At 31.3% G+C, this 72089-nt stretch overlaps 2 protein-coding genes and 3 long non-coding RNA genes across 5 annotated transcripts; 2 read left to right on the top strand and 3 right to left on the bottom strand.

Moving 5' to 3' along the window:
* Positions 1-24075: 24075 nt before the first annotated feature.
* On the bottom strand, positions 24076-25331 carry LOC127123795 (uncharacterized). The gene is made up of 4 exons (XR_007803604.1): positions 25272-25331; positions 24871-25061; positions 24702-24769; positions 24076-24537 (listed from the first exon to the last, which is right to left on the bottom strand). It is a non-coding gene; the product is annotated as an uncharacterized LOC127123795 (long non-coding RNA).
* Positions 25332-32793: 7462 nt separating this feature from the next.
* LOC127096822 (uncharacterized) lies at positions 32794-35206 on the top strand. The gene is made up of 8 exons (XM_051035363.1): positions 32794-33061; positions 33154-33555; positions 33631-33881; positions 33956-34123; positions 34225-34329; positions 34426-34492; positions 34892-34987; positions 35078-35206. Exons 1-8 carry the CDS (start codon positions 32900-32902, stop codon positions 35204-35206), a joined length of 1380 nt encoding a protein of 459 aa, XP_050891320.1. The 5' UTR covers positions 32794-32899.
* Positions 35207-39180: 3974 nt separating this feature from the next.
* LOC127123799 (uncharacterized) lies at positions 39181-40436 on the bottom strand. The gene is made up of 4 exons (XR_007803605.1): positions 40377-40436; positions 39976-40166; positions 39807-39874; positions 39181-39642 (listed from the first exon to the last, which is right to left on the bottom strand). It is a non-coding gene; the product is annotated as an uncharacterized LOC127123799 (long non-coding RNA).
* A 7463-nt stretch (positions 40437-47899) lies between these two features.
* On the top strand, positions 47900-50430 carry LOC127123762 (uncharacterized). The gene is made up of 8 exons (XM_051053961.1): positions 47900-48166; positions 48259-48660; positions 48736-48986; positions 49061-49228; positions 49329-49433; positions 49530-49596; positions 49996-50091; positions 50182-50430. The coding sequence occupies exons 1-8, from the start codon at positions 48005-48007 to the stop codon at positions 50335-50337; spliced, it is 1407 nt and encodes a 468-aa protein (XP_050909918.1). The 5' UTR covers positions 47900-48004; the 3' UTR covers positions 50338-50430.
* Positions 50431-71112: 20682 nt separating this feature from the next.
* LOC127123755 (uncharacterized) lies at positions 71113-71893 on the bottom strand. Its single transcript, XR_007803593.1, has 3 exons — positions 71717-71893; positions 71379-71629; positions 71113-71288 (listed from the first exon to the last, which is right to left on the bottom strand). It is a non-coding gene; the product is annotated as an uncharacterized LOC127123755 (long non-coding RNA).
* Between the last annotated feature and the right edge of the window lie 196 nt (positions 71894-72089).

Genomic DNA, 72089 nt, shown 5'->3' with positions numbered 1-72089 from the left:
CAGCGCCTTGTTGCTGCAAAGGACAGATTCAACCACAAGCGCATAAATCCCTTAGCCATAAGTCTGTCACATTACACCTTGTCCCCCACATGCTAATCACAGAATATTCTGCAGTGGTACAAAATAGAAGAATTATAAGGAATTATGTTGATTCTTTTGGCTACAGTTCATGAAATCTCACAAAGCCCATGATCCAAGACAATACAAAACCCTAGTGGGATATAACTATAAAAGGACATCTTGGAAGAAAGGAAAGTAGTTCAAAATTCTAGAGAGATAATACATAGAGACCGGTGAAGAGAGTGAGTTGAACAAGCTGAAGACATTCTCATTCTCATCATTCCAAGTGCATGCTACTAGTATCTGGCATGACAAAAGTTGTCTCTTGTTGATTAATAATTGCAAGAAAATGAAAATATACTCTTAGGTATTCACTTTTTCATTATGTTATTCTAAATGTTTAAGTTTGGAACCAGGGTAGATGTATGTACTAAACTCATTGTGAGCTAAAACCTTTTATGGTGACCTATATGAAGTTTACATCAATTAGTCATTTAAATTGAATAATGTGTTTCCAATGACTCATTTTATCATGTGTGAAACTGTTGTAAATTATTTCTCGGAATGATCAATTTATAAAGAGTTGCAAGCTTGTTTCTGTGAGATATCTAACAATAAGTGGATTTCATATTAAAATTTATCGAAAATAGTTTTATAGAGTTATTCACTAGATTAACTTGTTTAGACATATTGAGCTACAATCTTAGAGGATATTCAGAATAAAACCATACATGCATTAAAGTAACATTCAAGGATTATAGATGTATCCCCTTTATTTATTTTATATGTTTATGATGATGTAGAGACACACCATAAGATAACTTTTTGACCTTTCTTGGAACGACATAACACATAATGTGCGCATGTCTAACACATTATATTAATAGATCTTTGTCCAACATGCTCTCCATCATAGAACATATTTACTCTTGTTATCTTGTTCTTGAATGTTCTTGCCATCAAACTGAACCTGTGATAACCATACATTATTTTAGTCTTCTTCATTCTCATTTACAAAAGATAGTTTTAGCAAATAAACTTAAGTTACTTTCAACTTCCTATGGGTTCGATATCCTTACTATTCTATCACTTGCTACTATAAATATAAATGTATAATTGCATGAGACATCACACGTTTTCAAGAAACATTCTTCTTTAATAGTTCTTGTCATTAAAAGCATGTTAATATTCAATGGAACTTCTTGATAAATAACCTGCAAAAAAAAATTCTACAGTTTTATCCTTTTAAGGGGTACTATTATATTTATTTATCATTATATTAAAAGTAGAAATTATGAAGGACTTTACAATATTATCTTTCATTAATGATATGGAGAATATAAATTAAAACAATTTCTATAAGAAATCATAAATATTTTATTATATAATACGATAAATAATATTAATGATTCATTGGTATTGTAAAGTCCATTTAATTCAGTACAAACACATGTTCATCACTTCAAAATTACAAGCGTCGGGTCACTGGGCTAGGCATTTTTCTATGACCAAACATCCTGGGAAATATACTTATTACATAACCTCATCATTTTCATCTTCTCATATCATCATCTTTATCTTCATCTTCTCCCATATCTTCATCTTCATCTTAGCATATTCCTTTAGATTATGATTCATTTTCGACATCTCATGTTTACTTTTAATTGCATAGCTTTATAGCCACACCAAATGTTTTTTATTATATAGATCTTTAAAAATGAATTTAAGATTATATTTTCACCATCGCCATCAAATTGCTCAATAGTTACATTATCCGTTTTAATTTTAAGTAATTCAACTCTCTTTTCTAACTCGTTTTCATAGTTCCTTTTCTTCTCCTTTCATCTTTTAGCAGCAATAATCCTACATGAAACAATCATTAACATTGCATAATTTGGTTAATTTATTGTAAAGTTAAATTGCAATTGAAACAAAAAAGGAGAAAACAATCAAATTTCATACAGGCAAAATTACAAACTTGATCCAAAATCTTTGTAAAACATGTTAACATAAACATGTATATTACCTTCATATTTATTTAATGATAGTTTCATTTCTGAATCTAACAAGAAAAAACCTACATATTCAAATAAAAATATTTAAAAAATTATTTTATGCGACATATAAAATAAAAATAAAATAAACTATTATTAAAAATAAAAATAAAAATAAAAATTCTCATTAATACCATCTTTATCGTAGATTCTTTTGCTCATTTTAATCAAAGAAATTATGGTCGATTTTGATTAGGTTGCACATCACAACTATAATGCAAAACATAATATAAATTGTAGAAATATAAAGCCAAATTATTGGCGTCCATATGCTCAGATCTGAAATGATAGTCGATGGACCAACTTTGTTTCTTCACTCATTAATCTGATTGAGACAAAACAACATACACGAGATTAAGTATGATAAAAGACTTTAGGTAAATATTCACAAAATCATTTATAACACAACAAATTAATTGGAATTTTCTTATTTATATAGTAGTGATTAGAGTCTAATGAAAACACAATTGATGAGTTGAAACAACACCATAATCAATTCAATATCCAAGTATATATGTGTGATCATATCAAGTATATACGTGTAATCATATCATATATACGAAAGCATGACAAATATATAATAAAAGGGTTCATACCGGTGAGATATAATCAAAGAATGAAACAAATCGCCTCATTTTGGTGATGCGGCGCCGATCCTTGCTACTAGGGCAAATGGGAAGCCAATCACAAATTTATATGAAATTATTTGGATAAAGTGTGTGTTGGGTAGGCCAAATGTGTTTTGAAGCCTAAAGTGGATGGTTACGTTTCATCTTTTTAAAATTAACAAATACTAAATATGTAATTTAATAATATATTAATTTTATATTTAAGTGAAATATTTAGGTTGTTGATATAAACTTTTTTCCCTATATGTGAGCACTATTATAAAAATTATCCATTACATGAAGGGACACAATTGTGAAGTAATGGTCCTCTTAAGACATCTCAGTTGGTAGCTACTGTATAGGGACATCAGGTGTAAGGGTACAAGTTCGAACCCGCGAGATCCCACTTATTCAACTTAAATAAAGTGGACTCGAGCCATTAGGCTACGTAACCAAAAAATGGTAAGTAATGTATATATTACAAAATATATGAAAAAAAAAATATTTTCCTTCAAATATTTATAAGGAATTATATGCAATTTCTCTAGTTATACCTAACACCATCATCTTACAATCCAACTCAGTGATACAATTTAAAAGACAAATCACGCCATGCAAAACAAAAATAAAAAATTCTACCATCATTAAATGAAGGAGAAAAAGTTTTTTTTCCCAAAGCCACAACTCTCTACCTTTCAAATGTGCGGTAACTAAAATCTACCATCATAAACATTAATATTTTAAGAAGTTAATCTTATTAGAAGGTCATGAGGAAGTAACAAACTCTTGAGGAAAAAACTCTCCACCATATTACATCACCTACAGCGCCTTGCTACTGCAAAGGACAGATTCAACCACGAGCGCATAAATCCCTTAGCCACAAGTCTGTCACATTACACCTTGTCCCCCACATGCTAATCGTAGAAGATTCTGCAGTGCTACGAAATAGAAGAATTATAGGGAATTATGTTGATTCTTCTGGCTACAAATCATGAAATCTCACAAAGCCCATGATCCAAGACAATGCAAAACCCTAGTGGGATAAAACTATAAAAGGACATATTTGAAGAAAGGAAAGTAGTTCAAAATTCTAGAGAGATAATACATAGAGACCGGTGAAGAGAGTGATTTGAACAAGCTTATGACCTTCTCATTCTCATCATTCCAAGTGCATGCTACAAGTATCTGGCGTGACAGAAGTTGTCTCTTGCTGATTAACAATTATAAGAAAATGAAAATATACTCTTAGGTATTCACTTTTTCATTATGTGGTTCAGAATGTTTAAGTTTGGAACCAGTGTTGATGTATGTACTAAACTCATTGTAAGCTAAAACCTTTTATGGTGACCTATATGAAGTTTACATCAATTAGTCATTTCAGTTGAATTATTTGTTTCCAATGACTCATTTTATCATGTGTGAAACTGTTGTAAATCATTTCTTTGAATGATCAATTTAGAATGAGTTGCAAGCTTTTTGCTGTGAGATATCCAACAATAAGTGGATTTCATATTAAAGTTTATTGAAAATAGTACGATAGAGTTATTCACTAAATTGACTTGTTTAGAGATATTGAGCTACAATCTTAGAGGATTTTCAGAATAAAACCATACAAGTATTAAAGTTACATTCAAGGATTATCGATTTGTCCCCTTAATTTATTTTATATGTTTGCGGTTATGTAGAGACACACCATAAGATAACTTTTTGACCTTTCTTGGCACGACATAACACATAATGTGCGCATTTCTAACACATCATATTAATAGATCATTGTCCAACATGCTCTCCATCATAGAACATATTTACTCTTGTTATCTTGTTCTTGAATTTTCTTGCCATTAAACTGAACCTGTGATAACCATACATTATTTTAGTCTTCTTCATTCTCATTTACAAAAGATAGTTTTAGCAAATAAACTTAAGTTACTTTCAACTTCCTATGGGTTCGATATCCTTACTATTCTATCACTTGCTACTATAAATATAAATGTACCATTGCATGTGACATCACACGTTTTAAAGAAACATTATTCTTTAATAGTTCTTGTCATTAAAAGCAAGTTAATATTCAATGGAACTTCTTGATGAATAAGCTGCAAAAAAAAGATCCACGGTTTTATCCTTTTAAGGGGTACCGATGTAATACCCTGTATTTCCTTAAATGTCTAAACTCCTATTAATTGAGATTAATTGAGTTCCTATGTGCTCTAAAAGTTGCCAATTGGGATAAATAGAGCAAATAGTGTGTTCAGGTTGACTTAATTAATATTATTTGGATCTGACCTTTTATTAATTGGGACATTTTGGTAACACTAATAATGGGTCAATAGCTCCGGTAGAACAAATACTACAAGTGTGGTGTCATTTGAGATATTTGTTATTACCTGTAATCTTTTCTAACCACATGTTACGTGTGGTAATTGGTGACCACATGTTATTATCTCTTACCTACTACCTACCTTAAGCCACTTCATTTTCTATGCATCAGAAAGAATGGAGAGAAAGAGGAAAGCTCAAGAGAGGAAAGGAAAACAAGATTAGTTGAGTAGAAGAAGAAACTTGGAAAGAGCAAGAGCTTGGAACCAACACCATCATATTCATCCTCATCTCATCTTCAACAACTTCTCCTCTTCAATTTCTTGAGGTGGGTTCTAGTTAGAAACTTTAGGTTTCTAGAAAAGTTAGGGTTGTAGAATGTTAGACAAATCATGAATATCCATGCTATAAGATGAATATGTTCTTGCTCTTGTTGAATTCCATGAACATGTGTCTTGATGTGTTTTGTGATTGGTATGATAATATGATTTGTTATGGTTATGTTATGATGTTGAAATCCTTGTAGTTATGAACTTGGGATTCCTGTTGTACATGTGTATATGAGCATGTAGTGAGATGGATGTGTTGGAAGAAGGAGTGTGGGTTTGATTGGAAATGGAGTTACAGAGGAAAATGGTGTTTTGAGAAGTGGAAAAAGGAAAATGTGAGTGAACCAATTGATTGGCCTCTGCTATCAATCGATTGACAGCCTTTGGTTTAGTAGAAAAATGAAATTTTTACAGGACCAATCGATTGACATTGCATGTCAATCGATTGCACAAACTTGATGTATATGAACAATGGAAATTTTTAGCAGGATCAATCGATTGACACTCAGGATCAATCGATTGACACTCAGCAAATTTTGAAAAATAGAAATGTGAGTGGAACCAATCGATTGGGCTTCCCCAACCAATCGATTGACTCAAGTTAAAAACCTCAAAATCCATTTCCTAAGTGTTTCTAAATGCATTCTTCCATCCATTAATCAATTGTGATGCTATGTTTATGTTGAATACATGTTAATGGTGAAAATTACATGATGAGTCTAGTGAGGTAACCTAGGATTGAAATTAGGTCATGAGTGAGGTTTATAATCTAGATAATGTGAGAATACGGTATTCATTCGTACGACGCTTATGTGGAGGTCGTGTACGAATTGTTGCCATGATTGAGAATGAGACGCATTGTATGGAACATGCTATGTTATTTTTGTGTATTATGGTGAATGAAGTCACCTATGATTGATGAATTATGTTATGGTTCGTGGAACCGATGATTGTAGAACCGATCATGTATTCAGAACGTGTGTTTTCTGTGATGGTACACATCTCTATTGGTATGCTTAGACGTGTAAGAATTGGGATGTGGGACCAATGATTCGAGCCTCAATTGGGTTTGAGCCCCAACCATGGCGGACATGGGAGAAAGGTGGACACCTAGGTGGGTTGGAGTCCCATACGGTGAAAGATACCCTAGGTGGGTTAGAATCCCATACGGGTGACGGTCGCTTGAATTGGGGACTAAGCCTCATAGAGGACCCGATATCCACCGCGAAAGTCGAATCATGCGAGCATGCATGAATCGGGCCTGGCTTAGACGTAAGTCCGTTGGGGAATTGATGCGTCGTGATCTGAATAATGATCGTGGTTGAGTTATGAGAACTCAGATGCATGTTGCCATACAATTGTGAGTTAGTTCCCCATCGCTCAAGTCTTCGTTCCCTTGTTGACTTGAGTTGGATATGAGTTTAATATTGATTAGAAAACCTTGTAGAGCCGAGTGAACCCATAAGACAGGGAACCCACTGAGATTATTATCTCACCCCATGTTGTTGATTATTTTTCAGGTGGTTCTGAGCAGGATAAGGGTAAAGGCAAGATAGAGTGATGTCTTGCTTACCTGAGGACTAGTGGCTTTTCTTCTGCCGTGTAGATATTTTTGAGATCATTGTCTAATAATCTAGATCAGTAATTTTATTTTGGGCACTCTTATGTACATTTATGCCACATTATGTTATTTTGGGCATGTATTTATATATGTACACTGTGCTTCTAGACACTTATGTATTTCAGTACCAGTATTACACTATGTATAATATGTATTCTAGGAATATATAATATGTGGGTGTTACAACTATTATATTTATTTATTATTATATTAAAAGTAGAAATTATGAAGGACTTTACTATATTATCTTTCATTAATGGTATGAAGAATATAAATTAAAACAATTTCTATAAGAAATAATAAATATTTTATGATATAATACGATAAATAATATTAATGATTCATTGGTATTGTAAAATCCATTTAATTCAGTACAAACACATGTTCATCACTTCAATGTTACAAGTGTCGGGTCACTGGGCTACGCATTTTTCTATGACCAAACATCCTGGGAAATATACTTATTACATAACCTCATCATTTTCATCTTCTCATATCATCATTTTTATCTTCATCTTCTCCCATATCTTCATCTTCATCTTAGCATATTCCTTTTGATTATGATTCATTTTCGACATCTCATGTGTACATTTAATTGCATAGCTTTATAGCCATAACATAATTTTTTTATTATATAGATCTGTAAAAAGGAATTTAAGATTATATTTTTACCATCGCCATCAAATGCTCAATAGTTACATTATCCGTTTTAATTTTAAGTAATTCAACTCTCTTTTCTAACTCTTTTTCATAGTTCCTTTTCTTCTCCTTTCATCTTTTAGCAGCAATAATCCTACATGAATCAATCATTAACATTGCATAATTTGGATAATTTATTGTAAAGTTAAATCACAATTGAAACAAAAAAGGAGAAAACAATCAAATTCCATGCAGGCAAAATTATAAACTTATCCAAAATCTTTGTAAAACATGTTAACATAAACATGTATATTACCTTCATATTTATTTGATGATAGTTTCATTTCTGAATCTAACAAAAAATGGGACATATCAGGATAAAACCTACATATTCAAATAAAATATTAAAAATAATAATTCCATTAGACATATAAAATTAATATAAAATAGACTATTGTAAAAAATAAAAATAAAAATACTCATTAATACCATCTTTATCGTAGATTCTTTTGCTCATTTTAATCAAAGAAATTACGGTCGATTTTGATGTAGGTTTCACATCACAACTATAACGCAAAACATAATATAAATTGTAGAAATATAAAGCCAAATTATTGGCATCCATATGCTCAGATATGAAATGATAGTCGAGGGACCAACTTTGTTTCTTCACTCATTAATCTTATTTAGACAAAACAACATACTCAAGATTAAGTATGATAAAAGACTTTAGGTAAATATTCACAAAATCATTTATAACACAAAACAAACTAATTGGAATTTTTTTCATATAGTAGTGATTAGAGTCTAATGAAAACACAATTGATGTGTTGAAACAACACCGTAATCAATTCAGTATGCAATTATATATGTGTGATCATATCAAGTATATATGTGTAATCATATCATATATACGAAAGCATGACAAATATATAATAAAAAGTTTCATACCGGTGAGAGATAAATCAAAGAGAGAAACAAATCGCCTCATTTTGGTGATGCAGCGCCGATCCTTGCTACTTGGGCAAATGGGAATGCAATCACAAATGTATATGAAATTATTTGGGTAAAGTGTGTGTTGGGTAGGCCCAATGTGTTTTGAAGCCTAAAGTTGATGGTTACGTTTGATATTTTTAAAATTAACAATAATAATATTAAATATGTAATTTAATAATATATTAATTTTATATTTAATTGTAATATTTAGGTTGTTGATATAAACTTTTTTTTTCTGTATGTGAGCACTATCATAAAAATTATCCATTACATGAAGGGACACAATTGATAAGTAATGGTTCTCTTAAGACATCTCAGTTGGTAGCTACTGTATAGGGACATCAGGTGTAGGGGCACAAGTACGAACCCACGAGATCCCACTTGTTCAACTTAACTAAAGTGGACTCGAGCCATTAGGCTACGTAACCAAAAAAATGGTAAGTAATGTATATATTAAAAAATATATGGAGAAAAAAATATTTTCCTTCAAATTATTATAAGGAATTACATGCAATTTCTCTAGTTATACCTAACACCATCATCTTACAATCCAACTCGGTGATACAATTTAAAAGACAAATCTCACCATGTAAAACAAAAGCAACAAATTCTACCATCATTAAGTGAAGGAGAAAAAGTTGTTTTTCCCAAAGCCACAACTCTCTACCTTTCAAATGTGCGGTAACTAAAATCTACCGTCATAAACATTAATCTTTTAAGAAGTTAATCTTATTAGAAGGTCAAGAGGAAGTAACAAACTCTTGAGGACAAAACTCTCCACCATATTACATCCACTACAGCGACTTGCTGCTGCAAAGGACATATTCAACCACGAGCGCATAAATTCCTTAGCCTCCAGTCTGTCACATTACACCTTGTCCCCCACATGCTAATCATACAAGATTCTGCAGGGGTACGAAATAGAAGAATTATAGGGAATTATTTTGATTCTTTTAGCTATAATTCATGAATTCTCACAAAGCCCATGATCCAAGACAATGTAAAACCCTAGTGGGATATAACTATAAAAGGACATCTTTGAAGAAAGGAAAGTAGTTCAAAATTCTAGAGAGATAATACATAGAGACCGGTGAAGAGAGTGAGTTGAACAAGCTGAAGAACCTCACATTCTCATCATTCCGAGTGCATCTACAAGTATCTGGCGTGACAGAAGCTGTCTCTTGTTGATTAACAATTGCAAGAAAATGAAAATATACTCTTAGGTATTCAGTTTTTCATTATGTGGTTCGGAATGTTCAAGTTTGGAACCAGTGTTGATGTATGTACTAAACTCATTGTGAGCTAAAACCTTTTATGGTGACCTATATGAAGTTTACATCAATTAGTCATTTCAGTTGAATTATGTGTTTCCAATGACTCATTTTATTATGTGTGAAACTGTTGTAAATTATTTCTCTGAATGATCAATTTAGAAAGAGTTGCAAGCTTGTTGCTGTGAGATATCCAACAATAAGTGGATTTCATATTAAAATTTATTGAAAATAGTACAATAGAGTTATTCACTAGATTAACTTGTTTAGAGATATTTAGCTACAATCTTAGAGGATATTCAAAATAAAACCATACATGCATTAAAGTTACATTCAAGGATTATAGATTTGTCCCCTTAATTTATTTTATATCTTTATGACGATGTAGAGACACACCATTAGATAACTTTCTGACCTTTCTTGGCATGAAATAACACATAATGTGCACATGTCTAACACATCATATTAATAGATCATTGTCCAACATGCTCTCCATCATAGAACATATTTACTCTTGTTATCTTGTTCTTGAATTTGCTTGCCATCAAACTGAACCTGTGATAACCATACATTATTTTAGTCTTCTTCATTATCATTTACAAAAGATAGTTTTAGCAAATAAACTTAAGTTACTTTCAACTTCCTATGGGTTCGATATCCTTACTATTCTATCACTTGCTACTATAAATATAAATGTATAATTGCATGTGACATCACACGTTTTCAAGTAACATTCTTCTTGAATAATTATTGTCATTAAAAGCATGTTAATATTCAATGGAACTTCTTGATAAATCACCTGCAAAAAAAAGTTACACGGGTTTATCCTTTTAAGGGGTACTATTATATTTATTTATCATAATATTAAAAGTAGAAATTATGAAGGACTTTACAATATTATCTTTCGTTAATGGTATGGAGAATATAAATTAAAACAATTTCTATAAGAAATAATAAATATTTTATGATATAATACGATAAATAATATTTATGATTCATTAGTATTGTAAAATCCATTTAATTCAGTACAAACACATGTTCATCACTTCAATGTTACAAGCGCCGGGGCACTCGGCTAGGCATTTGTCTTTGACCAAACATCCTGGGAAATATACTTATTAAATAACCTTATAACTTTCATCTTCTCATATCATCATCTTTATCTTCATCTTCTCCCATATCTTCATCTTCATCTTAGCATATTCCTTTTGATTATGATTCATTTTCGACATCTCATGTGTACATTTAATTGCATAGCTTTATAGCCATAAAAGAATTTTTTTATTATATAGATTTTTAAAAATGAATTTAAGATTATATCTTTACCATCGCCATCAAATGCTCAATAGTTATATTATCAATTTTAATTTTAAGTAATTCAACTCTCTTTTCTAACTCTTTTTCATAGTTCCTTTTCTACTCCTTTCATCTTTTAGCAGCAATAATCCTACATGAATTAGTCATTTACATTGCATAATTTGGATAATTTATTGTAAAGTTAAATCGCAATTGAAACAAAAAAGGAGAAAACAATCAAATTTCATGCAGACAAAATTACAAACTTGATCCAAAATCTTTGTAAAACATGTTAACATAAACATGTATATTACCTTCATTTTTATTTGATGATAGTTTCATTTCTGAATCTAACAAAAAATGGGACATATCAGGACAAAACCTACATATTCAAATAAAATATTAAAAAAATTATTTTATGAGACATATAAAATAAATTTAAAATAGACTATTATAAAAAATAAAAATGAAAATACTCATTAATACCATCTTTATCGTAGATTCTTTTGCTCATTTTAATCAAAGAAATTACGGTCGATTTTGATGTAGGTTGCACATCACAACTATAACGCAAAACATAATATAAATTGTAGAAATATAAAGCCAAATTATTGGCGTCCATATGCTCAGATCTGAAATGATAGTCAATGGACCAACTTTGTTTCTTCAATCATTAATCTGATTGAGACAAAACAACATACACGAGATTAAGTATGATAAAAGACTTTAGGTAAATATTGAAAAAATCATTTATAACACAAAACAAATTAATTGGAATCTTTTATTCATATAGTAGTGATTAGAGTCTAATGAAAACACAATTGATGAGTTCAAACAACACTGTAATCAATTCAATATGCCAGTATATATGTGTGATCATATCAAGTATATATGTGTAATCATATCATACATACGAAAGCATGACAAATATATAATAAAAGATTTCATACCGGTGAGAGATAAATCAAATAGAGAAACAAATCGCCTTATTTTGGTGATGCGACACCGATCCTTGCTACTAGGGCAAATGGGAATGCAATCACAAATCCATATGAAATTATTTGGATAAGGTGTGTGTTCGATAGGCCCAATGTGTTTTCTTTGACCAAACATCCTGGGAAATAATCTTATTACATAGCCTCATTATTTTCATCCTTTCATATCGTCATCTTTATTTTTCTCTTCTCCCATATCTTCATCTTCATCTTAGCATATTCCTTTTGATTATGATTCATTTTCGACATCTCATTTGTACATTTAATTGCATAGCTTTATAGCCATAACAGAATTTTTTTGTTATATAGATCTTTAAAAATGAATTTAAGATTATATCTTTACCATCTCCATCAAATGCTCAATAGTTACATTATCAATTTTAATATTAAGTAATCCAACTCTCTTTTCTAACTCTTTTTCATAGTTCCTTTTCTTCTCCTTTCATCTTTTAGCAGCAATAATCCTACATGAATTTATCATTTACATTGCATAATTTGGATAATTTATTGTAAAGTTAAATCGCAATTGAAACAAAAAAGGAGAAAACAATCAAATTTCATGCAGGCAAAATTACAAACTTGATCCAAAATCTTTGTAAAACATGTTAACATAAACATGTATATTACCTTCATATTTATTTAATGATAGTTTCATTTCTGAATCTAACAAAAAATGGGACATATCAAGATAAAACCTACATATTCAAATAAAATATTTAAAAAATTATTTTATGAGACATATAAAATAAATTCAAAATAAACTATTATAAAAAATAAAAATAAAAATAAAAATAAAAATTCTCATTATAACCATTTTTATCGTAGATTCTTTTGCTCATTTTAATCAAAGAAATTACAGTCGATTTTGATGTAGGTTTCACATCACAACTATAACGCAAAACATAATATAAATTGTAGAAATATAAAGCCAAATTATTGGCATCCATATGCTCAGATCTGAAGTGATAGTCGATGGACCAACGTTGTTTCTTCACTCATTAATCTGATTGAGACAAAACAACATACATGAGATTAAGTATGATAAAAGACTTTAGGTAAATATTCACAAAATCATTTATAACACAAAACAAATTAATTGAATTTTTTTATTCATATAGTAGTGATTAGAGTCTAATGAAAACACAATTGATGAGTTGAAACAACACCATAATCAATTCAATATCCAAGTATATATGTGTGATCATATCAAGTATATATGTGTAATCATATCATATATACGAAAGCATGACAAATATGTAATAAAAGGTTTCATACCGGTGAGAGATAATCAAAGAGATACACAAATCGCCTCATTTTAGGGATGCGACGCCGATCCTTGCTACTAGTGCAAATGGGAAGGCAATCACAAATTTATATGAAATTATTTGGATAAAGTGTGTGTTGGGTAGGCCCAATGTGTTTTGAAGCCTAAAGTGAATGGTTACGTTTCATCTTTTTAAAATTAACCATAATAATATTAGATATGTAATTTAATAATATATTTATTTTATATTTAAGTGTAATATTTAGGTTGTTAATGAAGGAGAAGGGCGATCCAAAATGCAGTGGAATTTAAAATTTCTCCTTTAGTGATCCTTACGAATGAGCATGATCATTGATAGAATCGTTACCTCTTGTGACGATTGAAACCTTTGATGCAGATCTACGGAGCAATCACGAACGTTGAACGATGACAACGCCTCTACTCGGTCCACACGAACGGATTCCTTCAATCTCAGTGCTAGCTGCTACGAATGAAGGCTTTGAGTGTGTGTGTGTGTGTGTGTGTGTGTGTGTGTGTGTGTGAGTGTGTGTGTGTGTGTGTGTGTGAGAGAGAGAGAGAGAGAGAGAGAGAGAGAGAGAGAGAGAAACGAAAAATGAAACTGCACAAAATGCTTCTGCATAAGGGTTCAATTTATAGAACCACTTGTGTGGGTTATAAGCTAAAAAGCCCACTTAAGTGTATGTGGCCCATATCTTATAATATGCCCAAAATCACTTAAGCGCGTGGTACCTTACCATATTTCGTATTCTACTTAAGTACACCGTACCTTACAATGTTCTGCAGTTCACTTAAGTGCACCGTACCTTACGGTGTTCCTTAGTTACTCTATCTCTCATCAATTCGTCCTTTGTGTGTGACCCTGTAGGTTTTCGCGGCATTGACAATTATATTAAATCACGTATTTAACATAATAAGTAGTGAGCGGTATCTAGCAACACGTCACTGCTACCCAAGACACGAAAATGTCATGTGATCTGACAAATCCTTCTGTGATAATACTTATGTGTATAATTACCCTTTTGCCCTTATGTCTATATTGAACACAAGGCATAGACCGTGTCATCCTTGTCCAGTTCAATATTGGGCCCATAGGCATTTATCCTGTTATGTAGGATGGGCAAATTCCATCTAGGTCACTCATGTCCCTTAGCATGCTTCGTGGAGTACCCATCAACTGTCTTTATGGTCATCCAATTACGAACAATGTTTGATCAGCAACAAGGCACTCGACTCTACATCTAGGGTCCATAGTGGTTTCAGGTCGAAGGGTGGTATACACCATTATCACCATGAGAATAACTTATGACACTTTGCATAACATTCTATATAGTATTCTCATAGTGGGTCTATCCAGTATAAATATTACTCTTAATATTCATACCTATATTTAAGACTTGATAACTCCTTATCCATGATCCATGAGATGTGATCATCAGTCTATATACATAATAGTCTTTATGCTTTAATGTTATCCCACTTCACAATAAAGTTTGACTACGGATACTTTAAGAATAGTGTCCTTATGTTTAATGTGATCTCATGATTAAGTCATACTTGATACATTAAACAGACTAGCTATTCTAGGGACTATATTAAACAAACATAATAAAGAAAAAGCCTTTTATAATTAACAAATAATTCAATACGAGTACCAAAAGTATTGGCCTCTAGGGCTTACACCAACAGTTGATATAAACTTTTTTTCCTGTATGTGAGCACTATCATAAAAATTATCCATTACATGAAGGGACACAATTGTGAAGTGATGGTCCTCTTAAGACATCTCAGTTGGTAGCTACTGTATAGGGACATCAGGTGTAGGGGCACAAGTTCGAACCCGCGAGATCCCACTTGTTCAACTTAAATAAAGTGGACTCGAGCCTTTAGGTTACGTAACCAAAAAATGGTAAGTAATGTATATATTACAAAATATATGAAAAAAAATATATTTTCCTTCAAATAGTTATAAGAAATTATATGCAATTTCTATAGTTATACCTAACACAATCATCTAACAATCCAACTTGGTGGTTACAATTTAAAAGACAAATCTCACCATGCAAAACAAAAACAACAAATTCTACCATCATTAAATGAAGGAGAAAAAGTTGTTTTTCTCAAAGCCACAACTCTCTACCTTTTAAATGTGCGGTAACTAAAATCTACCATCATAAACATTAATCTTTTAAGAAGTTAATCTTATTAGAAGGTCATGAGGAAGTAACAAACTCTTGAGGAAAAAACTCTACACCATATTACATCCACTACAGCGCCTTGTTGCTGCAAAGGACAGATTCAACCACAAGCGCATAAATCCCTTAGCCATAAGTCTGTCACATTACACCTTGTCCCCCACATGCTAATCACAGAATATTCTATAGTGGTACAAAATAGAAGAATTATAAGGAATTATGTTGATTCTTTTGGCTACAGTTCATGAAATCTCACAAAGCCCATGATCCAAGACAATGCAAAACCCTAGTGGGATATAACTATAAAAGGACATCTTGGAAGAAAGGAAAGTAGTTCAAAATTCTAGAGAGATAATACATAGAGACCGGTGAAGAGAGTGAGTTGAACAAGCTGAAGACATTCTCATTCTCATCATTCCAAGTGCATGCTACTAGTATCTGGCATGACAAAAGTTCTCTCTTGTTGATTAATAATTGCAAGAAAATGAAAATATACTCTTAGGTATTCACTTTTTCATTATGTGATTCTAAATGTTTAAGTTTGGAACCAGGGTAGATGTATGTACTAAACTCATTGTGAGCTAAAACCTTTTATGGTGACCTATATGAAGTTTACATCAATTAGTCATTTAAATTGAATAATGTGTTTCCAATGACTCATTTTATCATGTGTGAAACTGTTGTAAATTATTTCTCTGAATGATCAATTTATAAAGAGTTGCAAGCTTGTTGCTGGAGATATCTAACAATAAGTGGATTTCATATTAAAATTTATCGAAAATAGTTTTATAGAGTTATTCACTAGATTAACTTGTTTAGACATATTGAGCTACAATCTTAGAGGATATTCAGAATAAAACCATACATGCATTAAAGTAACATTCAAGGATTATAGATGTATCCCCTTAATTTATTTTATATGTTTATGATGATGTAGAGACACACCATAAGATAACTTTTTGACCTTTCTTGGAACGACATAACACATAATGTGCGCATGTCTAACACATTATATTAATAGATCATTGTCCAACATGCTCTCCATCATAGAACATATTTACTCTTGTTATCTTGTTCTTGAATGTTCTTGCCATCAAACTGAACTTGTGATAACCATACATTATTTTAGTCTTCTTCATTCTCATTTACAAAAGATAGTTTTAGCAAATAAACTTAAGTTACTTTCAACTTCCTATGGGTTCGATATCCTTACTATTCTATCACTTGCTACTATAAATATAAATGTATAATTGCATGAGACATCACACGTTTTCAAGAAACATTCTTCTTTAATAGTTCTTGTCATTAAAAGCATGTTAATATTCAATGGAACTTCTTGATAAATAACCTACAAAAAAAAGTTCTACAGTTTTATCCTTTTAAGGGGTACTATTATATTTATTTATCATTATATTAAAAGTAGAAATTATGAAGGACTTTACAATATTATCTTTCATTAATGATATGGAGAATATAAATTAAAACAATTTCTATAAGAAATCATAAATATTTTATTATATAATACGATAAATAATATTAATGATTCATTGGTATTGTAAAATCCATTTAATTCAGTACAAACACATGTTCATCACTTCAAAATTACAAGCGTCGGGTCACTGGGCTAGGCATTTTTCTATGACCAAACATCCTGGGAAATATACTTATTACATAACCTCATCATTTTCATCTTCTCATATCATCATCTTTATCTTCATCTTCTCCCATATCTTCATCTTCATCTTAGCATATTCCTTTAGATTATGATTCATTTTCGACATCTCATGTTTACATTTAATTGCATAGCTTTATAACCACACCAAATGTTTTTTATTATATAGATCTTTAAAAATGAATCTAAGATTATATTTTCACCATCGCCATCAAATTGCTCAATAGTTACATTATCCGTTTTAATTTTAAGTAATTCAACTCTCTTTTCTAACTCGTTTTCATAGTTCCTTTTCTTCTCCTTTCATCTTTTAGCAGCAATAATCCTACATGAAACAATCATTAACATTGCATAATTTGGTTAATTTATTGTAAAGTTAAATCGCAATTGAAACAAAAAAGGAGAAAACAATCAAATTTCATACAGGCAAAATTACAAACTTGATCCAAAATCTTTGTAAAACATGTTAACATAAACATGTATATTACCTTCGTATTTATTTAATGATAGTTTCATTTCTGAATCTAACAAGAAAAAACCTACATATTCAAATAAAAATATTTAAAAAATTATTTTATGCGACATATAAAATAAAAATAAAATAAACTATTATTAAAAATAAAAATAAAAATAAAAATTCTCCTTAATTACATCTTTATCGTAGATTCTTTTGCTCATTTTAATCAAAGAAATTATGGTCGATTTTGATTAGGTTGCACATCACAACTATAACGCAAAACATAATATAAATTGTAGAAATATAAAGCCAAATTATTGGCGTCCATATGCTCAGATATGAAATGATAGTTGATGGACCAACTTTGTTTCTTCACTCATTAATCTGATTGAGACAAAACAACATACATGAGATTAAGTATGATAAAAGACTTTAGGTAAATATTCACAAAATCATTTATAACACAACAAATTAATTGAATTTTCTTATTTATATAGTAGTGATTAGAGTCTAATGAAAACACAATTGATGAGTTGAAACAACACCATAATCAATTCAATATCCAAGTATATATGTGTGATCATATCAAGTATATACGTGTAATCATATCATATATACGAAAGCATGACAAATATATAATAAAAGGGTTCATACCGGTGAGATATAATCAAAGAATGAAACAAATCGCCTCATTTTGGTGATGCGGCGCCGATCCTTGCTACTAGGGCAAATGGGAAGCCAATCACAAATTTATATGAAATTATTTGGATAAAGTGTGTGTTGGGTAGGCCCAATGTGTTTTGAAGCCTAAAGTGGATGGTTACGTTTCATCTTTTTAAAATTAACAAATACTAAATATGTAATTTAATAATATATTAATTTTATATTTAAGTGAAATATTTAGGTTGTTGATATAAACTTTTTTCCCTATATGTGAGCACTATTATAAAAATTATCCATTACATGAAGGGACACAATTGTGAAGTAATGGTCCTCTTAAGACATCTCAGTTGGTAGCTACTGTATAGGGACATCAGGTGTAAGGGTACAAGTTCGAACCCGCGAGATCCCACTTGTTCAACTTAAATAAAGTGGACTCGAGCCATTAGGCTACGTAACCAAAAAATGGTAAGTAATGTATATATTACAAAATATATGAAAAAAAATATTTTCCTTCAAATATTTATAAGGAATTATATGCAATTTCTCTAGTTATACCTAACACCATCATCTTACAATCCAACTCGGTGATACAATTTAAAAGACAAATCTCGCCATGCAAAACAAAAACAAAAAATTCTACCATCATTAAATTAAGGAGAAAAAGTTTTTTTTCCTAAAGCCACAACTCTCTACCTTTCAAATGTGCGGTAACTAAAATCTACCATCATAAACATTAATCTTTTAAGAAGTTAATCTTATTAGAAGGTCAAGATGAAGTAACAAACTCTTGAGGAAAAAACTCTACACCATATTACATCACCTACAGCGCCTTGTTGTTGCAAAGGACAAACTCAACCACAAGCGCATAAATCCCTTAGCCACAAGTCTGTCACATTACACCTTGTCCCCCACATGCTAATCGTAGAAGATTCTGCAGTGCTACGAAATAGAAGAATTATAGGGAATTATGTTGATTCTTCTGGCTACAATTCATGAAATCTCATAAAGCCCATGATCCAAGACAATGCAAAACCCTAGTGGGATATAACTATAAAAGGACATATTTGAAGAAAGGAAAGTAGTTCAAAATTCTAGAGAGATAATACATAGAGACCGGTGAAGAGAGTGAGTTAAACAAGCTTATGACCTTCTCATTCTCATCATTCCAAGTGCATGCTACAAGTATCTGGAGTGACAGAAGTTGTCTCTTGCTGATTAACAATTACAAGAAAATGAAAATATACTCTTAGGTATTCACTTTTTCATTATATGATTCTGAATGTTTAAGTTTGGAGCCAGTGTTGATGTATGTACTAAACTCATTGTGAGCTAAAACCTTTTATGGTGACCTATATGAAGTTTACATCAAATAGTCATTTTAGTTGAATTATGTGTTTCCAATGACTCAATTTATTATGTGTGAAACTGTTGTTAATTATTTCTCTGAATGATAAATTTAGAATGAGTTGTAAGCTTGTTGTTGTGAGATATCCAACAATAAGTGGATTTCATATTAAAGTTTATTGAAAATAGTACGATAGAGTTATTCACTAGATTGACTTGTTTAGAGATATTGAGCTACAATCTTAGAGGATATTCAGAATAAAACCATACATGCATTAAAGTTACATTCAAGGATTATAGATTTGTCCCCTTAATTTATTTTATATGTTTGCGGTTATGTAGAGACACACCATAAGATAACTTTTTGACTTTTCTTGGCACGACATAACACATAATGTGTGCATTTCTAACACATCATATTAATAGATCATTGTCCAACATGCTCTCCATCATAGAACATATTTACTCTTGTTATCTTGTTCTTGAATTTTCTTGCCATCAAACTGAACCTGTGATAACCATACATTATTTTAGTCTTCTTCATTCTCATTTACAAAAGATAGTTTTATCAAATAAACTTAAGTCACTTTCAACTTCCTATGGGTTCGATATCCTTACTATTCTATCACTTGCTACTATAAATATAAATGTATAATTGCATGTGACATCACACGTTTTAAAGAAACATTCTTCTTTAATAGTTCTTGTCATTAAAAGCAAGTTAATATTCAATGGAACTTCTTGATAAATAAGCTGCAAAAAAAAGTTCCACGGTTTTATTCTTTTAAGGGGTACTATTATATTTATATATTATTATATTAAAAGTAGAAATTATGAAGGACTTTACGATATTATCTTTCATTAATGGTATGGATATATAAATTAAAACAATTTCTATAAGAAATAATAAATATTTTATGATATAATACGATAAATAAAATTAATGATTCATTGGTATTGTAAAATCCATTTAACTCAGTACAAACACATGTTCATCACTTCAATGTTACAAGCGTCAGGTCACTGGGCAAGGCATTTTTCTTTGACCAAACAACTTCGGAAATATACTTATTACATAACCTCATTATTTTCATCTTCCCGTATCATCATCTTTATCTTCATCTTCTCCCATATCTTCATCTTCATCTTCTCCCATATCTTCATCTTCATCTTAGTATATACCTTTTTAGTATGATTCATTTTCGACAACTCATGTGTACATTTAATTGCATAGGTTTATAGCCATAACATAAACATTTTATTATATAGATCTTTAAAAATGAATTTAAGATTATATTTTTACCATCGCCATCAAATGCTCAATAGTTACATTATCCGTTTTAATTTTAAGTATTTCAACTCTCTTTTCTAACTCTTTTTCTTAGTGCCTTTTCTTCTCCTTTCATCTTTTAGCAGCAATAATTTTAGATAGATAATACATAAAGACCGGTGAAGAGAGTGAGTTGAACAAGCTGGAGACCTTCTCATTCTCATCATTCCAAGTGCATGTTACAAGTATCTGGCGTGACAGAAGTTGTCTCTTGTTGATTAACAATTGCAAGAAAATGAAAATATACTCTTAGGTATTCACTTTTTCATTATGTGATTCGGAATGTTTTAGTTTGGAACCAGTGTTAATGTATGTACTAAACTCATCGTGAGCTAAAACCTTTTTTGGTGACCTATATGAAGTTTACATCAATTAGTCATTTCAGTTGAATTATGTGTTTCCAATTACTCATTTTATCATGTGTGAAACTATTGTAAATTATTTCTCTGAATGATCAATTTAGAAAGAGTTGCAAGCTTGTTGCTGTGAGATATCCAGCAATAAGTGCATTTCATATTCAAATTTATTGAAAATAGTACGATAGAGTTATTGACTAAATTAACTTTTTTAGACATATTGAGCTACAATCTTAAAGGATATTCAGAATAAAACCATACATGCATTAAAGTTACATTCAAGGATTATAGATTTGTCCCCTTTATTTATTTTATATCTTTATGATGATGTAGAGAGACACCATAAGATAACTTTCTGACCTTTCTTGGCACGACATAACACATAATATGTGCATGTCTAACACATCATATTAATAGAACATTGTCCAACATGCTCTCCATCATAGAACATATTTACTCCTGTTATCTTGTTCTTGAATTTGCTTGCCATCAAACTAAACCTGTGATAACCATACATTATTTTAGTCTTCCTCATTCTCATTTACAAAATATAATTTTAGCAAATAAACTTAAGTTACTTTCAACTTCCTTTGGTTTTGATATCCTTACTATTCTATCACTTGCTACTATAAATATAAATGTATAATTGCATGTGACATCACATGTTTTAAAGAAACATTCTTCTTTAATAGTTCTTGTCATTAAAAGCATGTTAATATTCAATGGAACTTCTTGACAAATAAGCTGCAAAAAAAAGTTCCAATGTTTTATTCTTAAAAGGGGTACTATTATATTTATTTATTATTATATTAAAAGTAGAAATTATGAAGGACTTTACAATATTATCTTTCAATAATGGTATGGAGAATATAAATTAAAACAATTTCTATAAGAAATAATAAATATTTTATAATATAATACGATAAATAATATTAATGATTCATTGGTATTGTAAAATCCATTTAATTCAGTACAAACACATGTTCATCACTTCAATGTTACAAGCGTCGGGTCACTGTGGTAGGCATTTTTCTTTGACCAAATATCTTCAGAAATATACTTATTACATAACCTCAGCATTTTCATCTTCCCTTATCATCATCTTTATTTTCATCTTCTCCCATATCTTCATCTTCATCTTCATCTTAGCATATTCCTTTTCATTATGATTCATTTTCGACATCTCATGTGTACATTTAATTGCATAGGTTTATAGCCATAACTGAAACATTTTATTATATAGATCTTTAAAAATGAATTTAAGATTATATATTTACCCTCGCCATCAAATTCTCAATAGTTACATCATCCGTTTTAATTTTAAGTAATTCAACTCTCTTTTCTAACTCTTTTTCATAGTTCCTTTTCTTCTCTTTTCATCTTTTAGCAGCAATAATTCTAAATAGATAATACATAAAGACCGGTGAAGAGAGTGAGTTGAACAAGCTGGAGACCTTCTCATTCTAATCATTCCAAGTGCATGTTACAATTATCTGGCGTGACAGAAGCAGTCTCTTGTTGATTAACAATTGCAAGAAAATGAAAATATACTCTTAGGTATTCACTTTTTCATTATGTGATTCGGAATGTTTAAGTTTGGAACCAGTGTTGATGATTGTACTAAACTCATCGTGAGCTAAAACCTTTTATGGTGACCTATATGAAGTTTACATCAATTAGTTATTTTAGTTGAATTATGTGTTTCCAATGACTCGTTTTATCATGTGTGAAACTATTGTAAATTATTTCTCTGAATGATCAATTTAGAAAGAGTTGCAAGCTTCTTGCTGTGAGATATCCAGCAATAAGTGGATTTCATATTAAAATTTATTGAAAATAGTAGAATAGAATTATTCACTAAATTAACTTGTTTAGACATATTGAGCTATAATCTTAGAGGATATTCAGAATAAAACCATACATGCATTAAAGTTAAATTCAAGGATTATAGATTTGTCCCCTTTATTTATTTTATATCTTTAGGATGATGTAAAGAGACACCATAAGATAACTTTCTGACCTTTCTTGGCACGACATAACACATAATGTGCGCATGTCTAACACATCATATTAATAGAACATTGTCCAACATGCTCTCCATCATAGAACATATTTACTCTTGTTATCTTGTTCTTGAATTTGCTTGCCATCAAACTAAACCTGTGATAACCATACATTATTTTAGTCTTCTTCATTCTCATTTACAAAAGATAGTTTTAGCAAATAAACTTAAGTTACTTTCAACTTCCTATGGGTTCGATATCCTTACTATTCTGTCAGTTGCTACTATAAATATAAATGTACAATTGCATGTGACATCACACGTTTTCAAGAAACATTCTTCTTTAATAGTTCTTGTCACTAAAAGCATGTTAATATTCAATGAAACTTCTTGATTAATAACCTGCAACAAAAAAGTTTCACGGTTTTATCCTTTTAAGGGGTACTATTATATTTATTTATTATTATATTAAAAGTAGAAATTATGTAGGATTTTACAATATTATCTTTCATTAATCGTATGGAGAATATAAATTAAAACAATTTCTATAAGAAATATTAAATATTTTAAGATATAATACGATAAATAACATTAATGATTCATTGGTATTGTAAAATCCATTTAATTCAGTACAAACACATGTTCATCACTTCAATGTTACAAGCGCCAGGTCACTGGGCTAGGCGTTTTTCTTTGACCAAACATCCTCGGAAATATACTTATTACATAACCTCATCATTTTCATCTTCTCATATCATCTTTATCTTCATCTTCTCCCATATCTTCATCTTCATCTTAGCATATTCCTTTTGATTAGGATTCATTTTCGACATCTCAAGTGTACATTTATTTGCATAGCTTTATAGACATAACAGAAACATTTAATTAAATAGATCTTTAAAAATGAATTTAAGATTATATTTTTAGCATCCCGATCAAATGCTCAATAGTTACATTATCTGTTTTAATTTTAAGTAATTTAACTCTCTTTTCTAACTCTTTTTCATAGTTCCTTTTCTTCTCCTTTCATCTTTTTGCAGCAATAATCCTACATGAATCAATCATTAACATTGCATAATTTGGTTAATTTATTGTCAAGTTAAATCCCAATTGAAAGAAAAAAAGGAGAAAACAATCAAATTTCATGAACGCAAAATTATAAACTTGATCCAAAATCTTTGTAAAACATATTAACATAAACATGTATATTACCTTCAGATTTATTTGATGATAGTTTCATTTCTGAATCTAACAAAAAATGGGACATATCAGGATAAAACCTACATATTCAAATAAAATATTAAAAAAAAAATTCTTAAATATATAAAATAAATTTAAAATAAACTATTATAAAAAATAAAAATAAAATACTCATTAATACCATCTTATTGTAGATTATTTCGCTCATTTTAATCAAAGAAATTACGGTCGATTTTGATGTAGGTTGCACATCACAACTATAACACAAAACATAATATAAATTGTAGAATTATAAAGCCAAATTATTGGCGTCCATATGCTCAGATCTGAAATGATAGTTGATGTACCAACTTTATTTCTTCACTCATTAATCTGATTGAGACAAAACAACATACACGAGATTAAGAATGATAAAAGACTTTAGGTAAATATTCATAAAATAATTTATAACATAAAACAAATTGAAACAACACCATAATCAATTCAATATGCAAGTAAATATGTGTAATCATATCAAGTATATATGTGTAATCATATCAAATATACAAAGGCGTGACAAATATATAATAAAAAGTTTTATACCGGTGAGAGATAAATCAAAGAGAGAAACAAATCGCCTCATTTTGGTGATGCGGAGCCGATTCTTGCTACTAGGGCAAATGGGAATGCAATCACAAATTTATATGACATTATTTGGATAAAGTGTGTGTTGGGTAGGCCCAATGTGTTTTGAAGCCTAACGTGGATGGTTACGTTTGATATTTTTAAAATTAAAAATAATAATATTAAATATGTAATTTAATAATATATAAATTTTATATTTAATTGAAATATTTAGGATGTTGATATAAACTTTTTTTTTGTATGTGAGCACTATTATAAAAATTATCCATTATATGAAGGGACACAATTGATAAGTAATGATCCTCTTAAGACATCTCAGTTGGTAGCTACTGTATAGGGACATCAGGTGTAAGGGCACAAGAAATGGATATATGCAATTTTTGTAGTTATACCTAACACCATCATCTTACAACCAACTCGGTGATACAATTTAAAAGACAAATCTCACCATGCAAAACAAAAACAAAAAATTCTACCATCATTAAATGAAGGAGAAAAAGTTGTTTTCCCAAAGCCACAACTCTCTACCTTTCAAATGTACCGTAACTAAAATCTACCATAATAAACATTAATCTTTTAAGAAGTTAATCTTATTAGAAGGTTAGGAGGAAGTATCAAACTCTTGAGGACAAAACTCTCCACCATATTACATCCACTACAGCGCCTTGCTGCTGCAAAGCATATATTCAACCACAAGCGCGTAACTCCCTTAGCCACAAGTCTGTAACTTTACACCTTATTCCCCACATGCTATCAAACAAGATTATGCAGTGGTACGAAATAGAAGAATTAGAGGGAATTATGTTGATTCTTTTGGCTATAATTCATGAAATCTCACAAAGCCCATGATCCAAGACAACACAAAACCCTAATGGGATGTAACTATAAAAGGACCTTCTTTGAAGAAAGGAAAGTAGTTCAACCTTCTAGAGAGACAATACGTAGAGACCACTGAAGAGAGTGAGTTGAACAAGCTGGATACCTTCTCATTCTTATCATTCCAAGTGTATGCTACAAGTATCTAGCGTGACAGAAGTTGCCTCTTGCTGATTAACAGTTGCAAGAAAATGAAAATGTACTCTTAGGTATTCACCTTTTCATTATGTGATTCAGAATGTTTATGTTTGGAACCAGTGTTAATGTATGTACTAAACTCATCAAACCTAAAACCTTTTATGTTGACCTATGTGAAGTATAAGTCAATTATTCATTTCATATAAATTATGTGTTGCCAATATCTCATTTCATAATGTGTTAAACTGTTATAAATTCTATCTCTGATTGATCAATTTAGAAAGAGTTGCAAGCTTGCTGCTGTGAGATAGCCAACAATAAGTGGATTTCATATTAAATGTTGTGGAAAATAGTACGATTGAGTTATTCACTAGATTAACTTGTTAAGAGATATTGAGCTACAATTTTAGAGGATATTTTGAATTAAACCATAGATGCATTAAAGTTACATTCAAGGATTATAGATATGTCCCCTTTATTTATATTATGTGTTTCTGATGATGTAGAGAGACACCATAAGATGACTTTCTGACCTTTCTTGGCACGACATAACACATACTGTACACATGTCTAACACATCATATTAACAGATCATTGCCCAACATGCTCTCCATCATAGAACATATTTACTTTTGTTATCTTGTTTTCGGATTTGCTTGCCATCAAACTAAACCTATGATAACCATACATTATTTTAGTCTTCCTCATTCTCATTTACAAAAGATAATTTTAGCTAATAAACTTAAGTTACTTTCAACTTCCTATGGGTTCGATATCCTTCTTATTCTATCACTTGCTACTACATATATAGTTGCATGTGACATCACATTTTTTCAAGAAACATTCTTCTTTAATAGTTCTTGTCATTAAAAGCATGTTAATATTCAATGGAACTTCTTGATTAATATCCTGCAAAAAAAAAGGTTCACTGTTTTATCCTTTTTAGGGGTACTATTCTATTTATTTATTATTATATTAAAAGTAGAAATTATGAAGGACTTTACAATATTATTTTTCATAATTGGTATGGAGAATATAAATTAAAATAATTTCTATAAGAAATAATAAATATTTTATGATATAATATGATAAATAACATTAATGATTCATTGGTATTGTAAAATCCATTTAATTCAGTACAAACACATGTTCGTCCTTCAATGTTACAAGTGTCGGGTCACTAGGCTAGGCATTTTTCTTTAACCAAATATCCTTGTAAATATACTGATTAGATAACCTCATCATTTTCATCTTCTCATATCATCATCTTTATCTTCATCTTCTCCCATATCTTCATCTTCATCTTAGCATATTCCTTTTGATTATGATTCCTTTTCGGCATCTCTTGTGTACATTTAATTGCATAGCTTTATGCCATAACAGAAACATTTTATTATATAGATCTTTAAAAATAAATTTAAGATTATATTTTTACCATCACCATCAAATTCTCAATAGTTACATTTTTGTTTTAATTTGAAGTAATTCCACTCTCTTTTCCAACTCTTTTTCATAGTTCCTTTTCTTCTCCTTTCATCTTTTAGCAGCAATAATCCTACATGATCCGATCATTAACATTGCATAATTTGGTTAAGTTATTGTCAACTTAAGCCACTATAAAAAATAAAAATAAAAATACTCATTAATACCTTCTTTATCGTAAATTCTTTTGCTTATTTTAATCAAAGAAATTTTGGTCGATTTTGATGTTGCCTGCACATCACAACTATAACGCAAAACATAATATAAATTGTAGAAATATAAAGCAAAATTATTGACGTCCATATGCTCAGATCTGAAATGATAGTCGATGACCAACATTGTTTCTTCACTCATTAATCTGATTGAGACAAAACAACATACATAATATTAAGTATGATAAAAGACTTTAGGTATATATTCACAAAATTATTAATAAAACAATACAAATTAATTGAAATTTGTTATTCATATAGTAGTGATTAGAGTCTAATGAAAACACAAATGGTGAGTTGAAATAACATCATAATCAATTCAATATACAAGTATATGTGTGTAGTCGTATCAGGTATATATGTGTAATATCATATATGCGAAAGAATGACAAATATATAATAAAAGGTTTCATACCGTTGAGAGATAAGTCAAAGAGAGAAACAAATCGCCTCACTTTGGTGATGCGGCACCGATCCTTGCTACTTGGGTAAATGGGAGTGTAATCACAAATTTATATGAAATTATTTGGATAAAGTGTGTGTTGGGTAGACCCATGCGTTTTGAAGCCTAAAGTGGATGGTTACGCTTGATATTTTAAAATTAACAGTAATAATAATAAATTTGCAATATTTAGGTTGTTGATATAAACTTTTTTTTCTGTATGTGAGCACTATCATAAAAATTATCCATTACATGAAGGGACAAAATTGATAAGTAATGATCTTCTTAAGACATCTCAATTGGTAGCTGCTGTATAGGGACATCGGGTGCAGGGACATAAGTTCGAACCAGCGAGATCCCACTTGCTCAACTTAAATAAAGTGGACTCGAGCCATTAGGCTACGTAACCAAAAAATGATAACTAATGTATATATTATAAAATATCTGACAAAAAAAAATTTCCTTCAAATTATTACAAGGATTTATGCAATTTTTCTAGTTATAGTTAACAACATCATCTTAAAATCCAACTTGGTGATACAATTTAAAAGACAAATCCCACCATGCAAAACAAAAGCAACAAATTCTACCATGATTAAATCAAGGAGAAAAAGATCTTTTTCACAATTAGAGCAATTAGAGGGAATTATGTTGACTCTTTTGGCTATAATTCATGAAATCTCACAAATCCCATGATCAAAGACAACGCAAAACCCTAGTGGGATGTGACTATAAAAGGACCTCTTTGAAGAAAGGAAAGTAGTTCAACATTCTAGAGAGAAAATACATAGAGACTCGTGAAGAGAGTGAGTTGAACAAGTTGGAAACCTTCTCATTCTCATCATTCCAAGCGTATGCTACTAGTATCTAGCGTGAGAGAGGCCATCTCTTGGTGATTAACAATTGTAAGAAAAAGAAAATGTACTCTTAGTTATTTACTTTTTCATTATGTGTTTCAGAATGTTTAGCTTTGGAACCAGTGTTGATGTATGTGTTAAACTCATCGTGAGCTAAAACCTTTTATGTTGACCTATGTGAAGTTAACATGAATTAGTCATTTCAGTTAAATCATGGGTTTCTGTTGACTTGTTTTATCATGTATTATATTGTTATAAATTTTTTCTCTTAATGATCAACTTAGAAAGAGTTTCAAGCTAGTTGTTGTAAGATATCCAACAATAAGTGGATTTCATACTAAAATTTTCTTGAAAATAGTATGATAGAGTTATTCACTATATTAGCTTGTTTTGAGATATTAAGCTACAATCATAGAGGATATTCATAAGAAAACCATACATGCATTAAAGTTGCATTCAAGGATTAAAGATTTGTCCCCTTGAGTTATTATATATGTTTATGATTGTGTAGAGATACACCACAAGATAACTTCCTGACCTTTCTTGGCACGACATAACACATAATGTACACATGTCTAACACATCATATTAACAGATCATTGCCCAACATTCTCTCCATCATTGAGCATATTTACTCTTGTTAACTTGTTCTTGACTTTGCTTACCATCAAACTGAACCTGCGATAACCATACATTATTTTAGTATTCCTCATTCTCATTTACAAAAGGTAGTTTTAGCAAATAAACTTAAGTTACTTTCCACTTCCTATGGGTTTGATATCCTTACTATTTTATCACTTGCTACTTTAAACATACATGTTAATAGTTTTCATCATCAAAAGTGTGCTTCTTTAATAGTTCCACGGTTTCACACGTTTTCAAGAAACACGCTTCTTTAATAGTTTTCATCATCAAAAGCATGTTAATCTTAAATGGAACTTCTTGATTAATAACCTGGAAAAAAAGTTCCACGGTTTTATCCTTTTCAGAGGCACTAATATATTTACTTATTATTATATTAAAAGTAGAAACATGGAGGAATTTACAATATTATCTTTCATTAATGGTATAGAGAATATAAATGAAATTAAGAAATAATAAGAAATATTTTATTATATAATATGATAATTAACATTAATTATTCATTGGTATTGTAAAATACATTCAACTCAGTACAAATACATGTTAATCACTTCAATGTTACAAGAGCTAGGTAAATGGGATATGCATTTTTCTTTCATCAAACATCCTTGGAAATATACTTATTACATAACTTGCATCATCTTCATCTTCTCATATCATCATCTTTATCTTGATCTTCATCTTAGCATATTCTTTTTTATCATGATTCCTTTTCGACATATCATGTGTACATTTAATTGCATCCCTTTATAGACATAACATAAACATTTTATTATTTAGATATTTAAAAATGAATTTAAGATTATATTTTTACCATCGCCGTGAAATGCTCAACAGTTACATTATCTGTTTTAATTTGAAATAATTCAACTCTCTTTTTGCAACTCTTTTTCATAATTCCTTTTCTTCTCCTTTCATCTTTTAGTAGCAATAATCCTACTTGATCCAATCATTAGAATTGCATAATTTATGTTAAGTTGTTCTTAAATTAAATTGCAATTGAAACAAAAAAGGATAAAACAATCAAATTTTCATGCAGGCAAAATTACAAACTTGATCTAAAATCATTGTAAAATATGTTAACATAAACATGTATATTACCTTCATATTTATTTGATGATAGTTTCATTTCTGAATCTAACAAAAAATGGGATAAGTCAATTCAATATGCAAGTATATATGTGTAATCATATCAAGTATATATGTGTATTCATATCATATATGCGAAAGAATGATAAATATATAATAAAAGGTTCCATACCGTTGAGAGATAAGTCAAACAGAGAAACAAAACGCCTCATTTTGGTGATGCAGCGTCGATCCTTGCTACTAGGGCAAATGGGAACGCAATCACATATTTATTTGAAATTATTTGGACAAAGTGTGTGGTGGGTAGGCCCAATGTGTTTTGAAGGCTAAAGTGGATGGTTACGTTTGATATTTTTAAAATTAACAATAATTATATTAAATATGTAATCTATATTATATTAGTTTTATTTTTAAATGTAATATTTTGGTTGTTGATATAAACTTTTTTTTCTGTATGTGAGGAATATCATAAAAATTATCCATTACATGAAGGGACAAAATCGATAAGTAATGGTCCTCTTAAGACATCCCAGTTGGTAGTTGTTGTATAGTGACATCGGGGGCAGGGAAACAAGTTCGAACCTGCGAGAGCTCACTTGTTCAACTTAAATAAAGTGGACTCAAGCCATTAGGCTACGTAACCAAAAAAATGGTAATTAATGTATATATTACAAAATATATGGAATAAAAATATTTTACTTCAAATTATTGCAAGGATTTATTCAATTTCTCTAGTTATACGTAACACCCTCATCTTACAATCTGACTCGGTGATACAATTTAAAAGACAAAGGATAGATTCAACCACAAGCACCTAATTCCCTTCGCCACAAGCCTATCACATTACACCTTTCCCCCCACATTCTAATCATACCTAATTTTGCAATGGTACAAAATAGAAGAATTAGAGGGAATTAATGGTATTCTTTTGGCTAGAATTCATGAAATCTCACAAAGCCCATGATCCAAGACAACGCAAAACCGTAGTGGGATGTGACTATAAAAGGACCTAATTGAAGAAAGGAATGTAGTTCAACATTCTAGAGAGAAAATGCATAGAGATCAATCAAGAGGGTGAGCTAAACAAGGTGGAGACCTTCTCATTCTCATCATTCCAAGTGTATGCTACAAGTATCTGGCGTGACAGAAGCCGTCTCTTGCTGATTAACAATTGCAAGAAAATTAAACTGCACTCTTAGGTATTCACTTTTTCATTATGTGATTCGGAATGTTTAAGATTGGAACCAGTGTTGCTGTACTTACTAAACTCATCGTGAGCTAAAACATTTTATGTTGACCTGTGTAAAGTTTACATGAATTAGTCATTTCAGTTAAATTATTTGTTGTCAATGACCCATTTTATCAGGTGTTAAACTGTTATAAGTTTTTTCTCTGAATGATCAACTTAGTAAGAGTTGCAAGCTTATTGATGTAAGATATCCGACAAAAAGTGGATTTCATACTAAAATTTATTGAAAATAGTACGAAAGAGTTATTCACTAGATTAGCTTGTTTAGAGATATTAAGATACAATCATAGAGGATATTCATGTTAAAACCATACAAGCATTAAAGTTGCATTCAAGGATTAAAGATTTGTCCCCTTGAGTTATTATATATGTTTATGATTGTGTAGAGATACACCACAAGATAACTTCCTGACCATTCAAGTTAGTTAAATTTGTAGATTTATTTTTATGTTATCTAAATTGATTTGGTTTTTGACGTTTAGTTTAATGTGATTTATTTGTAATAGGAGAAAAGGCTAAAAGGAAAGACACATGCATCAAAGAATATCCACCCTCATATTTTGTCTCGTGGTGGTTATGAAAAACTTAGGGCCACCGTAATGGAAGAGAGGAGGAAAAAAGTGATTGAAGAGGCCAAAGGTGATGAAAGTTTGATGGTTGACCCTCCCGAACTAAAGCGATATGAGGCATGGTTGATGGCTCGACAGAAGCCATCGGGAAATTTTACATCTGAGGCAACAAACTTAGTAGCATCTAAGATTGTAAGTAATAAAAGATTTATTGATAAATTTAAATTTCATTCATAACTTAGTAATCATTTTACATCATTTTTATATGTATCTAAATGTTTTAGGGAGAGTTAGTGGAAAAAAATACACAAGGTACTATTGTCTTTGAAGGGCGTGACGATATCTTGACTGTTGCCCTTGGAATAAATGAACACCCTGGTCGGATCCGCACTGCTCCTAGGGGTGTGGGCTTTAAGAAATTCTATGGAAAAAGTTCACGCTCCACCTTAGGAGGTGTCTCTCAAGATGACCTTCTAGCCCACCTTCAAGCCTTGGAGCAAAAAATGAATATAGATTTCCAACATAAATTACAAAAACATCTCCAACAACAAAGAACAGAGCTCCAACAACAAATGCAAAAAGAGATGCAAGAGGAGAGAGCTCAAATCCAACAAGGAATGAAACTCCTACAACAGATGCAATTGGAGCTCCGCTCCGAGAGGCCTAAAGAGATGTTTATAAAAGAGGTATGCGTAACTGGATACAATTAATCTACTAAAAATTAGAAAAAAATTAATTTAATTAATGTTCACTTGATACAGCATGTAGAATCTGTGGGTACGAGCACTAACGGAAGTTGCTCAAAGGTTATGACTACTGAAGATTTAACTAAAAAAATGGATGCTTCTGAAGATTACCTCAAAAAGATTAACAATCTCAAGGAAAATTCATTCTCTCTAGATTTGGATCATGAAACAAGTGAACTCTCAGTTTTTATTGATAGGGTGGATCTTAATGAATTAACTTCCGGTATTAAATGGCTATCCACATCTATCTTGTCTTTATGGTGCACGTAAGTATCATATTCTATTGTTAGTTATTTTTTTTATGTATCAAATATAATTAATATTTGTTTCAAAAATTTAGATATCTACATCGCATGTGTATCTCCAAGAATTTCAACAAACTATTTGGGTTTCTCGATCCAAATAGGATACTAGTTCACACAAAACCGGCCGAAGTTATTCAAACATACATACAAAATAAGTTGGATGGAGAGCCAAAAAAATGTTATTTAGGACCATTGCTAAATAGGTAAGTACATGTTTCCTTCAAGGTTTTATCGTTTTTCATATGTTATTTTGTAATATTTAAATTTTATTGATTCTAACACTTTTTTTTTTGTAAATTTACAGCAATCACTGGCAATTGTTTGTCATTTGTCCTGAAGATAATATTATTTTTTGGTTTTGTTCATTAAACAGATCTCCTAAGAAAAATATTAAGGTCATATTGGAGGGGTAAGAAGCCTAAATAGAGAGATATCATTTATACTAAATTTTTGTACACATAGTCTTTATATTTATAACTTACTTCGTTGACAACTCTTTTATCAGAGCTCTAGAAGGTTATCATTTATTAAGAGGTATTAAGAAGAAGAAGCCTAATTGGAAGAATATTATGGTAAGATTTGTTTTACTATATTGTCGTTTCTTGGAATACTGGTGTGTTGGCTTGATTTTTTAGTTCTTGAAAGATACCATTTATAAAGAGGTATTAAATGCCCATATATCTTGATTATTTATATTATTATAAATGAGATAAAGAAAAAGAAAATTCCGATTTTATAATTGCAAGTGATATATTTGTAAGTTATCATTATAAACATGTAGTATATTTATTACTGAATTGCACTTATGGTGATAAAATTATAGTTGTACATGCTCTGAACCAACTAAAATTGTATGTGTTTCTATGTCGAGTGAAGAAAGTTAGTGTTGGTACAAATTTTGTGAAAAAGGAAAAAAGTTTGTGATGTTGTTATTTTTGGTGGCTTTAATGTAACTAGGAGTTTATATGCAGGGGCATCAACAAGATAACGGATGGGCATGTGGATATTATGTCATGAAAAATATGTTTGACATTATTGATGCTTGTATTGTTGAAAGATTCAATGAGGTATTTTATATTACATATATTTAATGAAAAACATGTAAATTATTGTTTTAACATGTAGTTGTTTAATTTATTATATGTTTGAACTTGCAGATATTCACAGACACCTCATCATATGAAAAAGAGTCAATTGATCACATCCGACAACTTTGGGCTCAATTCTTTTTGCAAAAGGTTGAAGAGCAAGAGAACCAGGAAAAGAAAGATTTAATGACAAAATAGATTTGTCCCCTTAATTTATTTTATATGTTTGCGGTTATGTAGAGACACACCATAAGATAACTTTTTGACTTTTCTTGGCACGACATAACACATAATGTGTGCATTTCTAACACATCATATTAATAGATCATTGTCCAACATGCTCTCCATCATAGAACATATTTACTCTTGTTATCTTGTTCTTGAATTTTCTTGCCATCAAACTGAACCTGTGATAACCATACATTATTTTAGTCTTCTTCATTCTCATTTACAAAAGATAGTTTTATCAAATAAACTTAAGTCACTTTCAACTTCCTATGGGTTCGATATCCTTACTATTCTATCACTTGCTACTATAAATATAAATGTATAATTGCATGTGACATCACACGTTTTAAAGAAACATTCTTCTTTAATAGTTCTTGTCATTAAAAGCAAGTTAATATTCAATGGAACTTCTTGATAAATAAGCTGCAAAAAAAAGTTCCACGGTTTTATTCTTTTAAGGGGTACTATTATATTTATATATTATTATATTAAAAGTAGAAATTATGAAGGACTTTACGATATTATCTTTCATTAATGGTATGGATATATAAATTAAAACAATTTCTATAAGAAATAATAAATATTTTATGATATAATACGATAAATAAAATTAATGATTCATTGGTATTGTAAAATCCATTTAACTCAGTACAAACACATGTTCATCACTTCAATGTTACAAGCGTCAGGTCACTGGGCAAGGCATTTTTCTTTGACCAAACAACTTCGGAAATATACTTATTACATAACCTCATTATTTTCATCTTCCCGTATCATCATCTTTATCTTCATCTTCTCCCATATCTTCATCTTCATCTTCTCCCATATCTTCATCTTCATCTTAGTATATACCTTTTTAGTATGATTCATTTTCGACAACTCATGTGTACATTTAATTGCATAGGTTTATAGCCATAACATAAACATTTTATTATATAGATCTTTAAAAATGAATTTAAGATTATATTTTTACCATCGCCATCAAATGCTCAATAGTTACATTATCCGTTTTAATTTTAAGTATTTCAACTCTCTTTTCTAACTCTTTTTCTTAGTGCCTTTTCTTCTCCTTTCATCTTTTAGCAGCAATAATTTTAGATAGATAATACATAAAGACCGGTGAAGAGAGTGAGTTGAACAAGCTGGAGACCTTCTCATTCTCATCATTCCAAGTGCATGTTACAAGTATCTGGCGTGACAGAAGTTGTCTCTTGTTGATTAACAATTGCAAGAAAATGAAAATATACTCTTAGGTATTCACTTTTTCATTATGTGATTCGGAATGTTTTAGTTTGGAACCAGTGTTAATGTATGTACTAAACTCATCGTGAGCTAAAACCTTTTTTGGTGACCTATATGAAGTTTACATCAATTAGTCATTTCAGTTGAATTATGTGTTTCCAATTACTCATTTTATCATGTGTGAAACTATTGTAAATTATTTCTCTGAATGATCAATTTAGAAAGAGTTGCAAGCTTGTTGCTGTGAGATATCCAGCAATAAGTGCATTTCATATTCAAATTTATTGAAAATAGTACGATAGAGTTATTGACTAAATTAACTTTTTTAGACATATTGAGCTACAATCTTAAAGGATATTCAGAATAAAACCATACATGCATTAAAGTTACATTCAAGGATTATAGATTTGTCCCCTTTATTTATTTTATATCTTTATGATGATGTAGAGAGACACCATAAGATAACTTTCTGACCTTTCTTGGCACGACATAACACATAATATGTGCATGTCTAACACATCATATTAATAGAACATTGTCCAACATGCTCTCCATCATAGAACATATTTACTCCTGTTATCTTGTTCTTGAATTTGCTTGCCATCAAACTAAACCTGTGATAACCATACATTATTTTAGTCTTCCTCATTCTCATTTACAAAATATAATTTTAGCAAATAAACTTAAGTTACTTTCAACTTCCTTTGGTTTTGATATCCTTACTATTCTATCACTTGCTACTATAAATATAAATGTATAATTGCATGTGACATCACATGTTTTAAAGAAACATTCTTCTTTAATAGTTCTTGTCATTAAAAGCATGTTAATATTCAATGGAACTTCTTGACAAATAAGCTGCAAAAAAAAGTTCCAATGTTTTATTCTTAAAAGGGGTACTATTATATTTATTTATTATTATATTAAAAGTAGAAATTATGAAGGACTTTACAATATTATCTTTCAATAATGGTATGGAGAATATAAATTAAAACAATTTCTATAAGAAATAATAAATATTTTATAATATAATACGATAAATAATATTAATGATTCATTGGTATTGTAAAATCCATTTAATTCAGTACAAACACATGTTCATCACTTCAATGTTACAAGCGTCGGGTCACTGTGGTAGGCATTTTTCTTTGACCAAATATCTTCAGAAATATACTTATTACATAACCTCAGCATTTTCATCTTCCCTTATCATCATCTTTATTTTCATCTTCTCCCATATCTTCATCTTCATCTTCATCTTAGCATATTCCTTTTCATTATGATTCATTTTCGACATCTCATGTGTACATTTAATTGCATAGGTTTATAGCCATAACTGAAACATTTTATTATATAGATCTTTAAAAATGAATTTAAGATTATATATTTACCCTCGCCATCAAATTCTCAATAGTTACATCATCCGTTTTAATTTTAAGTAATTCAACTCTCTTTTCTAACTCTTTTTCATAGTTCCTTTTCTTCTCTTTTCATCTTTTAGCAGCAATAATTCTAAATAGATAATACATAAAGACCGGTGAAGAGAGTGAGTTGAACAAGCTGGAGACCTTCTCATTCTAATCATTCCAAGTGCATGTTACAATTATCTGGCGTGACAGAAGCAGTCTCTTGTTGATTAACAATTGCAAGAAAATGAAAATATACTCTTAGGTATTCACTTTTTCATTATGTGATTCGGAATGTTTAAGTTTGGAACCAGTGTTGATGATTGTACTAAACTCATCGTGAGCTAAAACCTTTTATGGTGACCTATATGAAGTTTACATCAATTAGTCATTTTAGTTGAATTATGTGTTTCCAATGACTCGTTTTATCATGTGTGAAACTATTGTAAATTATTTCTCTGAATGATCAATTTAGAAAGAGTTGCAAGCTTCTTGCTGTGAGATATCCAGCAATAAGTGGATTTCATATTAAAATTTATTGAAAATAGTAGAATAGAATTATTCACTAAATTAACTTGTTTAGACATATTGAGCTATAATCTTAGAGGATATTCAGAATAAAACCATACATGCATTAAAGTTAAATTCAAGGATTATAGATTTGTCCCCTTTATTTATTTTATATCTTTAGGATGATGTAAAGAGACACCATAAGATAACTTTCTGACCTTTCTTGGCACGACATAACACATAATGTGCGCATGTCTAACACATCATATTAATAGAACATTGTCCAACATGCTCTCCATCATAGAACATATTTACTCTTGTTATCTTGTTCTTGAATTTGCTTGCCATCAAACTAAACCTGTGATAACCATACATTATTTTAGTCTTCTTCATTCTCATTTACAAAAGATAGTTTTAGCAAATAAACTTAAGTTACTTTCAACTTCCTATGGGTTCGATATCCTTACTATTCTGTCAGTTGCTACTATAAATATAAATGTACAATTGCATGTGACATCACACGTTTTCAAGAAACATTCTTCTTTAATAGTTCTTGTCACTAAAAGCATGTTAATATTCAATGAAACTTCTTGATTAATAACCTGCAACAAAAAAGTTTCACGGTTTTATCCTTTTAAGGGGTACTATTATATTTATTTATTATTATATTAAAAGTAGAAATTATGTAGGATTTTACAATATTATCTTTCATTAATCGTATGGAGAATATAAATTAAAACAATTTCTATAAGAAATATTAAATATTTTAAGATATAATACGATAAATAACATTAATGATTCATTGGTATTGTAAAATCCATTTAATTCAGTACAAACACATGTTCATCACTTCAATGTTACAAGCGCCAGGTCACTGGGCTAGGCGTTTTTCTTTGACCAAACATCCTCGGAAATATACTTATTACATAACCTCATCATTTTCATCTTCTCATATCATCTTTATCTTCATCTTCTCCCATATCTTCATCTTCATCTTAGCATATTCCTTTTGATTATGATTCATTTTCGACATCTCAAGTGTACATTTATTTGCATAGCTTTATAGACATAACAGAAACATTTAATTAAATAGATCTTTAAAAATGAATTTAAGATTATATTTTTAGCATCCCGATCAAATGCTCAATAGTTACATTATCTGTTTTAATTTTAAGTAATTTAACTCTCTTTTCTAACTCTTTTTCATAGTTCCTTTTCTTCTCCTTTCATCTTTTTGCAGCAATAATCCTACATGAATCAATCATTAACATTGCATAATTTGGTTAATTTATTGTCAAGTTAAATCCCAATTGAAAGAAAAAAAGGAGAAAACAATCAAATTTCATGAACGCAAAATTATAAACTTGATCCAAAATCTTTGTAAAACATATTAACATAAACATGTATATTACCTTCAGATTTATTTGATGATAGTTTCATTTCTGAATCTAACAAAAAATGGGACATATCAGGATAAAACCTACATATTCAAATAAAATATTAAAAAAAAAATTCTTAAATATATAAAATAAATTTAAAATAAACTATTATAAAAAATAAAAATAAAATACTCATTAATACCATCTTATTGTAGATTATTTCGCTCATTTTAATCAAAGAAATTACGGTCGATTTTGATGTAGGTTGCACATCACAACTATAACACAAAACATAATATAAATTGTAGAATTATAAAGCCAAATTATTGGCGTCCATATGCTCAGATCTGAAATGATAGTTGATGTACCAACTTTATTTCTTCACTCATTAATCTGATTGAGACAAAACAACATACACGAGATTAAGAATGATAAAAGACTTTAGGTAAATATTCATAAAATAATTTATAACATAAAACAAATTGAAACAACACCATAATCAATTCAATATGCAAGTAAATATGTGTAATCATATCAAGTATATATGTGTAATCATATCAAATATACAAAGGCGTGACAAATATATAATAAAAAGTTTTATACCGGTGAGAGATAAATCAAAGAGAGAAACAAATCGCCTCATTTTGGTGATGCGGAGCCGATTCTTGCTACTAGGGCAAATGGGAATGCAATCACAAATTTATATGACATTATTTGGATAAAGTGTGTGTTGGGTAGGCCCAATGTGTTTTGAAGCCTAACGTGGATGGTTACGTTTGATATTTTTAAAATTAAAAATAATAATATTAAATATGTAATTTAATAATATATAAATTTTATATTTAATTGAAATATTTAGGATGTTGATATAAACTTTTTTTTTGTATGTGAGCACTATTATAAAAATTATCCATTATATGAAGGGACACAATTGATAAGTAATGATCCTCTTAAGACATCTCAGTTGGTAGCTACTGTATAGGGACATCAGGTGTAAGGGCACAAGAAATGGATATATGCAATTTTTGTAGTTATACCTAACACCATCATCTTACAACCAACTCGGTGATACAATTTAAAAGACAAATCTCACCATGCAAAACAAAAACAAAAAATTCTACCATCATTAAATGAAGGAGAAAAAGTTGTTTTCCCAAAGCCACAACTCTCTACCTTTCAAATGTACCGTAACTAAAATCTACCATAATAAACATTAATCTTTTAAGAAGTTAATCTTATTAGAAGGTTAGGAGGAAGTATCAAACTCTTGAGGACAAAACTCTCCACCATATTACATCCACTACAGCGCCTTGCTGCTGCAAAGCATATATTCAACCACAAGCGCGTAACTCCCTTAGCCACAAGTCTGTAACTTTACACCTTATTCCCCACATGCTATCAAACAAGATTATGCAGTGGTACGAAATAGAAGTATTAGAGGGAATTATGTTGATTCTTTTGGCTATAATTCATGAAATCTCACAAAGCCCATGATCCAAGACAACACAAAACCCTAATGGGATGTAACTATAAAAGGACCTTCTTTGAAGAAAGGAAAGTAGTTCAACCTTCTAGAGAGACAATACGTAGAGACCACTGAAGAGAGTGAGTTGAACAAGCTGGATACCTTCTCATTCTTATCATTCCAAGTGTATGCTACAAGTATCTAGCGTGACAGAAGTTGCCTCTTGCTGATTAACAGTTGCAAGAAAATGAAAATGTACTCTTAGGTATTCACCTTTTCATTATGTGATTCAGAATGTTTATGTTTGGAACCAGTGTTAATGTATGTACTAAACTCATCAAACCTAAAACCTTTTATGTTGACCTATGTGAAGTATAAGTCAATTATTCATTTCATATAAATTATGTGTTGCCAATATCTCATTTCATAATGTGTTAAACTGTTATAAATTATATCTCTGATTGATCAATTTAGAAAGAGTTGCAAGCTTGCTGCTGTGAGATAGCCAACAATAAGTGGATTTCATATTAAATGTTGTGGAAAATAGTACGATTGAGTTATTCACTAGATTAACTTGTTAAGAGATATTGAGCTACAATTTTAGAGGATATTTTGAATTAAACCATAGATGCATTAAAGTTACATTCAAGGATTATAGATATGTCCCCTTTATTTATATTATGTGTTTCTGATGATGTAGAGAGACACCATAAGATGACTTTCTGACCTTTCTTGGCACGACATAACACATACTGTACACATGTCTAACACATCATATTAACAGATCATTGCCCAACATGCTCTCCATCATAGAACATATTTACTTTTGTTATCTTGTTTTCGGATTTGCTTGCCATCAAACTAAACCTATGATAACCATACATTATTTTAGTCTTCCTCATTCTCATTTACAAAAGATAATTTTAGCTAATAAACTTAAGTTACTTTCAACTTCCTATGGGTTCGATATCCTTCTTATTCTATCACTTGCTACTACATATATAGTTGCATGTGACATCACATTTTTTCAAGAAACATTCTTCTTTAATAGTTCTTGTCATTAAAAGCATGTTAATATTCAATGGAACTTCTTGATTAATATCCTGCAAAAAAAAAGGTTCACTGTTTTATCCTTTTTAGGGGTACTATTCTATTTATTTATTATTATATTAAAAGTAGAAATTATGAAGGACTTTACAATATTATTTTTCATAATTGGTATGGAGAATATAAATTAAAATAATTTCTATAAGAAATAATAAATATTTTATGATATAATATGATAAATAACATTAATGATTCATTGGTATTGTAAAATCCATTTAATTCAGTACAAACACATGTTCGTCCTTCAATGTTACAAGTGTCGGGTCACTAGGCTAGGCATTTTTCTTTAACCAAATATCCTTGTAAATATACTGATTAGATAACCTCATCATTTTCATCTTCTCATATCATCATCTTTATCTTCATCTTCTCCCATATCTTCATCTTCATCTTAGCATATTCCTTTTGATTATGATTCCTTTTCGGCATCTCTTGTGTACATTTAATTGCATAGCTTTATGCCATAACAGAAACATTTTATTATATAGATCTTTAAAAATAAATTTAAGATTATATTTTTACCATCACCATCAAATTCTCAATAGTTACATTTTTGTTTTAATTTGAAGTAATTCCACTCTCTTTTCCAACTCTTTTTCATAGTTCCTTTTCTTCTCCTTTCATCTTTTAGCAGCAATAATCCTACATGATCCGATCATTAACATTGCATAATTTGGTTAAGTTATTGTCAACTTAAGCCACTATAAAAAATAAAAATAAAAATACTCATTAATACCTTCTTTATCGTAAATTCTTTTGCTTATTTTAATCAAAGAAATTTTGGTCGATTTTGATGTTGCCTGCACATCACAACTATAACGCAAAACATAATATAAATTGTAGAAATATAAAGCAAAATTATTGACGTCCATATGCTCAGATCTGAAATGATAGTCGATGACCAACATTGTTTCTTCACTCATTAATCTGATTGAGACAAAACAACATACATAATATTAAGTATGATAAAAGACTTTAGGTATATATTAACAAAATTATTAATAAAACAATACAAATTAATTGAAATTTGTTATTCATATAGTAGTGATTAGAGTCTAATGAAAACACAAATGGTGAGTTGAAATAACATCATAATCAATTCAATATACAAGTATATGTGTGTAGTCGTATCAGGTATATATGTGTAATATCATATATGCGAAAGAATGACAAATATATAATAAAAGGTTTCATACCGTTGAGAGATAAGTCAAAGAGAGAAACAAATCGCCTCACTTTGGTGATGCGGCACCGATCCTTGCTACTTGGGTAAATGGGAGTGTAATCACAAATTTATATGAAATTATTTGGATAAAGTGTGTGTTGGGTAGACCCATGCGTTTTGAAGCCTAAAGTGGATGGTTACGCTTGATATTTTAAAATTAACAGTAATAATAATAAATTTGCAATATTTAGGTTGTTGATATAAACTTTTTTTTCTGTATGTGAGCACTATCATAAAAATTATCCATTACATGAAGGGACAAAATTGATAAGTAATGATCTTCTTAAGACATCTCAATTGGTAGCTGCTGTATAGGGACATCGGGTGCAGGGACATAAGTTCGAACCAGCGAGATCCCACTTGCTCAACTTAAATAAAGTGGACTCGAGCCATTAGGCTACGTAACCAAAAAATGATAACTAATGTATATATTATAAAATATCTGACAAAAAAAAATTTCCTTCAAATTATTACAAGGATTTGTGCAATTTTTCTAGTTATAGTTAACAACATCATCTTAAAATCCAACTTGGTGATACAATTTAAAAGACAAATCCCACCATGCAAAACAAAAGCAACAAATTCTACCATGATTAAATCAAGGAGAAAAAGATCTTTTTCACAATTAGAGCAATTAGAGGGAATTATGTTGACTCTTTTGGCTATAATTCATGAAATCTCACAAATCCCATGATCAAAGACAACGCAAAACCCTAGTGGGATGTGACTATAAAAGGACCTCTTTGAAGAAAGGAAAGTAGTTCAACATTCTAGAGAGAAAATACATAGAGACTCGTGAAGAGAGTGAGTTGAACAAGTTGGAAACCTTCTCATTCTCATCATTCCAAGCGTATGCTACTAGTATCTAGCGTGAGAGAGGCCATCTCTTGGTGATTAACAATTGTAAGAAAAAGAAAATGTACTCTTAGTTATTTACTTTTTCATTATGTGTTTCAGAATGTTTAGCTTTGGAACCAGTGTTGATGTATGTGTTAAACTCATCGTGAGCTAAAACCTTTTATGTTGACCTATGTGAAGTTAACATGAATTAGTCATTTCAGTTAAATCATGGGTTTCTGTTGACTTGTTTTATCATGTATTATATTGTTATAAATTTTTTCTCTTAATGATCAACTTAGAAAGAGTTTCAAGCTAGTTGTTGTAAGATATCCAACAATAAGTGGATTTCATACTAAAATTTTCTTGAAAATAGTATGATAGAGTTATTCACTATATTAGCTTGTTTTGAGATATTAAGCTACAATCATAGAGGATATTCATAAGAAAACCATACATGCATTAAAGTTGCATTCAAGGATTAAAGATTTGTCCCCTTGAGTTATTATATATGTTTATGATTGTGTAGAGATACACCACAAGATAACTTCCTGACCTTTCTTGGCACGACATAACACATAATGTACACATGTCTAACACATCATATTAACAGATCATTGCCCAACATTCTCTCCATCATTGAGCATATTTACTCTTGTTAACTTGTTCTTGACTTTGCTTACCATCAAACTGAACCTGCGATAACCATACATTATTTTAGTATTCCTCATTCTCATTTACAAAAGGTAGTTTTAGCAAATAAACTTAAGTTACTTTCCACTTCCTATGGGTTTGATATCCTTACTATTTTATCACTTGCTACTTTAAACATACATGTTAATAGTTTTCATCATCAAAAGTGTGCTTCTTTAATAGTTCCACGGTTTCACACGTTTTCAAGAAACACGCTTCTTTAATAGTTTTCATCATCAAAAGCATGTTAATCTTAAATGGAACTTCTTGATTAATAACCTGGAAAAAAAGTTCCACGGTTTTATCCTTTTCAGAGGCACTAATATATTTACTTATTATTATATTAAAAGTAGAAACATGGAGGAATTTACAATATTATCTTTCATTAATGGTATAGAGAATATAAATGAAATTAAGAAATAATAAGAAATCTTTTATTATATAATATGATAATTAACATTAATTATTCATTGGTATTGTAAAATACATTCAACTCAGTACAAATACATGTTAATCACTTCAATGTTACAAGAGCTAGGTAAATGGGATATGCATTTTTCTTTCATCAAACATCCTTGGAAATATACTTATTACATAACTTGCATCATCTTCATCTTCTCATATCATCATCTTTATCTTGATCTTCATCTTAGCATATTCTTTTTTATCATGATTCCTTTTCGACATATCATGTGTACATTTAATTGCATCCCTTTATAGACATAACATAAACATTTTATTATTTAGATATTTAAAAATGAATTTAAGATTATATTTTTACCATCGCCGTGAAATGCTCAACAGTTACATTATCTGTTTTAATTTGAAATAATTCAACTCTCTTTTTGCAACTCTTTTTCATAATTCCTTTTCTTCTCCTTTCATCTTTTAGTAGCAATAATCCTACTTGATCCAATCATTAGAATTGCATAATTTATGTTAAGTTGTTCTTAAATTAAATTGCAATTGAAACAAAAAAGGATAAAACAATCAAATTTTCATGCAGGCAAAATTACAAACTTGATCTAAAATCATTGTAAAATATGTTAACATAAACATGTATATTACCTTCATATTTATTTGATGATAGTTTCATTTCTGAATCTAACAAAAAATGGGATAAGTCAATTCAATATGCAAGTATATATGTGTAATCATATCAAGTATATATGTGTATTCATATCATATATGCGAAAGAATGATAAATATATAATAAAAGGTTCCATACCGTTGAGAGATAAGTCAAACAGAGAAACAAAACGCCTCATTTTGGTGATGCAGCGTCGATCCTTGCTACTAGGGCAAATGGGAACGCAATCACATATTTATTTGAAATTATTTGGACAAAGTGTGTGGTGGGTAGGCCCAATGTGTTTTGAAGGCTAAAGTGGATGGTTACGTTTGATATTTTTAAAATTAACAATAATTATATTAAATATGTAATCTATATTATATTAGTTTTATTTTTAAATGTAATATTTTGGTTGTTGATATAAACTTTTTTTTCTGTATGTGAGGAATATCATAAAAATTATCCATTACATGAAGGGACAAAATCGATAAGTAATGGTCCTCTTAAGACATCCCAGTTGGTAGTTGTTGTATAGTGACATCGGGGGCAGGGAAACAAGTTCGAACCTGCGAGAGCTCACTTGTTCAACTTAAATAAAGTGGACTCAAGCCATTAGGCTACGTAACCAAAAAAATGGTAAGTAATGTATATATTACAAAATATATGGAATAAAAATATTTTACTTCAAATTATTGCAAGGATTTATTCAATTTCTCTAGTTATACGTAACACCCTCATCTTACAATCTGACTCGGTGATACAATTTAAAAGACAAAGGATAGATTCAACCACAAGCACCTAATTCCCTTCGCCACAAGCCTATCACATTACACCTTTCCCCCCACATTCTAATCATACCTAATTTTGCAATGGTACAAAATAGAAGAATTAGAGGGAATTAATGGTATTCTTTTGGCTAGAATTCATGAAATCTCACAAAGCCCATGATCCAAGACAACGCAAAACCGTAGTGGGATGTGACTATAAAAGGACCTAATTGAAGAAAGGAATGTAGTTCAACATTCTAGAGAGAAAATGCATAGAGATCAATCAAGAGGGTGAGCTAAACAAGGTGGAGACCTTCTCATTCTCATCATTCCAAGTGTATGCTACAAGTATCTGGCGTGACAGAAGCCGTCTCTTGCTGATTAACAATTGCAAGAAAATTAAACTGCACTCTTAGGTATTCACTTTTTCATTATGTGATTCGGAATGTTTAAGATTGGAACCAGTGTTGCTGTACTTACTAAACTCATCGTGAGCTAAAACATTTTATGTTGACCTGTGTAAAGTTTACATGAATTAGTCATTTCAGTTAAATTATTTGTTGTCAATGACCCATTTTATCAGGTGTTAAACTGTTATAAGTTTTTTCTCTGAATGATCAACTTAGTAAGAGTTGCAAGCTTATTGATGTAAGATATCCGACAAAAAGTGGATTTCATACTAAAATTTATTGAAAATAGTACGAAAGAGTTATTCACTAGATTAGCTTGTTTAGAGATATTAAGATACAATCATAGAGGATATTCATGTTAAAACCATACAAGCATTAAAGTTGCATTCAAGGATTAAAGATTTGTCCCCTTGAGTTATTATATATGTTTATGATTGTGTAGAGATACACCACAAGATAACTTCCTGACCATTCAAGTTAGTTAAATTTGTAGATTTATTTTTATGTTATCTAAATTGATTTGGTTTTTGACGTTTAGTTTAATGTGATTTATTTGTAATAGGAGAAAAGGCTAAAAGGAAAGACACATGCATCAAAGAATATCCACCCTCATATTTTGTCTCGTGGTGGTTATGAAAAACTTAGGGCCACCGTAATGGAAGAGAGGAGGAAAAAAGTGATTGAAGAGGCCAAAGGTGATGAAAGTTTGATGGTTGACCCTCCCGAACTAAAGCGATATGAGGCATGGTTGATGGCTCGACAGAAGCCATCGGGAAATTTTACATCTGAGGCAACAAACTTAGTAGCATCTAAGATTGTAAGTAATAAAAGATTTATTGATAAATTTAAATTTCATTCATAACTTAGTAATCATTTTACATCATTTTTATATGTATCTAAATGTTTTAGGGAGAGTTAGTGGAAAAAAATACACAAGGTACTATTGTCTTTGAAGGGCGTGACGATATCTTGACTGTTGCCCTTGGAATAAATGAACACCCTGGTCGGATCCGCACTGCTCCTAGGGGTGTGGGCTTTAAGAAATTCTATGGAAAAAGTTCACGCTCCACCTTAGGAGGTGTCTCTCAAGATGACCTTCTAGCCCACCTTCAAGCCTTGGAGCAAAAAATGAATATAGATTTCCAACATAAATTACAAAAACATCTCCAACAACAAAGAACAGAGCTCCAACAACAAATGCAAAAAGAGATGCAAGAGGAGAGAGCTCAAATCCAACAAGGAATGAAACTCCTACAACAGATGCAATTGGAGCTCCGCTCCGAGAGGCCTAAAGAGATGTTTATAAAAGAGGTATGCGTAACTGGATACAATTAATCTACTAAAAATTAGAAAAAAATTAATTTAATTAATGTTCACTTGATACAGCATGTAGAATCTGTGGGTACGAGCACTAACGGAAGTTGCTCAAAGGTTATGACTACTGAAGATTTAACTAAAAAAATGGATGCTTCTGAAGATTACCTCAAAAAGATTAACAATCTCAAGGAAAATTCATTCTCTCTAGATTTGGATCATGAAACAAGTGAACTCTCAGTTTTTATTGATAGGGTGGATCTTAATGAATTAACTTCCGGTATTAAATGGCTATCCACATCTATCTTGTCTTTATGGTGCACGTAAGTATCATATTCTATTGTTAGTTATTTTTTTTATGTATCAAATATAATTAATATTTGTTTCAAAAATTTAGATATCTACATCGCATGTGTATCTCCAAGAATTTCAACAAACTATTTGGGTTTCTCGATCCAAATAGGATACTAGTTCACACAAAACCGGCCGAAGTTATTCAAACATACATACAAAATAAGTTGGATGGAGAGCCAAAAAAATGTTATTTAGGACCATTGCTAAATAGGTAAGTACATGTTTCCTTCAAGGTTTTATCGTTTTTCATATGTTATTTTGTAATATTTAAATTTTATTGATTCTAACACTTTTTTTTTGTAAATTTACAGCAATCACTGGCAATTGTTTGTCATTTGTCCTGAAGATAATATTATTTTTTGGTTTTGTTCATTAAACAGATCTCCTAAGAAAAATATTAAGGTCATATTGGAGGGGTAAGAAGCCTAAATAGAGAGATATCATTTATACTAAATTTTTGTACACATAGTCTTTATATTTATAACTTACTTCGTTGACAACTCTTTTATCAGAGCTCTAGAAGGTTATCATTTATTAAGAGGTATTAAGAAGAAGAAGCCTAATTGGAAGAATATTATGGTAAGATTTGTTTTACTATATTGTCGTTTCTTGGAATACTGGTGTGTTGGCTTGATTTTTTAGTTCTTGAAAGATACCATTTATAAAGAGGTATTAAATGCCCATATATCTTGATTATTTATATTATTATAAATGAGATAAAGAAAAAGAAAATTCCGATTTTATAATTGCAAGTGATATATTTGTAAGTTATCATTATAAACATGTAGTATATTTATTACTGAATTGCACTTATGGTGATAAAATTATAGTTGTACATGCTCTGAACCAACTAAAATTGTATGTGTTTCTATGTCGAGTGAAGAAAGTTAGTGTTGGTACAAATTTTGTGAAAAAGGAAAAAAGTTTGTGATGTTGTTATTTTTGGTGGCTTTAATGTAACTAGGAGTTTATATGCAGGGGCATCAACAAGATAACGGATGGGCATGTGGATATTATGTCATGAAAAATATGTTTGACATTATTGATGCTTGTATTGTTGAAAGATTCAATGAGGTATTTTATATTACATATATTTAATGAAAAACATGTAAATTATTGTTTTAACATGTAGTTGTTTAATTTATTATATGTTTGAACTTGCAGATATTCACAGACACCTCATCATATGAAAAAGAGTCAATTGATCACATCCGACAACTTTGGGCTCAATTCTTTTTGCAAAAGGTTGAAGAGCAAGAGAACCAGGAAAAGAAAGATTTAATGACAAAACAGAAGCGATTAAAAAAAACTTATATATAGATATATTTTTGTTCCATGAATGATTTATTGGTACAAGTTACATGAACAAAGTGGTTGAATTTTTTTCTTACATGAATACAATTTTTGTTGATGTATGACTTGGTGCAAGATTCTAAAGATTAGAGAAATGTTTGTTTTGGTTATTTTTGTTTTTTATTGAATATCCAGGAATATATAAAAATATTTGGTTTAATGAAATTTCAAATAAAATATTTTTAAAAAAATTGAGATATTTTACACCCTTCATACACAAAATAGGGTGTAAATGTGTTAAAATTAAATGTAATTATAAGATATTTTACATTTGATATATCAAAAATAGGGTGTAAATATTTGTCATTTTACACCCGTTTGAATTATAATAGGGTGTAAATTCGTTTAACTTCAATGTATGTAGGTGACAATTTACACCCGTTTTATATTAAATAGGGTGTAAATGTCTTAAAATTTAATGTATATATCTACCAATTACACCCTTTTTTTAAATCTAAAATAGGGTGTAATATATTCTCTTTTTACACCCGTTTTAAAACGGGTGTAAATTCTTCATACATATCTCACCCTTTGAATTTACACCCTATCATAACGGGTGTAATATGTATAAAAAACGGGTGTAAAATCTTCTTTCTGCACTAGTGAGTGGTAGATCTATTGTCCAAATTATGAAGATGATTCTGATTTTGACAATACTGTGTTATGATAGTAACTTTCTATTTTATGATCTAACCTTATTATTTCTTGATTTGTTTCTTAATTTTCACATTTTCTCCATCGATACCTTTTTATGGTTTGATGAGCATTCTTATTTATTTCTTTGTTTCTCTAAAAAAAATTGTGTTTAAATATTTTGCAGAACAAATGAGAAAGGAAGAAAACAATAAGAAAAATATGAAATGTCATGTGAAGGGTCAAATGTGTGCTTCCAGTTTTGAGCTACCGCAAGTCAAATCAAGCTTTGAATTGGCAAGGAATTTCAATATCAAACTGGAGGAAAGAAATATCAAACATGGAAAATCACGTGATGACCGGATGACCAAACTGTTTCTGACTTAGGCTATTTCCTTGGAACTATAGCGATGACCAAACTGTTTCTGACTTAGGCTATTTCCTTGGAACTATAGCGAAGAATGCAGATTTTTGTCCATTGATCTATACAAATTTCAAAGAATTGCTTAAAGATGAAGCAGATCCTAAGTGTCATAATGATCGTATTTGGAAATATATTAATGTATGAAAAGTAAAATTTCATATTTTTTAAATGATCAAATATTTATCTATAATTGATGACAAATATTGTTTTATTTTTGCAGACGAAGTTCAACATTCCTGAGAGAGGAAAAAAAGCAGTATTTTCTCGAATAAATGATGCTTGGAGACGGCACAAATACTCTATCAAGAGAGATCATTTCCTAAAGTACTCTAGTATGAAGGAAAGATTAAAGAACCGTCCAAAAAGTATATCTGAATATCATTTCAAGAAATTATTAGTGTATTGGAAAGATAATCATGTTCAGGTAAGTTATTTATTTTGCATTCAATATAGTAAGAAAAATGTTCAATTAAAATATTAGAATGGAAAAACAAAAGGGGTAAATCAAAGATGCACCATAGTTATACAATATCATAACATATCAATTTTCATCTTTTGGTTGGTTGGTTGCTCCATTATTTTCTTCTTTTTAAGCAAAATGATTTGAAAATCATACACTATCTATAATTAACATTGATGTGTTGATTAATATCTATGTGTGTGTATATACTTGTTGGATAAAGTTTTGCTTCATTTCAACTAATATGGAATAAGATGCATGGCTTTTTCTTATGTGCATAGTTTCGAACAGTATGAAACACAGTTAAATTTCTTTGCATATTTAACATATTTTCTAGTTAGACAATTTCTAATTATGTTTAGTAGTAAAGACAATATAGACATAATGAAACACAATTGCAGCCCCATATTAGCATAATTTCTGCTTAGACATTATTGTGCACATTTTCATACTATCTTTATTAAATACTTACTACTCAATGAACTAATTCAATTTCTTTGCATGTAACATTGATTCTAGTCAGTGAACTATTTTATGTATTGTAGGATATTAGTAAAAAGAATGCAGGTAATAGGAGCAAGCAAAAGTTTATGCATCGTGTAGGACCAACAAATTTTGCTAGAATCCGTGCAAAATTGGTATGATATTTGTGTGTGATTATCAATAGAATAAATTGTTTTTTCAATCTCTTATTAAGTAGTATTTTTTTTAATATATGAATAATCATGTAGTGAGCAAAAAAGGATGGAGAAGAAGTCACTCAAGCTGAAATGTTTATTGAAACTCGAAAAAATCGCAAGGGAAAACAAGTGGATGGGGAAACCCAATTTGCTATTGTAAGTTAAATTATAATATTCATTATAAATACACATGTGGTTTTTAATTTTGTTCAAAACTAATAATTTAAAATATTAGGATAAACTTCAAGAATCTATTGAAAACTCAGTTGAAGCTGGAACACAGGCATTTCAATAATTGTTTGGAATTGAAAAGCCCGGTAGAGTGAGATGTTATGGAAGAACTGTCACACCATCATTGTTGAAAAAAAATGAAGAAAATTCTTTAATGAAAATGCAATATGATGGTAAGATTTCTGACATGGCGCAAAAGATGGGAGCAATGGAGGCACTTTTAAAAAGCATGTATATGCAACAAAATCTACATTTAAGTGAAGAGGAAGTAGATGATAAGATGAGAGAAGCTTTGCACAATGATAATATTCCAACACCACGCTCATCGACATCAACATATGCTCCTACTCATCAAAAGGTACTATACTTGACATTAATAAAAATCAACATTTATTTTATTAAGTGTTGAGTTGTTATTTTATAGTTGTTTGATTTTTTAAATATGCGGTGTTAGTTTTATAAGTTACTCATTAAGTTAGTATATATTTATGCTAGCTAGGTTGAACATTGAGAACATATGTTACCATGCACATTTTCATTATGTTTTTTAAAAATTATCATTGTATATTGGTTTAGATGGTAAGATTCATGTATAAATTTCATAGATTCGAGTTTGAATTCTAAGCGTGCAAACTTCGTTAGTGAGTAATATATAACTATCAATTGTTTGAATTGAATCATTATTGCATGGATGTTGAGTCATTTGAAGCCTTGCATATGCCGCTTTGATTATTGTAACTTTGTTTTTGAATAATATATAAAATAAATTCTTCATATTTATAGGTTAGAAACAAAGATGATCCTCAAGATGATGAACAAGATGATGATCTTCAATATGATCAAGATGATGATGATCTTCAATATGATCAAGATGATAATGATCTTCAATATGATAATATTCAAGATGATGATTCTCATGAACCTCAACACAATGAATATGATAAAGACCGCCATTGATTTAAATATTGACGATTATGTTTTGTTTTATGGAGTTACATAAGCCAACTAGCTATAACTTATATTGCTTGGATTTATTTTGAAAATATTTGTATTTTTTGCATTTCAAAGAGTTGATTACACTTCATCTTATTAATACTTCATATTTATATATGTTTTCAATTTATAAATGTGCTTCTTCTAATAATATTGAAAAATAATCTATTAGAATAATGTAAAGGTATATGATCACAAATGTATCACCATATAAATGAAAAGAAAAATTCTATACTAGTTATATCTTTCAAAGTCTAAAGTGCACAACAGGGAAATTCTATACTAATTATATCTTTCAAAATCTAACGTTATATATAAATGTGATTTGTTTTTCAATCTATAGACAACGCTTTTGTAACAACCCGTATAATATATATCTAGAATAATATCATACAAGTGTTAAATCTTAGTACTGTCACAACATAAGTGCCTAATGGCATCAATATATATACATGTCCAAACTAAAACATCAATGGAACATGTTATACAATAATGCCTAAACAATAAAAATCTAAGAACTATGTACAATATCTTCATTGCACACAACTCCACAGCGGAAGATTATGCTAAACAGCAACCCTTGAAACATCCATAACAGTTTCTCTTAGATCCAACCTGTAAAGAATACCTGAAAAATAACAACAATAATGGGATGAGATAATAATCTCAGTGAGTTCTCCTATCCTATGGGTCCACTCGGCTGTACAGGATATTCTAATCGATATTCAACTCATATCCAACTCAAGTCAACAAGGGAACGAAGACTTGAGCGATGGGGAAACTATCTCGCAATTGTATGGCAACATGCATCTGAGTTCTCATAACTCAACCACGATCATTATTCAGATTCACGCAACATCGATCCCCAACCGGACCTACGTCTAGGCCAAGGCTTGGTTCACGCATGTCCGTATGATTCGACTTTCGCGGTGGATATCCGGTTCCCCTATGGGACTTAAACCCACTATTGAGAACCATCACTCGTATGGGACTTTACCCACTTTGAGTCTCTTTCACGTATGGGCCTTATCCCACTTTGGTGTCCATCTTTCCCCTATGTCCGCCATGGTTGGGGCTCAAACCCAATTGAGGCTCGAATCATTGGTCCCACATCCCAATGCTTACACGTCTAAGCATACCAATAGAGATGTGTACCACCACAGAAAAACACACATTCTGAATACATGATCGGTTCCATAATCATCGGTTCCACGAACCATAACAAATTCATCAATCATAGGTGACTTCATTCACCATAATACACAAATAATAATAGGGCATGTTCCATACAATGCGTCTCATTCTCAATCATGGTAACAATTCATCCACGACCTCACACAAGCGTCGTACGAATGAATACCGCGTTCTCATACATGTATCTCACATGTTCCATAACCTAGACTATCTTTCTAAGTTATTAATCAAATTATTCTTCTAGGTTTCCTCACTCATCTTTGTAAGGTTTTTAATCATGTTATTTCACCTTCCACATAACAACAATATTTAATTTTCATCATGATAAAATTCATGGCATTTATAAATCACATACTATTTTATAACATGGAACAATAATAATGGTCCTTTACGTTATCTTTAGTCATGTTATTTCACAATCAAACATATCAACCATGTTTAACACCCATCATAAATATAATTCATTTAATTTGTAAGACACATAATATACTATAATATGATATCATAATAATAGCCTTTTTCATTATCTTACTAATGCATCCGTCCGCATCCAAAACGGAGCTATAATGCTCAATTAATTCATTAATCTATCTTAATCAAGATTTAGATTAATATTTATTCATTGCATAAGTATTCAACAACAACCTCTCTAGCCTAGTGGTAAGGCTTGTATAGTTTAAAGGAGGTCCTGGGTTTGAACCCCACTGGTGACAAATTCTGCACAGACAGAAATTAAATTCTAATTCTGTGTTAGCTAAACCTATCTAAGAACTCACCTAGTAGGAGAAGAGGAAGAAGAGATGTCATCTTCCAGCACCAATTGACCAATTATTAATGTTAACAAAAATGTCCTCTCTTATAATTATTAATATTGGTCCGTCTCTTTATTAATAATTAATCCCTTCAGAGTTCACTGGTTACTCTATTGGTCCCAATTGACAACATTTAGAGCACATAGGAGCTCCAATTGTTCTAACAAAAGATATAGTACACAGGTACTCAATTGGTCTCAATTGACAACTAATTGAGCATTTAAGGGAATATGGGATATTACATTCTCCCCCCCTTAAATTGAAATTCGCCCCCGAATTTCCTTCGCTCAACAAACAAACAAACCTTGAATCAACATCTTAGACCAACACTTGACCTCTCTTCAATTCCAAGTCTCTAACATACTTATTCTTCTAACTTATCTTTGCTGACAAATTTTACTTCTTCCCTGAACTTTCAAAACTTCTTGATTTCAGTCACAATCTCATTCTGATGTTGGATTAACAATTAAATTTGCTCTCACTTAATTCCTCTTATATACCGCTCAACCTCAGTGGGTCACTTTCTTCCCGGAAACCACGACTTCCCTTCCTTGTACTAAGTTACACAAAACATAATTACAACATCTTATCTGGACTTTGTTAATTAATACTCATTAATTCTTCATAAGAAAATTTATTGATTCCTTAACCACACACAATATTGACTACTCTGCTCTTGTTATTCCTTCAACAAATGCAACAACTTTGTAATCCATTTATTGATAATCTCATAAACTTCACTGGATCTAATAATGTATGCTACAAGCCCGTACTCCTACTGCTTCCCTTCTCTTGTACTACCCCAATCCCCAATGAGATAGAACCATTAGCACGAGATTCTTATGAGTAACTATCCCCCTGATCCCCATCGACTTGATTGATCTCTTTCATCCATCACCTTCCATTGTGATACTCTGATTCCAATAGTGGAACACTTGGGATTCCTAGGCACTACTGTTTAGCTAACAATCTTCAAAGAAACACACTTACCCTCAGAGTGCCTACTGTCCAAAATGGTACTAGAACCTTACCGACTTCCATTAGTAGAATAACTTCTTTGATGACTCATAAAAGTGTAGAATAAGACCAGCACTCTTCAGAAGATAGGTATCCAGGGGTTACATTACTACAACCATAAAACATAAAACATCCAAATTCATCATGTGTTCGATGTAGCTAAACTAAATTAGTTTGACAACATCCGGTTCTGGTTACTATATTCCATATCAAATCCTCTTATAGGGTTTTGATTCACTCAAGATTTCTCCCGACACATAATATCGGCCAATAACAAAGTAACACCGTCAAGGAACTTTAAATTATCAACAAAACACCACTTCTAAGGAACTTAAGCAATCTAGAACATAAATATGAGTGTCCATACATCTCGTAGAGTCACACAAAATATTCCATACACATCTAGAGATAACATTTCACTTGTATCCAAAATCATTCATCTCAATCGTCTTGTCCCGTCTTCTATGATCTTAGCTCATGCTCTTACTAACATACCATCCGAGTTACATGTTTAACTTTAGGAATAACTGATTCTCGTTCCTCCTGGGAAGTATAACTCATGAATCCTCCAATAGGGTAGAGTATCATCGTACACATCCATTACCACTATCAGGGAGTCTACATCTATTGCTATGAATCCAGATGAATTAATCAATTTCATACCATGACCAACCACTTCACACCTTATCAATTTATACCACATACCTAGCTAATTTCTTCCAGATCACCACTTAGTAGGTCTCTTCCAAATCTGTTTCTTATAGTTATTCATAATCATAATAGTGGTACTTCCCAGACTTACTTAAACTGATCATGGTTTATCAGGTTGGTTTCCCCCCACACATCTGACTTCCATGAACTCTCTACAGATGACCAACTATGCACTACACCTTCGGAAATCCCAATTTCAAAACTACCAATCTGACTTGTGGTGACTTGTAATTCCATCCTCAATTTGTACATCCACAACGGTACACTTATGACATTTAAGATATCCTTAGCTCCAACACTGTGTGAATGTTTATACTCCGTGACCAACCAACCAACCAAACACTTCTCAAGAAGATAAATTATAACCAGACTTCCAATAAGCCACTACTACTCTTACAATTCAAATAAAATGCACTTAAGATGAACCTTGTCATTGCCACACAATTATGACTAGAATTTTCTTCTAAACCAATACCTACTACACACTGCATTATACCGGGGTTACTTGTCTCTATAACTTCCCATGAATAATCCTCATTGCCTCCCAATAAACTCTTGCAACATAAAATATTCCACATTCTACACTTATTCCACATGCTCCAGCTTAGCTTATCTTTTGTTGGCTATCATCAACTAAACTTCTTAGAATACAAGACTCACTGCTCAACAAAATGTATGTTACTTACATCCATCTCAAGACAAGGAATCCACTACACTTACTTGTGACCATAATGCTGCTATCACATACTTCTCTTAATACCAAGGTTTAACTTCCTCTATTCCCCTACATACTCTAGAAATCCTCGATGTGAACAATCATCAACTACACGCCCATAACTTTGTCTTAATGAATCTTAATGGTCCCATTGCGCCTTTATCTAAAATGTTCCTCATTACAACGGTCATATTGCAACATCCTCACTACTTCCACACTCGGTGTTCACTTGTCTTCCCATGGTAATTCTCCCAGTTCCAATTACAAAAACCATTCTACTAGAAGTCCTTAAATCCAACTTAATTTCTCTTGTCCTCAACCAGTTCTCATACAACCAAAACCCACTAGAGCTTCCATTACTATATAATGTGCGCTATCTGCCTCCAACACAAACTCTTATAATTGATCTTTAGGTAACTCATCATTCCATAATGGTCTCTTACTAACACTGAACCGCTGACGAGCTATCTCAAATCCGATTTCCCTTCTAAAACTGAACATACTTGGTTTATCTTCTAACCTCCATTTGGTCCACACATGTTTCACTTGGAATAGGCAACCATGTCCTCGAGTCTCTTCTTAGACTTCACCACTACCTTAGGCCCCCAACAAAACTGAACGTCCTTATCTCTCAAGTCTTAACTACTTGCAAGGTACCATTCCAAATATATATATTCCATTAAGTACTCTTGTTCTTCCAAAATATTTTAGTGGCCTTAGAAACTGAAACACTGATACACTACCTCACTTCCAAACCTTATGACATATGCGTAACATAACCATCCTTTCTACTTTACCATACGGAATTATTCACAATACTATTCCATATTAGTGAGTATATCTTACTCCACTAACAAATTCACTCATTCCTCAAAATTCTGACAATTCATCCAATAGAGATCCTCAACTTCTTAACTCTGTTAACACCGCAGAGTCGCTTGGATGATACACTACTCTTCAATTCCATAATACCCAAATCACAATGCCTCTGAAACTTCAACTGGCCATCTAGTTCTCCTTACTTTCTAACTCTTGGCTTGAGCCTATTCTCAAAGAACAAGTTCAACCCACACTTCGGAGTCCTCGTGGTCGCTCAACCATGATCCTACCTACCATGCACATAGCATTAGGTTGATCAGGCCCAATACTATATACAGTGATATTAAGAATCATGTTGGCTAAACACACATATGAGGCAGGAATAGATTTACTTATGATGTTTCAAGGCTAGGTCGAGAATCGACCTGCTCTGATACCAACTGTAACAACCCGTATAATATATATCTAGAATAATATCATACAAGTGTTAAATCTTGGTACTGTCACAACATAAGTGCCTAATGGCATCAATATATATACATGTCCAAACTAAAACATCAATGGAACATGTTATACAATAATGCCTAAACAATACAAATCTAAGAACTATGTACAATATCTTCATTGCACACAACTCCACAGCGGAAGATTATGCTAAACAGCAACCCTTGAAACATCCATAACAGTTTCTCTTAGATCCAACCTGTAAAGAATACCTGAAAAATAACAACAATAATGGGATGAGATAATAATCTCAGTGAGTTCTCCTATCTTATGGGTCCACTCGGCTCTACAGGATATTCTAATCGATATTCAACTCATATCCAACTCAAGTCAACAAGGGAACGAAGACTTGAGCGATGGGGAAACTATCTCGCAACTGTATGGCAACATGCATCTGAGTTCTCATAACTCAACCACGATCATTATTCAGATTCACGCAACATCGATCCCCAACCGGACCTACGTCTAGGCCAAGGCTTGGTTCACGCATGTCCGTATGATTCGACTTTCGCGGTGGATATCCGGTTCCCCTATGGGACTTAAACCCACTATTGAGAACCATCACTCGTATGGGACTTTACCCACTTTGAGTCTCTTTCACCGTATGGGCCTTATCCCACTTTGGTGTCCACCTTTCCCCCATGTCCGCCATGGTTGGGGCTCAAACCCAATTGAGGCTCGAATCATTGGTCCCACATCCCAATGCTTACACGTCTAAGCATACCAATAGAGATGTGTACCACCACAGAAAAAAACACATTCTGAATACATGATCGGTTCCATAATCATCGGTTCCACGAACCATAACAAATTCATCAATCATAGGTGACTTCATTCACCATAATACACAAATAATAATAGGGCATGTTCCATACAATGCGTCTCATTCTCAATCATGGTAACAATTCATCCACGACCTCACATAAGCGTCGTACGAATGAATACCGCATTCTCATACATGTATCTCACATGTTCCATAACCTAGATTATCTTTGTAAGTTATTAATCAAATTATTCTTCTAGGTTTCCTCACTCATCTTTGTAAGGTTTTTAATCATGTTATTTCACCTTCCACATAACAACAATATTTAATTTTCATCATGATAAAATTCATGGCATTTATAAATCACATACTATTTTATAACATGGAACAATAATAATGGTCCTTTACGTTATCTTTAGTCATGTTATTTCGCAATCAAACATATCAACCATGTTTAACACCCATCAGAAATATAATTCATTTAATTTTTAAGACACACAATATACTATAATATGATATCATAATAATAGCCTTTTTCATTATCTTACTAATGCATCCGTCCGCATCCAAAACGGAGCTATAATGCTCAATTAATTCATTAATCTATCTTAATCAAGATTTTGATTAATATTTATTCATTGCATAAGTATTCAACAACAACCTCTCTAGCCTAGTGGTATGGCTTGTACAATTTAAAGGAGGTCTTGGGTTTGAACCCCACTGGTGACAAATTCTGTTTCTATAACCTAAACTGTTGATGATGAAGATGAGATGATGACCAATTATTAATGTTAACAAAAATGTCCTCTCTTATAATTATTAATATTGGTCCGTCTCTTTATTAATAATTAATCCCTTCAGAGTTCACTGGTTACTCTATTGGTCCCAATTGACAACTAATTGAGCATTTTCCGATACTATGTCACAAATTTTCACGTCGACATAGATACTATGTAAACAATATTTTATTTGTAATTTTTATGGATTAAAACATTATATAATATAATTTAGGTTCAAAAAAAAGTTGATAGACAAAAAAAGAAGAAGAAGTAATTATTAATACATGAAAAAGAAAATAGGGAAATGATTTGTAGAATATAAATAATAGTAATGAAGGAACTCGATAACAATTCAACAAAGTAGTCATCACCTACTTCTTTCGATCCGCTTTCCCCCTAAGAATGTTTAAGAATTCCTTATGCCTATTTGTCATCATATCAAAAAAGGTTCACCATTTGTCATATATTCAAAATGAGTATGACACTTTCACGAAGTTTGAGATTTTCTACGATTTTGAAAGCTTGTGAAGCTTATTTCCTAAACCGTTAACCGGTTAACCACTCACGAAATTGCCCAGAAAGTGAATTTTGCTACGCGTTAACCGGTTACCTTATATAACCTCTTTCCTTAAATAACTCCACTTCTTTTCCTTAAATAACTCCTCTTTTATTTTCCCTTCCATATACCATTTTTACCTACTATTTTCACATATACTCCCTTTCCTTAAAAAGGGAGTATGCACACAACAAGTTTATCACAAATTCACACAAATCCTAACCCCACAAATATAGGATATTTCCCCCAATGCTAAACCTATCTAAGAACTCACCTAGTAGAAGAAGATGAAGTTGGTGATGATGAAGATGAGATGATGAAGATGATTTTCCATCTTCTTCCTTCCTTCCTCTTCTTCTCTTCTTCCTCTTTCTCTCTTCTTTCTTCTTTCTTTCTCGTTCTCTTCTTTTCTCTTTCTGATCCCTCTTTCTCTCTTTCTACCTACTCTTCTTATACATTTCTTCTTCTTTCAATCTCTACCACACAATATATATATAATATATATATAATATCAAGTAATAATAAAAATATCTCAATTGATATTTCATCTTCCAGCACCAATTGACCAATTATTAATGTTAACAAAAATGTCCTCTCTTATAATTATTAATATTGGTTCGTCTCTTTATTAATAATTAATCCCTTCAGAGTTCACTGGTTACTCTATTGGTCCCAATTGACAACATTTAGAGCACATAGGAGCTCCAATTGTTATAACTAACAAAAGATATAGTACACAGGCACTCAATTGGTCTCAACTGACAACTAACTGAGCATTTAAGGGAATATGGGATATTACAGCTTTTTATGTGTTGCTTATCAAAAACCGTAGTATATTCCTTTGTTTTAGGCGCGGTTATGTGTGTTGTGTAAATGAAATTATAGATTAAGCTACGGTTTACATCTGTTGGTTATTAATAACCGTTGCCTTTTCACATGTTTTGGGGACAGTTATTTTACGTTGCTACTTGAAAACCGCAGCTTAAAAGTTCACCTAAAACCGTGGACTTTGATATTTTAGGCGATGGTGTTCAGAATCCGTGGGTAGAAATCAAAAAACCGCGCTCTAATGGAATAAGCAACGGCTGTTTATTCCACGCTTGATAAACCGTCCCCTAAAGCATTAAGCAACGGTTTTATACCTTTAAGGGGCGGTTTTTCGTTGTTGCCTAAACCCATTTTTGTTGTAGTGTATGTTTTTTCATCATTATATGAATTGGATTATTCCACATTCGAACGATCCCGATACTATGTCACAAATTTTTACGTCGACATAGATACTATGTAAACAATATTTTATTTGTAATTTTTATGGATTAAAACATTATATAATATAATTTAGGTTCAAAAAAAATTTGATAGACAAAAAAAGAAGAAGAAGTAATTATTAATACATGAAAAAGAAAATAGGGAAATGATTTGTAGAATATAAATAATAGTAATGAAGGAACTCGATAACAATTCAACAAAGTAGTCATCACCTACTTCTTTCGATCCGCTTTCTCCCTAAGAATGTTTAAGAATTCCTTATGCCTATTTGTCATCATATCAAAAAAGGTTCACCATTTGTCATATATTCAAAATGAGTATGACACTTTCACGAAGTTTGAGATTTTCTACGATTTTGAAAGCTTGTGAAGCTTATTTCCTAAACCGTTAACCGGTTAACCACTCACGAAATTGCCCAGAAAGTGAATTTTGCTACGCGTTAACCGGTTACCTTATATAACCTCTTTCCTTAAATAACTCCACTTCTTTTATTTAAATAACTCCTCTTTTATTTTCCCTTCCATATACAATTTTTACCTACTATTTTCACATATATCGCTTTCCTTAAAAAGGGAGTATGCACACAACAAGTTTATCACAAATTCACACAAATCCTAACCCCACAAATATAGGATATTTCCCCCAATGCTAAACCTATCTAAGAACTCACCTAGTAGAAGAAGATGAAGTTGGTGATGATGAAGATGATTTTCCATCTTCTTCCTTCCTTCCTCTTCTTCTCTTCTTCCTCTTTCTCTCTTCTTTCTTCTTTCTTTCTCGTTCTCTTCTTTTCTCTTTCTGATCCCTCTTTCTCTCTTTCTACCTACTCTTCTTATACTTTTCTTCTTCTTTCAATCTCTACCACACAATATATATATAATATATATATAATATCAAGTAATAATAAAAATATCTCAATTGATATTTCATCTTCCAGCACCAATTGACCAATTATTAATGTTAACAAAAATGTCCTCTCTTATAATTATTAATATTGGTCCGTCTCTTTATTAATAATTAATCCCTTCAGAGTTCACTGGTTACTCTATTGCTCCCAATTGACAACATTTAGAGCACATAGGAGCCCCAATTGTTATAACTAACAAAAGATATAGTACACAGGTACTCAATTGGTCTCAACTGGCAACTAATTGAGCATTTAAGGGAATATGGGATATTACAGCTTTTTATGTGTTGCTTATCAAAAACCGTAGTATATTCCTTTGTTTTAGGCGCGGTTATGTGTGTTGTGTAAATGAAATTATAGATTAAGCTACGGTTTACATCTGTTGGTTATTAATAACCGTTGCCTTTTCACATGTTTTGGGGACAGTTATTTTACGTTGCTACTTGAAAACCGCAGCTTAAAAGTTCACCTAAAACCGTGGACTTTGATATTTTAGGCGATGGTGTTCAGAATCCGTGGGTAGAAATCAAAAAACCGCGCTCTAATGGAATAAGCAACAGCTGTTTATTCCACGCTTGATAAACCGTCCCCTAAAGCATTAAGCAACGGTTTTATACCTTTAAAGGGCGGTTTTTCGTTGTTGCCTAAACCCATTTTTGTTGTAGTGTATGTTTTTTCATCATTATATGAATTGGATTATTCCACATTCGAACGATCCCGATACTATGTCACAAATTTTCACGTCGACATAGATACTATGTAAACAATATTTTATTTGTAATTTTTATGGATTAAAACATTATATAATATAATTTAGGTTCAAAAAAAAGTTGATAGACAAAAAAAGAAGAAGAAGTAATTATTAATACATGAAAAATAAAATAGGGAAATGATTTGTAGAATATAAATAATAGTAATGAAGGAACTCGATAACAATTCAACAAAGTAGTCATCACCTACTTCTTTCGATCCGCTTTCCCCCTAAGAATGTTTAAGAATTCCTTATGCCTATTTGTCATCATATCAAAAAAGGTTCACCATTTGTCATATATTCAAAATGAGTATGACACTTTCACGAAGTTTGAGATTTTCTACGATTTTGAAAGCTTGTGAAGCTTATTTCCTAAACCGTTAACCGGTTAACCACTCACGAAATTGCCCAGAAAGTGAATTTTGCTACGCGTTAACCGGTTACCTTATATAACCTCTTTCCTTAAATAATTCCACTTCTTTTCCTTAAATAACTCCTCTTTTATTTTCCCTTCCATATACCATTTTTACCTACTATTTTCACATATACTCCCTTTCCTTAAAAAGGGAGTATGCACACAACAAGTTTATCACAAATTCACACAAATCCTAACCCCACAAATATAGGATATTTCCCCCAATGCTAAACCTATCTAAGAACTCACCTAGTAGAAGAAGATGAAGTTGGTGATGATGAAGATGAGATGATGAAGATGATTTTCCATCTTCTTCCTTCCTTCCTCTTCTTCTCTTCTTCCTCTTTCTCTCTTCTTTCTTCTTTCTTTCTCGTTCTCTTCTTTTCTCTTTATGATCCCTCTTTCTCTCTTTCTACCTACTCTTCTTATACTTTTCTTCTTCTTTCAATCTCTACCACACAATATATATATATAATATATATATATATATATAATATCAAGTAATAATAAAAATATCTCAATTGATATTTCATCTTCCAGCACCAATTGACCAATTATTAATGTTAACAAAAATGTCCTCTCTTATAATTATTAATATTGGTCCGTCTCTTTATTAATAATTAATGCCTTCAGAGTTCACTGGTTACTCTATTGGTCCCAATTGACAACATTTAGAGCACATAGGAGCTCCAATTGTTATAACTAACAAAAGATATAGTACACAGGTACTCAATTGGTCTCAACTGACAACTAATTGAGCATTTAAGGGAATATGGGATATTACAGCTTTTTATGTGTTGCTTATCAAAAACCGTAGTATATTCCTTTGTTTTAGGCGCGGTTATGTGTGTTGTGTAAATGAAATTATAGATTAAGCTACGGTTTACATCTGTTGGTTATTAATAACCGTTGCCTTTTCACATGTTTTGGGGACAGTTATTTTACGTTGCTACTTGAAAACCGCAGCTTAAAAGTTCACCTAAAACCGTGGACTTTGATATTTTAGGCGATGGTGTTCAGAATCCGTGGGTAGAAATCAAAAAACCGCGCTCTAATGGAATAAGCAACGGCTGTTTATTCCACGCTTGATAAACCGTCCCCTAAAGCATTAAGCAACGGTTTTATACCTTTAAAGGGCGGTTTTTCGTTGTTGCCTAAACCCATTTTTGTTGTAGTGTATGTTTTTTCATCATTATATGAATTGGATTATTCCACATTCGAACGATCCCGATACTATGTCACAAATTTTCACGTCGACATAGATACTATGTAAACAATATTTTATTTGTAATTTTTATGGATTAAAACATTATATAATATAATTTAGGTTCAAAAAAAAGTTGATAGACAAAAAAAGAAGAAGAAGTAATTATTAATACATGAAAAATAAAATAGGGAAATGATTTGTAGAATATAAATAATAGTAATGAAGGAACTCGATAACAATTCAACAAAGTAGTCATCACCTACTTCTTTCGATCCGCTTTCCCCCTAAGAATGTTTAAGAATTCCTTATGCCTATTTGTCATCATATCAAAAAAGGTTCACCATTTGTCATATATTCAAAATGAGTATGACACTTTCACGAAGTTTGAGATTTTCTACGATTTTGAAAGCTTGTGAAGCTTATTTCCTAAATCGTTAACCGGTTAACCACTCACGAAATTGCCCAGAAAGTGAATTTTGCTACGCGTTAACCGGTTACCTTATATAACCTCTTTCCTTAAATAACTCCACTTCTTTTCCTTAAATAACTCCTCTTTTATTTTCCCTTCCATATACCATTTTTACCTACTATTTTCACATATACTCCCTTTCCTTAAAAAGGGAGTATGCACGCAACAAGTTTATCACAAATTCACACAAATCCTAACCCCACAAATATAGGATATTTCCTCCAATGCTAAACCTATCTAAGAACTCACCTAGTAGAAGAATATGAAGTTGGTGATGATGAAGATGAGATGATGAAGATGATTTTCCATCTTCTTCCTTCCTTCCTCTTCTTCTCTTCTTCCTCTTTCTCTCTTCTTTCTTCTTTCTTTCTCGTTCTCTTCTTTTCTCTTTATGATCCCTCTTTCTCTCTTTCTACCTACTCTTCTTATACTTTTCTTCTTCTTTCAATCTCTACCACACAATATATATAATATATATATATATATATATATATATATATATATATATATATATAATATCAAGTAATAATAAAAATATCTCAATTGATATTTCATCTTCCAGCACCAATTGACCAATTATTAATGTTAACAAAAATGTCCTCTCTTATAATTATTAATATTGGTCCGTCTCTTTATTAATAATTAATCCCTTCAGAGTTCACTGGTTACTCTATTGGTCCCAATTGACAACATTTAGAGCACATAGGAGCTCCAATTGTTATAACTAACAAAAGATATAGTACACAGGTACTCAATTGGTCTCAACTGACAACTAATTGAGCATTTAAGGGAATATGGGATATTACAGCTTTTTATGTGTTGCTTATCAAAAACCGTAGTATATTCCTTTGTTTTAGGCGCGGTTATGTGTGTTGTGTAAATGAAATTATAGATTAAGCTACGGTTTACATCTGTTGGTTATTAATAACCGTTGCCTTTTCACATGTTTTGGGGACAGTTATTTTACGTTGCTACTTGAAAACCGCAGCTTAAAAGTTCACCTAAAACCGTGGACTTTGATATTTTAGGCGATGGTGTTCAGAATCCGTGGGTAGAAATCAAAAAACCGCGCTCTAATGGAATAAGCAACGGCTGTTTATTCCACGCTTGATAAACCGTCCTGTCATACGGTGAACTGACTTTATGTGTTTTTTGCTTTTGACAGCAAATGTCGCGGATAGCAAGAGTCGCCACCGACTTTTCTTTTATCCAATAAGGAAAGGTGGAAAAGAACAGGAAAGACCTTAGTTAGATTTTGGGTTCGGGAGGTACATTATACAAAGGGAAGGTGTTAGCACCCTTTATATCCATGGTTATCCATGGGCTCTTAATTGCTGGATCACTTATGTTTGTCTGAAAAAAGTGTTTGTGAATTGCTTAAAAATGTTTTGAAAAGAGAGTTTAACTTTGTAATGATTCTTGTACGAATGTATACAAAGTATTTATCTCGTTTGATTTTGAAAACGGTTTAGAAAAATATAACTTGGTAATGATTCTAGTATGAATGTATACCAAGTGGTGATTTTCTAGTAGATATTTTGTAAAGTGTGAGGTATGAAAAGTATGTTGAGTTGTGATTCAGCATTTAAGAGTTATACCTACCCAAGGTCTTTATGGGCATTTCCTATCCTTATGAGGGTAAAACTGTCCTTACTATTGAGAAGTAAGTAGTCTTGTCCTTTTGGATTTAAGGGTCATCGTAGGGTCATCGATTGGTCATTGAAGACAACAGTTGTAAGGATACCTTAGCATTCGAAGGGACACTCATCATTTAACCGTAGGCTACACCGAAGGGTCATTGAGGGACAAAATCATATATTCGAAGGCAACACCCGAGGGGCTATGATTTATTTTAGAGGGACATGATGATTTAATCGAAGGGTCTTGGCTAAGGATATCCCCACATTCGCGGGACATGACCATAATACCGTAATATCGTAGGGTAACAAAGAGAGGTCCAAGATCGCATATTTAAAGGCAAAGTTTTACAATTAATTAGATAGCCGTAATCGATTAAGTAATTAGGTCCACATTAAAATCGATGAAATCAATACATTAAAATCAGCTAGATAATTTAGGATGTATCTCCACATTAAAATTAAGTAATTCAGAATCCATCTCCATAAGGGTATCCCACAAATAAAGTGGAATACTTAGCCGACCGTTTCTTCGGGAATGTGTAAGCCTTTACACAATTCAGCACACGGGTTAGAACATCGAGATAAAGTACAATTGAAAATTGCACCACAAAATAAACACAACAGTCATAAAGTCAGGCCAAATAATGCAGAATTATAATAAATCTTGATTAGATAAACATAAGGCAGAACAGGAAAGAAACAAAACAGCCACTGTTCTGTTCGCTCCTGCTTCGCCTAGCGAATGCTTAGCGAGTGCTCGCTACAGGCTCGCTTAGCGATGTGCTAGCGAGCTGCTACGGGTTTTGAGTTTGATAGCAGCATGATCTCCGGCACCCTGAACTTTATGGCATTTAATTACAGGAATAGCATGGACAAACATTCAGGATATTCAGGCATACTTAAATTCATATGTGAAATCAAATTACATATCCGAAAATTTAATCATGATGCCTTATGTATGTAGCGATTACCGATTAAAAGCATAAAACAGTAGTGATGCGCAAACCTGTTTGCAATGGAATTGCAGCTTTGGATTGGCAAATCGGGTCGAATTGGGCGGAGGCAACCTTGGTGCGGATGAGCGGCCTTCAGGGTTTCTTTACTCGGAACTCTCTGAGTTGGTCTCCAGGGTTTCTATGCCAGGGTTTCTGTGCCAGGGTTTCTGTCCGTCTTCGTCTCCATTTTCGTGACTGAAGTGTCGGTATTTATAGTGATTGTCACTACGCCAAATAAGGGAAAAGAGGGTGCTTATTTTGGCCTATAACAGCGCTTTTAAGCGCCCTCTAAAGTGGCGCTGGCATAGGTAAAGACAGCGCTTTGTTTTCCTGGAGAAAGCGCTGTCTAAAGTGGCCCTTTAAGGGCCACATTATAGTGCGCTTTCAGAAAAAAGCGCCCTCTGGAGTGGTCCATAAAGGGACACCTTAGAGGGCGCTTGCTGGAAAAAGCGCCCTCTAAAGTTGTCAATGTAAAGTGTTTAGAGGGCGCTTTCTGGACAAAGCTCCCTCTAAAGTTGTCAATGTAAAATGTTTAGAGGGCGCTTCCTACATAAAGCGCCCTCTAAAGTGTTAAGCGCCCTCTAAAGTTGTCAATGTAAAGTGTTTAGAGGGCGCTTTCTGGATAAAGCGCCCTCTAAAGTTGTCAATGTAAAATGTTTAGAGGGCGCTTCCTACAGAAAGCACCCTCTAAAGTGTTAGTTGTTTTAAAAAAATTTGTTTGAAAAACAGTGGATATTTAATTGGTAACCTGTTCGCATGCTGCAAAAGTGTAAAATTCATATTGATTTCATCCTTTAATCCAATGTTATACACCATTAATCCATTGATATATACAAAATGAATCCATTTATATACAACATTAATCCTCCATATATACAACATAATATATGATTCTTTGATCAACAATATACAACAACATATTCATGAGTTAGTAAAAGTACAACAACAATATACAACATATATACAACAACAGCATACAACAACAACATTCCATACATATATGTACAACAATATACAACCTAGCTATATGATTCTTTGATCAACAATGAATTGACACAATTCATCCTTCATTTCATCCAAATGAGCTCTTGAGTAAGATTTGTATTCCTCAAAGTACTACAATTAAGAGAATAAAACATATTCATGATTTAGTAACAAATTAGATGAAATATCTGATAATATTAAAATAAACCCTAAGTTATTATTCCATACCATTTTTGGGATGTCTATACGATTCAACGCAATGATATCTCTCATAAATCTCAATACAAAAAATCCGCAATCGACCGAATTATTTTGCTGAGGACACTACACAGAAAAACAAACAATATATATATAGTTAATTTCTTACAAACACTATTATAAGCAAAAAAACAAACACTATTATAAGCAAAAATAAGATACTTAATATATACCTGAACTCTGATCCAGGTAATGTCCTTCCTATTGCGATAATTCTTTTTCGATCTAAATTTTATTATTGCCCTAACAAAATAAAAACGTATATTGAGATCAATCTGACAGACATAATTAAATATACAAATACACACGAATATTTAGGGGAATTTCACTTACGCGTCAACCGTCTTCTTCATACTCGGATATTTACTCCAATCACCCGATAACGAATCGAGATAATACACTATTAGTCTCAAAAGATCCATAGCAACCAACACCCAGTGACCACTGTAAAATAAAACAAAAATTTAGATGAATGAAAATTTTCTACATAAAAGATATACATAGATTAAAATGAAATTATTAGAAAGAAAATCTAACCCGTTGCCAGAATTAAACGGTAAAAAATACAAACTGGGTGTAGTCTTATCGCCGGCCGCCATGAATCTATCGACTAGATCATTCTTTACGGATGTTGGATTTTTCGTTATTAACGTTGCGTTGATACGGGAAGCAGCAATAAAATTGAAACGGTTACACAATTCAGTTCCCCGCAGCAATGTTACATACATATACCTTAAATAGAAACATAATAAACATTAGACTACTCATTGAAATGTGTAAATAAATTGTTCAACTAAGTAAATTATAGATTGATCGGAGTACCATATGTATGTATGAATGACAGCGATGCCCAATTCGTCGTGTTCAAAAAGTTGTTGCATGTCCTCCTTTGCAATTATTTCGAAATGAGCAGCTCCGAAAACACCTTCATCAAAATCTATAGTACGAATGGCCCCTTGCATAATATCGGACTCATTCACCATTTTCTCAAGACGCATCATAATTTGAGATTTTGTCCCGGACGTCGTTGGAGGAATATCGTTACCAGCTTTTTTCAACTTTCGACCGGGAACCTAAAAATTCATATAAATTAAATCATGACTTTTTGTGATGCAACAGAATCGTTGCGTATATAATTCAATAGGTATATATATTTGTACCTCTTTTAGAGATGCAACCGACTCGATGCGTCTTGAAATCCCTTTACCAGCTTTATGCGTGGGTCTTGTAGGAGTCTAACATTACCATGTAATAAGGATTGACTAAATATCATAATTGTAGCTGAATTGAAATGTGAATACTAAAGATTCATAATCATTTAGAACATATATACCTCGGCATCTGGGAAAATTAGATCTGACGGCCATCCAACAAAGGATCCGACTACTTCTCGCATCAACGTTGTCTCTGAAACAACGTCAGGTAATGGTAGAAGCGCGTCGGTATCTAATACAAGGTCAACCAAAACTTTCATATATCCCACCGGGAGGGGATTATGGTGAAGTAATTCACCCGAAGTGTTGTGCACTTTTC

The sequence above is a fragment of the Lathyrus oleraceus genome, chromosome 1 (genome assembly GCF_024323335.1).
Source record: "Lathyrus oleraceus cultivar Zhongwan6 chromosome 1, CAAS_Psat_ZW6_1.0, whole genome shotgun sequence".
NCBI classification, from domain to species: Eukaryota; Viridiplantae; Streptophyta; class Magnoliopsida; order Fabales; family Fabaceae; genus Lathyrus; species Lathyrus oleraceus.
Note: the sequence above shows the minus strand (reverse complement) of the source record. Positions and strands in the feature narration are given on the sequence as shown.

Coding starts and splice junctions, on each gene's coding strand:
- LOC127123762 (XM_051053961.1), top strand. CDS start 48,005: ATGGAAGAGAGGAGGAAAAAAGTGATTGAAGAGGCCAAAGGTGATGAA. Junction 48,167..48,258: donor ACTTAGTAGCATCTAAGATT/GTAAGTAATAAA, acceptor TAAATGTTTTAG/GGAGAGTTAGTGGAAAAAAA. Junction 49,229..49,328: donor TTAGGACCATTGCTAAATAG/GTAAGTACATGT, acceptor GTAAATTTACAG/CAATCACTGGCAATTGTTTG.
- LOC127096822 (XM_051035363.1), top strand. CDS start 32,900: ATGGAAGAGAGGAGGAAAAAAGTGATTGAAGAGGCCAAAGGTGATGAA. Junction 33,556..33,630: donor AAGAGATGTTTATAAAAGAG/GTATGCGTAACT, acceptor CACTTGATACAG/CATGTAGAATCTGTGGGTAC. Junction 34,124..34,224: donor TTAGGACCATTGCTAAATAG/GTAAGTACATGT, acceptor GTAAATTTACAG/CAATCACTGGCAATTGTTTG.